This window comes from Sphaeramia orbicularis, chromosome 18 (genome assembly GCF_902148855.1).
Source record: "Sphaeramia orbicularis chromosome 18, fSphaOr1.1, whole genome shotgun sequence".
NCBI lineage: Eukaryota > Metazoa > Chordata > Actinopteri > Kurtiformes > Apogonidae > Sphaeramia > Sphaeramia orbicularis.
The window spans coordinates 32,748,970-32,821,058 of NC_043974.1; the positions used below are offsets into that span (position 1 = coordinate 32,748,970).

A 72,089-nucleotide genomic window follows, 5' to 3' on the forward strand; every position below is an offset into this window, starting at 1 on the left:
TGGGCTCCACGGGGGCGAGGGGAGGTCACAGGTTGCTTTGACAGCCAACCCCCTCTTAATGGAAGCCTATCGACTGAACGGGGAAGAGGTTTCTGTGACCAGCGTCCAACGGGGAGGCACCGAGTCTGAGCACATTCACAATGGGTGTTCATACTGTACATGTGTGAATACAGACATATCGGTTTCTTTGCATCTCAAGGGATCCTCATCCTGATCAATAGTTACTAAAACCTCTGTCTCCTCAGGACCATGATGATATTCACTTTGAAATATTAAATGGAACTCTTAATACATGTAGAAATTAAAGATGCAAGTATTTTAACCCACATCGGAGGAGGTCGAACTTTCTTAACATGTCCTGTCAGATATTGATTTAAATACCAACGATGTAGCGCTACAGACAACAGTTAATCATATGTCATATTGCTGTACATCCCATCCATCCATCCATCCATCCATCCATCCAACTCAGTTCTACATAAACATATTGAGAAATAAAGTGAAATGGCACCAGTTACTGTCATATATTTTTTATACATGCGCATGTTGTTCATGTACACATTTAAGATTCAGCTCATTAAAGACCCAAACAGCCACTGACAACCAAAACCATCTACTGATCTAAAATGTTTAATACCAGTTGATCCACTAATTCTATCAATACAGGTAAATAACTGGTGTAAAATACAGTTTGTCATCTTTTCATGATCATCAGATATGACCCCTTTGGATGTTCAGAGGCTCCATAGTTACCATGGAAACACTGTCATGTTCTACAACATTAATTCACCAGTAAAACCCATAAAGTTTGATCAGTGATAGTGGATGGAGACACTGGGTTTATGTTCAGTTAATGATAGATTTGACTGAAAAAGTCATCTTTTCTTTAGTATTCTCTATTTTTGATATAACAACCCTCAACTTTACTCTGAGCTTTAATGAACATCTACATTATCAGTAAATTAAATATAGGAAAATACTGGATTTTCACTGAAATAAAAGCAAAATAAAGGAGATAATAATACAATAAATGGTGATAAAGCATTTAAGAAAAGCTAAATATAGAGAAAAACTGATTTGGGAACTACCACAAAACTAGCTCTGGGTCTTTATGGGTTAAACTACTATATAAAGATTTAATACTTAAATCAACAGCATCGTATTCTGTTAGATCATTATGTATGGCATCACTGTCCTGTGAGAATCATATTTCTCTAACAGGTCATGATCTCAGAAAACTGGCCTGTTTTCAGTTTTGAGACAATGTATTTAACAGTGAAGAGGTTTAACTAATGGAAGAGGAGGGTTTTACACTCCACCCGTTTAGGGAATTCATCAACATACTTAGAGTTAGAAAATTAAAATGTAAAAAAAAGCTGTCAGAAGCAGATATTGTAGTTTAAACTCTAATACATTGGTCTGAGATGTAGTGGAGCAGATATATAAAGTAGCATCAAACAGAAACAAGCTTCAGGTTGCATAAAACACCTTTTTTCCAGTCTGCACGTCCATGAAGAGCTGAGTCACTGTGGGATTATGTTGTGAAAGTGACAGTTAATTGACAGCTGGTGGATTTCCTGCTGATTTACCCTCCTCTTCCAGGCAATTGGCGAAAGGACGGTAACCGAACTCACATCTCCTACCACAAAAATGTAATAATCTGCTCTGCAACCATTTTGCTTCCTTCTGAATTGGCGGCATGTGCTCGGAGCTCGCCGCTCCCCGAGGGCTGAGCAGCTGCTCATCGTTCAGCTCATGCAGTGCGACAGCCCGAAATCACAAGTGCAACAGCCCAGTCATGGGAATTTATCATCGGTAAACACACATATCAGTGAGCAATCAGCGTCTGAGTGGAATACAAGTCGAACTGTGGTTGACGCAGTGAAAAGGACAACTACTCCCCGATCGCTGAATTGTGGGCTAATAGCCTGAGTGGCAGGACGCCAGGTTGAAGCACCTGCGGCTCTGAAACAGGCTGTGTCATCACAACTGTTTAAGCATTATGTAGTGAACCAAGAGGACCGTCAACTCACAGCTGCTGAGAAACGTCAGCTCCCACAAGCACAAAGATATCACACAATAAATCTACCTCTTAACCCACCGCTTAATTCACCTCTAAGTGGTTAAGGTTTCTGCCAAAACAACTGGAGACTGTCTTTAAGTCACATGTGTGACTTAGGTTAAAGTCAGGTTTAGAGATGAGAGAACATGATGATATGTTCAAGTGTAGATGAAAGAAATAATCGTCCAACAGTGTTGACTTCATCCATCCATCCATCCGTCTTCTGAACAGCTTAGTTTTGGTAAGGGTCTCGGCATGCCAGGTCAATCCCAGCTATTGTTAAGTTTAAATAGCTAATATATCATCTGTAAAAATTAAAAGGTTAACTTGGTTTATTATCCCTGTAGGGAAATTGAGTCTGCATTTCAGCATTAGCAGTTAGCATTAGTGTATAGCTTTAGGAACAGTGAGCTTCCATTGAAGGCACTCAGTTATCAATTCAAGATCTTCATCAGCACTGTGGTAAGGAAAACCACGGGAGAATTAACCTGTATGTACAGGTTTTTAATGGCAGGTGAACCAGATGAAGCTGCTCTGGTCTGACTTAGACTCAACCCTGGAACCTTGTAGCCTGTTTTCCTAAGCTGCTTTCTCTTACTTCCTTTATTCTGTCTGCAAAAATACTACTATTGTAACAGTGTGATAATCAGCATAGCAAAGTTTCATCTTGAAATGTACAGCTTTACGTCCATCATTTTGTAAAAGCAGAACTTGTTAAGAAATATCAGCTTACATTGGTTGAATTATCAAGGAGCTTAAAAAATGTGTTTGCGTTCCTCTTGTGGACATCTGAACAAGTGCAGGAAGAAAGAAAAATGCAATCTCTCAACCCTACAAGGAGACAGTAGAATGAATATAGTGGAGCAATTATGCAGATGTTTACTTTTTGTAAAAATCTGTCAAGTGATGTACTTACTCCAGCCCTTCTCGTGGCCATTTTCTAACCCTCAACAATCTAAAAGCAACCGTAATATTATATTTTTTTAAAACAGTGCCATCAGGCGGATATACGTATATATGATCGTATATGTACATTTAGGTTCCATCATACCTGTAACATGTATGTCTAAATGTGGACAATGTAGGAGTAACTGTGATACGAATGTACATTTATACATTTATCTTTACACCATAATCCCGAGGAATGTACATTTATACGCATGGAAGACGTATACATGAAAAGCTACATTTTGTTTTTTTTCTTTTATTATTGTATGATGAAACCTCATACATACATTTATGTAAGATGAAAGCTACTCTCAAGGTAATCGTGTTATGTACTATTAATTGCCTGTCTTTCTTTGATAACAGCAATGAAGTAAAAAAAAAAAAACAACTGAAAAAAGACAGCGCCATCAATCATACGCCTTGTCTGCAGATTTTGTGCATACATCATTGTGTGAGTAACTGGCAGTTAACCACTGTAATTTAGGTTTGAGGACATGTTGGAAAATGTTCTGAAGATGTCATGCACCAAGAAGTTTTAACCAAAAACACTCTGCTCAATAAGAAGAGAACAAGTCAGTGCAGTGTCCAAAAACAACATAATATATACATAATCCCCACTAGTTTGATACTAAAATGTCCCCAAAATGCACTGATCAGTCACTTTCCTGCCAGTTTCTCCTGGTCCACATTGAATGTGAAATGACTTATATCTGAAAAGAGGTTTTCATATTGACAGCCCTTAGTTTTCTGTGGTTTCTGGAAGGCTTAGGCTGTGGTGTGATGGATATTTGTTGATTTTATTTAACTGAGGTCCAAGTACTTTTACAACATCTAGAAGGAAACCGAAATAAATGTGCTGATTGATGGAGACTGGTTCACATTACTGAGCATGCATCTACGATAACTACAGTGATGTTACATACAATATGTTTTCTGGACTTCAGGCTGATTTGTCACAACAGTTTTAAAATCAACCAGTGTTTTAATGCTCCAACATTGTGTTTTACACCATTACTTTGAGTTTAGAAACTGGACAAGCAGCTCAGAGAGTTATAATATTTCTTCACTATCTGAAGTTGTCATTTCATCAGGCATTATTTCTTAAGAAGAAGCAATAAATAAAGAAACATCTTACACAAACTATGCATGTTAATGTGCACTAACTGAACATTACAAATGTGGACAGATGTGAAAGAATCACTACAAATCAACCACTATTTCCTCAGAGTCAGGTCCTTATTTCCAATTTCCTCTGTTCATTAAAAATAGTTGTACACATCTGCAATGTGGTTTTCTACAACAACACTTTCTTTACCATTTCCAAATAAAAGCCCTCTAACATTTAATAGATAGAAACCATTCAGTGTTTCCCAGAGCTTTACATTTACAGCAAAGGGAGGAGCCCCAACCAAGTACTGAGTGCTATACATGTTCATACTTTCCAGTAGTCCAACATTTCTGTGTTGTTTTGTTATTGGTCTTAAGTAATATTCTAACTTATTAAGATACTGAATTTTGGGTTTTCATCAGCTGTAAGTTATAATCATCAAAATGAAAATAAACACTTGAAATATGTCAGTCTGTGTGTGATGAATCTATACATTAAGATGTGTTTCACTTTTTGAATTGAATTATTGAAAAAAAAAAAAATCTACTTTTTGTGATACACCGGTATATAAATATTATCGTCCTGCTAAGCTTGTGAGTTTCTACAAAGCATATTGAGTCTCCTATTGCAATGAAAACTAACACCAATGCTGAGTTAAGGGTGAGAACCACTAAGAAACAACTTTCAGAGTCAAAGAAGAGAAGTGATAAAAATAGAGGTATTGTTTTAACTCGAAATTAAAACCTTTAAATTAAAAGAATGGAGTTTGATGTTGAAATGGCAGCGTTTCTTCTACACGGGTGAGTTTGATTAATGAATGTATAATGTTATTATGGGATGTTATTATCTTTGCTTAGTTGTTGTTTGTTTATCTGCATTTCAGACTAAACTGTGACATTTTGACTGTGTTTGGACGATTCTAAACAGATCTTTAGTTCAGCTACTGACAACACAAACCGTACTGAAAACAGAGGTGATTTGTGGTTTTACTGTGGCTGCTTTCAGTATAAGAACAGAGCTAAGCTAACAGAGCTATAATGTCAACTATCAGCTGATGCAGCACGTGAACATTGTAAGACAGTGTTATTTTGACTATCATGTGGTGTTAATTTGTTGGAGCTTTGTTGGTGGTATAGTTTGGAACACACAGTATAACCCCTTTTCAGTAAATACCACTAATTTAATCGGTACTGGGTGACGTAAAATGAATATTAAGAGAGTAGGACAATGACAATCCCACCATCAGTATGAACCCTTTGAAAAGCAGTTCCGGACACATTAAGATCCTCTGCAATCCAATATTGTGAGACCATCAAGCCTCAAATTCAACATCATCATAGTAAAATGTAAAGAAAGCAGCACAGACTCATTAATCATGTGATGTGGATGCTGTTCTGCTCTTCATTAAAGGTGGACTCTGGTGGTACATTGGTCACATCAGAGCTCAAAAGTGATGCTGGATCTTCTCCAGAGCTGTGACCCATTCACCAGCTCTTTGGCCCTCGCTGAAAACCCAAGTGAAACAATTTGTAACAGTCCAGCTACTTCTGTGAGAACCACTCATCTGAAACAAATCCAGTGGCTCTGACTGATATGCAGATACAGATGGTGCAACAGAACTAACTGTGCTAAAGTATATTTATATTCCCACTACCATATGTATGTTAACACTGAGGTCAAGTACATATTTATTTAGTGGTTTCATGCCGTGTTCTCTGACTGCTGCATATATTTTTAGTCTTAACGCCAGATGATATTCTTAAAACACAGACGAGGAATACTACTGTATCTCCTGAACATGATGAAAATACTCCTCACGGTACATTTCACCCAACAAGCAGATCCAGTATGACAGCTGCCTGAGGTCACAGGTCACAGACATCATGATCTGACACTAAACAGACACTCATATAGTCTGTCATCAGCTATTAACAGAGATGTCAACACGACTCATCAGCTGAGGGAAATGATGTGCTGCTATAGGTCGCAGTTCACAGGCTTTCGGCCAGAAAATGTCCACATCTATTCAGTTATGTTAAAAATGCAGTGTTTAATATACAGTTTTCAAAACTATTCAGTCTCAGTTGTACAGAACAGGCTCATCACAACCACTATTTTACTACAGTTGGAGCTAACCACAATTATTTAGCATAAAGAAGCATTTTCACGAATGGAGCTCACACAAATGTCATGGTTCCACATCATTTTCCGTATCTTAGCTTTTTAATAGCTTCATCTTGTTTATCTCAAGGTGTTCAAAGCAGGGTTCCAACTAGGGCAGCATGATTCTGGCAAAAATATGAATCACAATTTTTTTGCTTAGAATTGAGATCACAATTCTCTGACACGATTTTTTTTTCACAAAATGTTTATTGCACCGCTGTCAAGAATTTTTTTTTTTTTTTTTTACCTCTCATTCGCGTCTTTCATATCACTCCGCAAGTAGTCCGGTCTCTTATGGTCCCGGTTGCTAAGCAACGTCAGCTGATCTGTGAAAGTTCGCAGCGCAAAGAAACTTCCCAGCCTAACAATGGAATTTTTTTAATATAAAATTTTTGGAGAGGGTGAGACTTTTGATTCTTGGTTAGGGCTGCACGATTTTAGCAAAAAAAAAAATCCCGATTTTTTCCTCTAAAAACTCGATTTTCGATTTCGATTTTTGGGTATAACTAGAAAAGGCAACAGCAGTCAGCATGTCGTTTTTGTGAGCAGCCCACAATGCAAGCCACTGCTCTGACCTCAAAGCTGTGATGGTATCACGTGATGAACCCACAGTTTTGTTTTGTTTTTTCTCTTCATTAAATCTTTGAAATGAAGTAGAGTATACAAACAATGTATACAACAAGAAAATAACATAAGTTTGTCAGGGGGAATACACTATAAGAAAATGTCCAAATCAGAGCAAATACTGATAGTTGTTACAGCCTTTTTGTTTCCACATTTATCTAACAGCTTTAAATAAATTTCAACATCTTACAAAACATAAATAATATTTGGTTTTGTGTTACAGAATTTACATTTGTGAATGAAAAATTTAGCAAGTAAGAGGACTAAATTAATTATTTTTTTTTTAAAAAGTTTATTTTTTCTTTCTTTTCTGGGTATCTGGCCCACAGCAGTGATACCAGTGTCAGTCAGTGACAGGCATCAGTCGTGTGTGCGTGGACCAGGTTAATATGAGTGATCCACATGCGGTTCTATTTAAACTGGAGGATCTGTGCGTGGAACAGACCGACCCAGGACACACTGGAGGGATTCTGTCTGTGGAGCTGGTGGATGTGTGTGGGCACAGGGCTGTGTGGGCTCCTCTGCTGAGGCTGATGACCCCGAGACCCGGACCCGGTTCGCAAGAAGACAGTACGGTACGGATCCGGGACAACGGAAGATGAGTGATCCGCTTGCAGTTATATTTCAGTTGCGGGATCCGTGCGTGAAGCCACGGCTTATATTGGTATAAGTACTGCGGGTTCATGAACAGATTTAACATCCGGTCATTACACAGACTTCTGTGACAGACCGCTGTCACAGGAAGAGCCTACGGTAGCCCGCGGAGGCGCGCACAAGAGAGATGAAATCGATTTTACGATTTCCCTTTTTTAAAAATTGTCCTAATTAAAAAATCCGATTTCGATTTAAAATCGATTAATCGTGCAGCCCTATTCTTGGTTAAAGGCCGAGTTATCCTCACCAGCAAAGACAAGAAAAGAAGAACAACAGTGCAGAAGTCAGAGAAGTGAAAGTGAAAAGATACCTTGATCTGGACGACAGAAATGAAGATTGACTTGAGATTAACACCACAGAATGCAAACCTTTAGTAGGCGTGAGTTCAGGTGGGTGACTCTTGCCACTACCACTGGGGTTTTCATCCATTTCATTTTTTTTACCGCAGACATTCCTCCGCTGTAATTCACTCTTTCCTCACTCAACTACAGTCGACAGCAGCAAGCTCACGTGTTGTAAAGACACTTTACCATTGGTTGAGGGATGAGATGGCAGCGGTTCTGTGTTTGTCAGCATTTGTTTGTAATGCAGCCCATGAAATAAAATGCTTAAGAATCGTCCATGTTTAGAAATGACATCGCGTACATGTATGAATCGAGATCTTTTAACGATTAATGGTGCAGCCCTAGTTCCAACAGGTTTCAACAAGTTAAACTTTTTAAGACTACTTAGAACAGAATTTAATGCCCATTTCACAGTCATACTGGCAAAAGTTCTTGACTTCTTCCAATTTAGCAAGATGTATTGATTCACTCCAATGCCTTGATACCCACCGTTCTGAGTCATTTCTAACCAGGGGCTGCAAAGTTTGCGATAACTGGTTCTTAATTTCAGTATAAATTGTCAGGTTTGAACAGGTGGAACTGAATCGACTAACGTTATTTTCACTGCAGCTTGGACATTTAACAGACACATTTAAACACAACACAGCCAACAAGTTTATGGCAACAAAAGTAAACACCTACCAAATCAAATTTAATACCTTTTAAAGACTTTTAAGGTATTAAATGCAGATTTGTAAATTCAAGACTTTTAAGACTTTTTAAGACCTTGCGGGAACCCTGTTAAAGGTTCAAGACAGGATTTTTATAGTGACATTTAGTGGTCAAACAGTAGATTGTAACAGTAAGATACCCCTCACCTCACCCTGCCCAATAGTGGCCACTAAAATATGAAACAAAAATGTATTTTACACCACAAAAGGTAATATAATAACAGACTGAGCAGCAGATGTAGATTTCCATTATTCTAAAAGTTGGAGATGATCCAATATGCCATAACTCACTCTGTAAACCACAAAGCTCCTCTAAAACATCAGCCAGTCACTAAAAGTCTTACGTCCACTTTCTATTATTAGCTAAAGCTCAGGTGAGTGGTGAGGTTACCTGATAGCATTCGTTTGTTCAGAAATCAAACAACACTTTATAAATATGCCTGTACTTACCTTCAGATTCCCTGGTGTCCGAGAGAAGCTGCAGCTCTGAGAGACGGCGCTTTCAGCCATGTATTATTCACCACTTTAATTCCACAACCCTACAAAAGAGAAAACAGAGTCTATGAGTTTATTTTATTTATCTTAAATCCACAAATAGATAACTGCAAAATGGTCCCGGTTAAAAATTCATGAACCAGCAAATACTGAACCTTTGGTCCTGTTTCCTTTAAACCATGATGACCGGTATCTTTTTCTTTTACCTGCAGTTCAGAAATGCTTTGGGTTTTTTTTTTGGTTTTTTGTTGGTTTCTTTTTACTTATTTCTAAAATTCACTAACATGGCCTCCCAAACATTTCATTTTAACATCCAAAACTTACAAAAACTACATAATGAATTATCACAATATCACATCTGTTTTTGTCAAACATTTTAGTTTATTAGTAGTTTTCACAAACACTATTTCTGACATATTTTGTTAACATTGTTTTGTCACTGTAGCTGACTGCTTCAGTTCACTTATGTCCAGGTTTTGCTGAAGAAGGGAAGGATCCAGATTTTAATGCAATAACTACAATAACAACAGCTATAACGAATTTATTTACAACAAGCGTAACTCACATGTGAAACTGAACAGTCTAAAAACATGCAACCATCAATTCAAAAGAACATGAAGAAATTTGAGGCAAAAAAGTAGCAAATGACAGAACATGAAGGAAAACAGATGAGTATGGTTTGAAACATGTCCAGAAGGAGAGAAACTGCAGGTGAAGACTGTCTCTCCATTTGGCTGTTCAATTAGTTTACAACAATCAGTCATAACATCATTGACAGGAGAAGTGGCAATAATCCTTATTGTTATTGTTACCTGTGACCAGCTGCTCAGGGCCTCTACAGTGTGGTGCAGGGGGTGGGAGGGGGTCGTCCATGACGGATGTCAGCTTTGCTAACATCTGTCTGTCCTCCACCTTCTCCTAGGAGTCCAGCAGGCAGCCTAAGACAGAGCCGGCTCTCCTTGTCAGTTTATTGAGTCTCTTCCTGTCTCTGTCCATACTACCCACTCCTCAGCACACCATGGCAAAGTGGACTGCAGAGGCCACCACAGTGTCAAAAACAGTCTGGAGCAGAGCTCTGCTCACTCCAAAGGACCTCAGTCTCCTCAGCAGGTGGAAGTGACTCTGGCCCTTCTTGAACAGGGCGTCTGTGTTGTTTGTCCAGTCTAGTTTATTACTGAGGTGAACACCCAGGTACTTGATAGAGTCCACTATCTCAGTGTCCAAGCCCTGGATGTTCACCTGTGTGTGTGTGTGAGGGTGACCTGCGGAAGTCAATCACAATCTCTTTCATTTTCCCAGTGTTCAGGAGCAGGTGGCTCTGCTCTTCCAAGTATATGAAGTGTGTAGTGACCCCCCTGTATTCCTGTTTGTTCCCTTCAGACACACAGCCAACAATGGCGGTGTCGTTGGAGAACTTCTGCAGGTGACAGTGAGTGGTGTTGTGTGTAAAGTCAGATGTGTATAGTATGAACAGAAACGGTGAGAGTACTGTCCCCTGGGGGGCCCCCGTGCTGCAGACTACCACATCTGACACACAGTTGTGTAGTCTCACATACTGTGGTCTGTCAGTGAGGTAGTCGGTGATCCACGCAGCCAGATGTTGGTCCACACCTGCCTCCTCAATCTTCCCCCACAGCGGCGACGGCTGGATGGTGTTGAAAGCACTGGAAAAGTCAAAGAACATGACTCTCACCGTGCTCCCAGGGGACTCCAGGTGAGAAAAGGCCCAGTGCAGCAGGCAGATGACAGTGTCATCCACCCCGATGCCTGGACAGTAGGCAAACTGCGGGGGGTCCAGTGCAGAGCTCACCTGGGAGCAGAGGTGGCAGAGGATGATCCTTTCTATGGTCTTCATGAGGTGGGAGATCAACGCAATGGGTCTGTAGTAGTTTGGTTCACTGGGGTGAAAGTAAATGTGAAGTAAAGCAAGCACTCCTGTCTGGAAGCACTTTACATCATAGCAGAATTAGATCTTATTCATTATAAAAAATGTCAATCCTTCAGGATTTAGCTAATCTTTTTTTTTTTTTTTTTTTGCAGAAGAGTCAAAGATCACCTATGGAGGTGCTATGGACAGAAGTCTCACTCCATTGTCAAGTCCTCTCTTTAATGCATCTGAGGTAGGATGACTCACAAAAATAATCTCTTTTGTTTGCTTTACAGTTGATTTTTTAAACTTTTTTTTTTTTACCTATTTCTAACCATTTTATATATATTTTTTTGGATGAATTGTTTATCTACATAATTTTTACATGATGACACATAAAGTAATATACTCCATATTTTGATGATATCATCATCATTATTATCATTATTATCATTATTATTATTATTATTATTATTATTATTATTATCATTACTATCATTATTATTATTATTATAATAGTGTATTAAAGGCTCTACTAGTGCATTGACCCATGGGGAGTCATGGGCTCTAGATCCTGGACTTGATCATTGTCAATACCAAAGGTGGGATGTGAAAAAGGGGGGTGTTTTTAAAATCCACATCCCGAACCTGAGGGGCAACACCCCGGTCCCCCAGCATGGCTCATACATGCTGTACCACATTTGTCCAGCAGTCAGCCTTCACGTGATTCTGTGCATAGCAAAATGATTGTAAGGCTATTGTATTACAAAATTACCAATATCTCCCCAAATACTGGTCCTATCAACATGCCATTTTTGCTAGTTTCTTCCTTGACCAAAAGTTTATAAGTATGCCACACTGCAGCAGTCAGCTCTTTCTGGATTTTGTGTGATGCCCGAGACACACACACACACACACAAAATCCACTTCCACTTATAGATGTCCCATAACACTGGGTCCACAAATCCTACATTTACAGGGTGGGGAAGCAAAATTTACAATATTTTGAGGCAGGGATTGAAAGACAGTGTATGACCAATTAGTTTATTGAAAGTCATGAGAATTTATTTGCCACAAGAAAATGTACATAATAGAAAATGTTTTTATTCTATGTGTCCTCCTTCTTTCTCAATAACTGCCTTCACACGCTTCCTGAAACTTGCGCAAGTGTTCCTCAAATATTCGGGTGACAACTTCTCCCATTCTTCTTTAATAGTATCTTAATAGTTAATAGTATCTTCCAGACTTTCTCGTAATAGTTTTGCTCATAGTCATTCTCTTCTTTCCATTATAAACAGTCTTTATGGACACTCCAACTATTTTTGAAATCTCCTTTGGTGTGACGAGTGCATTCAGCAAATCACACACTCTTTGACGTTTGCTTTCCCGATTACTCATATGGGCAAAAGTTTCTGAAAAGGTATGGATAATAGTGTTAGGTATGATTATGACATCAATATATGTTTGGTTTCAAAACAATTGACATAGTGCCTGCTGAGAAAAAACAACTAAATGTTCATTGTAAATTTTGCTTCCCCACCCTGTAGATGACAAGATGTAGAAGATATTTGGTGATGTGGCCTAAATCTGGCATAAAGCATAACCCAGTTACCCCTATTGAAATTACATATATATTAACATATATTAGGTGAGTCATGTTTTAACTGATACAAATATAGTTTCATTGAGTACAAGTTTTTATCTTTCTAATGAGGAATCATACTTGCATCTTAGCCTTACAGTTCCTCTGTTATAATCTTATGTATTTGGATTCAACAACTAGACAAAGTGTAAAAAGGTAGATGTCAATAGGTGAATTGTACTGATAAAAATGTATAGTTTTCTTCTTGAATGAATCTTGACTGGTGTAAACTGCATTAGTAGGTCCTATAAAGGAAACTGAAAAAAGATCAGTTGAAGAGTGGCTTCATTTATCGTCTTATTCTTGAAAGACAGTCAATAAATACTCCACTGTTCCTTAACATATTATATCATATAATCTATTGTCAGTCTTCCTGTCATGTGGCTTATTTTTCTCACTTGGAGAACAACTGAATTAATAAATAAAATCTGTCACAGACGAGCAGATCCGGATTTCAACCTCAGTTGTGTTTGAGCTCAGTCATTCTGAGAGATTTCCGACACCCACCCCCCCATCCTGTAGACTGAAGCACTCTCCCAAAATGCTTAGAGATTTGAAGGAAAGTGGCTGAACAGATTGTTATGTCACCATTAGGGAGCTGTAATAAAGTCATATTTCTTTTGCATTTTGCATGACTGGAGGGCTTTCCACTCTCGCCTGTCTGCTCCTTTCACATCAGCCTCCCTTAAGTGGAGCAGTTCTGGGCTGCAGGTTCTGCCTTCGCTGCCGCCAGAGAGAGTCTGTGCCAGATAGCATTGCATGATTACACTCAGCACTGCACAATTTTGTCGACAGCGTTATAGCGGGAGAATAGAAAGTCTTCGGCCTCATTAAACGCCCACACATTTGGAAATTATAAACCAGTTATTCATCGTTGAGAAGGGAGTGGAGATATCAAAAATGAACTCTTATTGCATATTATCGTTGAGCTGTTGAAAATCATTAACCTCATTGTGATTGATCAGAATCAGAAATACCAGGACGCTGAGCCCATTTACACCCACACTAATACTCAGATCATTATCCGATTTCTTATCAGATCATTCATGTGATCATGTAATAGCATAATTTAACCTGTTCCTTCCGACTAAATTTGTCCTAATTTCCACCTATTTACCAATTTACCAAAATCCAAAGCAGTTAGTTCTTAACACCTACTGGATCACCAATGTAATATAATTTTATAGAAGTGGTGCCAATATATCCATCCTAAACATCATTAGTAAGCTAAGATTTTCCATTAATTCACTATTTTGGATAATTTTATGGAAATACTCCACAATACAGAACAGTTAGTTCAAATTTACCAGCTTTGTGGGCACAACAAAACAAAAATTGTGATTTGTAGCTTTAGAAGCATCATGAAGTCTGAAGTGTCTATTCAAGGATTATTTATGTTCCTTTAATGCATACTACTTTACTATGTATCTACATATAAAAACTGTAAAAAGAAAAACAATACATCTAAAAAAATACATAAAATGGTTAGAAATTGGTAATTTAAAAGCTTATAACTGAAGAACCACATGGCCAAAATTTTTCCTTTAACGCATACTATTTTACTATGTATCACCATTTTTTTTTACTGTATGTGTGGTTGTTTTACTGTTATGTTTTTTTTTTTATATAGAACTCTGAGTCTGAAATAAAGACTGATTGATTGATTGACTGATATAAAACTGTATAAAGATAAACAATGCATCCAAAAATATATATAAAATGGTTAGAAATCGGTAGCCACATGGCCAAAATGTATAAATGACATCATTTTAAAGGTAATAACCTATAGTTTAGTTTAATATGTGGCTAAAATACAACCTGAATGATATACACTAGTGCTATTAGCTTTGATTACTACCCAGGAGATTATTTCAAATTCTAATTATGTTTTGTTGCTCATGATTACTGCAAAATAAATTTAGAGACTCAACTGCAGAGTCTAAGCTTTATGTATAACATGCCTATATTGACCAAAGTTTTATAGTAGACACATGAAAACTGCAAAAACCACCTGTCTTTAATACATTTACTTCACACTAAAATATCAAAATATGTATCAGTGAGCCCGTTTACATTCACACTAATAATCCGATCATTATTTGATATCTCGAGTTATTAGATTATTAGTGATCATGTAAACAGTATAATCTGATCTGTTTTACCACAAAATCACAGTAATGTGATTATGAGAAATCAGATTAACACACCTGGATTTCTCCCCAATACTTGGATGACATCATGTATGTATACCTGTTAATCTGATTTATTTCATTCTTTAATATCTTCACATGTATCATAGTCTGAAAGAAATGCAATAATGGACTGAAATGTCTAAACCGGGATTTTTCAATTATTGCATTTCTGAAGTGCATGTAAATCATCAGATCTGCTTATTACGATTATCTGATTAGTAACAGTTACTAGGTTTTTATGGTCATGTAAATGGGCCCAACGATTGTACTTGATTTGACAGTTCACAGTAGTAAAAACATCCTAAGAGCCTAAAAAGACTAATACTAATAATTAATACTTTCTAAATAAAATATTCAAAAGCATCCTATACTTATGTATTGGTGCTGCCAAAGCTTTTGGTTTGGTGGAGTTAGTTTTTGCTAGCATTAAAGTAATGATTTAAAATTTCCTGGGGTCAAATTTAATCAGACAATGCAGACAATAAATTTCACTGTTCCAGACTGTTTCTCTAATATCATGCCTGTTCTGTTGTCATGTTTTGATACTGTGTCATATGATTCATTGTTTTGAGGCCAATCTTGATACTATGACGGTATACAAAAACAAGGTTTCTGGTTTATGCAGAGTTCATGGGCATAGTATCTATGCATCATAGCTGTTAAAATACCACTAAACATGATCCTAAGTGGCATAAACAGTGACAATCAAGTGTATAAAATCCTTTCCTCTGAGCTTTAAAATGTTAAAACTGTTCTGACAACTCTTGGCCAGAAGACAATGCCGCCAGAGCACAAATGTGGATCTGCATGTAGAATATCTGGCCATGATGCTGCATCAAATGAATATTTTACCAGTTGCTAAATAAAGTGCAAGTCTTCAATGTCAGTGTGTATATTTTAATGCAGTAACAGTGGTCATATGAATAATATCCTGTCTAAATATTCAGACATTATATGTAGTAAACTGCGTGCATCACTGCTGATACAGGAAATGACCTTGGCCTTCTTGAACACTTGACAACAATTATAGCTGACCAAAATATTTACTAACTTCGCTCACTGTTTTATTTAAATTCATAAAAATGATGAAATGATGACAATGTTGTGCTGCAGTGGTTAGCACTTCCACCTAAACAGAGCTGAGCTAAAAGAGGTGGAAGAGCTAATGTAGAGTTAACCTATGTATGTTAATTCTGTTGGTGTTCCTGACCATGGTGCTGGTGAAGATCTGGAGTTGGTCCCTGAACACCTTCACTGGCAGCTCACTGCTCCTGATGTGCCATGTGATCATGCTAATGCTAACACTAATGCTAGGTGGTGTGTGCATCAGTATGGGTAAAATGCACAGACTGATTTTCCAAATTATTATTAAAAAAAGTGAATGTCTAAAATATATATGAAGATACAGAACATGACCTTTACAACATCCTTGTTCTTGAAGGCTTGACTATAATTATGGTATCCAAAAAACTTGGTTATTCGTCCCTCACAGAGCTGATGAATATCTACTGTATAGTTGATCGCTGATCTCCACTACTCCTAATGCACTACTGCTAAGTGCTAATGCTAGGTGCTGTGTGCAGACATGGGGTCCAAAGTTTCAAATCACTGCTCTCGTAGTTTAGTTGTAACAGAACATCTGCTGCTGGTCCTCCTACGGCCATTTTTCACCACATGGAACTGCTGCTGTTGCAGTTTGGGAACCTAATGTTGAAATTTTTGGAGCATTTTCACCACTAATAAATCAGGTTGGAACCTGAAACCTTGGTTCTCAGCCAGAAAACAAAATAAAATTATAGGTTTTCCCTTGAGCCAAAGTGTGAACCATTGTGGGTTTGTCATGTTCTGTGCAGTGGAGACAAAAACAGAACAGAATCCTTAGAAAGCAATAGGAAAACAAGGTGTCCAATAACTGCCGATAAAACTCAGAGTTTGGTGGTGATTAAATCATCTCCTCGGTTTTAGTAAAAGGTAAGGACATAAATAACTGCTTGGTAACAGTAAGTAACAGTTACCAAGCAGAGGTGGCTCATCTACATTACTACAAGCATTGCGTAGCGTTATCATGGCAACACATACGGAACATCATCTGCATTAATTACTTGACTACAATGCTATATCTTTTTTTCTTGATTACTTTTCTAAACTAATGTCCCATCGTTATTCTTTCATATAACATTAAGAATCAGTCTGTGAAACTTAGTCCCTCTAGTGGTGAATTTGTAGATTACAATCAACTAAACACCTAAGAATTTGTACATTGCTCCAAGCATTGCATAGTATTACAGTCTTAGATCCAGTTCAAGCACGACCGCTAATTCAGAGGACAAGATCTAATGTTGCACTGCACTTTCACACACTTATTCTCTCACAATACAATGTAAACACCGAACATCAGGAAGTAAAACATACAAAGTGTCTCAAAATATCAAAATACTTAGATATTCCATGAGAACAGTAGAATACTTCTGGAACAAAAAAAAAAAAAAAAACAGTACTTTGGGGAATTTCCACATTGATGAATTGTAAAACTCTAGTTGCTGCTTCAGGAGCCTCTTAGTGACTATATGACCAGAATAATGAAAACACTGAAATCACTTACAGGTTTAACAGATCTAAAAAGACCAAACTATTTGCACAACAAATAAAGAAGAACAGATTGACCACTAAGACTCTGCGGTTTGCCACCACAAGTATCAACAACTTTCATTGGCTTTGATATAAATCTTTTAATGACTTTAGTTACTGGTGGAAAGTGAAGCGCATCAGCCACGCCGTCATCCCAAATGACCTCGGTGAAGGATTCCATTAGCGGGCTCTCTCAACAGGGCATAGCTGCTGCTTCTCTGAGCCACTCTGGCTTTGATTTGAGCCACAGAGCCTGCAGGACACAACTTCAACAGCATTAGCATTCTCAACAGTCACCCAGTAAAATTTCAGATCACGCTAGTTTAAAGTGACAGCTTGCTTAAAGTACAGTACATGGGGGTAAGAAACAACAGTCTCCTGCTAACTACAAACATATTATGTAAGGAACAGTGATGGGCTTATGCCCTTTCATCTGGATTTTTACACTATTTCCCACCATATAGTGTTACTTCTCCCGGGTATGAACATGCTAATGCCATTTAAATGGTGTGACTGATGTGGCTACGTGCAACTGTTGTAATGTCATGGGTCTAACAGTTGATCTTTAACTTCATGTGTTCTCATCCTTCCAGGCAAAACACAAACAAGAAGCCCACTAGTGAGTGATTCGCTCAATCTGGCTCCTTATGTGGTTTACATGTATGGGCTGTTTGAGACGAAACAGCCATCGAGTCCATCATAACACATGCACATTCAACCTTCAGCCTCCAGAATCAACAAGTGATGCTGCATATGACACCTTGGCTCTGTCAGAGGTGTTTTACATCAACAAATGGGCAGGTTTTCACAAGTTCAGTGTCTCAAACTCTTCAGAGATAAAAGTATTTATTGTCTGTCTTGAAAGTTGGTACAGGTTGCTAAATGACATCATCACCTAATTTGCATAATTGTAAATGTGCATGTAACTGTAATGAATGATGTAAGAGAGGAATAACATTGTGGGAGACCAAAAGTGAGCATAAAAACACCCTAAATTAATTTAGAACTAGAAATGAACTATATTCTGTCTATGCTTGTTTTTTTTTAATATCCCAATTCCAACCCTCCTCCTCTATCAGGGCTAAAGTGACCCAAAAGAGACACTCTGGAGGAGTTATGTAGGTTACTTATTTATTGTTTGTTTAGTTATTAGCTTCATTTTCTTCAGTTTGGTTTGGTTTTTAACCTTACGATCCACTTAGGAGCCTACAAGTCACAGAAAAAAAAGTAACGTTTTTAACCTGAACATTTTTAATTTTCAGTCTACATTATTGATCTATATGGATCAAAAAGTAACAAAATTGCCAATGTCAATGAGAGTGATTTATATTCAGTGCAGTGATTTGTTTTAGACAAAGAGCAATACGTGTTTTCACATCAGTCTCCAAAAATCTCCAATAACACCGGAAAAAGTTGATAGATTTGTCAGTTCAATTCGATCTCAAGTGAGTCAGACCAATAAAATACTATCATAATAACCTATAAATAGTGACAACTCCATATTTTTCTCTTTGTTTTAGCATAAACCAAGGCTAAAAATTATATAAAATGTAAATGTTTCCATCTATAAACTATCCTTTCACAAAAAATGTGAATAACCTGAACAAATATGAACAACATGCAATGTCTTAAGAAAAATAAGTACAATTTTAACAGTATTCTGCCTGTTATTAAATGTTTAGCGTATTTATAGATCCACTGTGATCTGTAAGTTGTAATGCACATGTGTAAGTGATAAACTGCTGTTAACCCTTTATCAGGCAAGTGAGTATTTTTGGTTATTTCCACAAACATCAAACTATGGGGCCAATCCCGTGCCTTAGTGAGGTCAAGAAGCATGTTGATTTTTATAACATTATATAGTGATTCAGAGGGATTTTATAGATATTTTGAAGCTGTAAACTGTGAATATAAGTGTTTTTTGTTTGTTTTTGACCTTATAACAATTGTTTTATTGCGTGTATTTACTTTTAGGCAAGTGCTGCTCGGATATTTTATTTCAAGAAGAGGGCGATGACGATGTCCAATAACATACAAAGGGTGAAATTTTTAATTTCAGAGTATTTCAATTAGTGCCCTATAATGGGTTAAAATTGCACTTATTTTCTTGATGTCATATTCATATTTGTTCATGTTATTCACATTTTTGAAAGGACAGTATAGTGTAGATGTTTTTCATAATGCAGTTTTACTTTTTTCACGCTGAAACTTAGAGAAACGTTCAGAGTTGACATTATTTATAGGCTATTATGTTATTATTTTACTGGTCAGACCCATTTGAGATCATATTAGGCTGAATGTGGCCAATGAACTCCCCTGATGGAGACAAACAGCTGTTTTCTGTTTGAGTGTTATACGATCTATTTTTTAAAGTTGCCCTTACTGAACCAGGCTTTGTTAAAAATCAGCAGGACGTCTATGTCTGAAAGTAAACTCTCTTGTTTCAATGGACCAACACATAATACTTTGCATCATCTGGCATCTGATGAATACATACAAGGAATATGTACAAATATGCCTTCTTGTGTACAGCCCACAAGCCACATCTTTTGCCAACATGTCCGCCTGGTGTCTTCTTTTTCTCGCTGCTCGCAACCGCTTTCCACAAACTTTCATCTCAATCCATTCATAAGTATTTGAAACATCCTGTTTACGGGCAGAGTGGGTCCGAAACGCCGAGGCAGGACTGACCGAGTAATTTAGTGTAATTGCAGCGTGGGTGAAACCTTTGAAGACCCCGTTTGTGTTGTGACTCAAACAATGATGATTAGAGCTTGTTCGCTTGTCAGTAGCATTTAGGACGACAACCACGTTAAAAAAAAAAAAAAAACAAAAAAACCCAGATATTCAATCAAACATATGTTAAAGTATGATGTTTGGACATATGGTATTTAATTAACAGACAGTCCTGTTTCAATTATGCGCACTGTTTCCAATATCCATAATTATGCAAATGAATGACCAAAAGGGTGATCAAATATTCAACGCTCCAGAAGAATATATTTACATTTTCGCTGCAGGGAAGAAGTGTTTCAGAGACAAACACTATCCCGCATGAGCCGAGCGCAGAGGCCACTGCCTACACCACATGATATAGATTACCACAAGAAATCTGGGCGCCCATTAAGGCCACTGTTTGATCTCAGTGGCACAAATTGATCCAAGGTGAAGAAATTGTTACATAATTATGATTGATGATGACAGGAAGGGGAAATGATTCATGCCTTTAAATTCTCAGTGAGAAAGTTGTTCCTGGTTTGCAGGGCATTGAGGAGGATGTAATGAAATGTGAAGAATCAGCTGCTGAATACAGTAGCTCAAAATATCAGAGTTTAAGCGGCGTGCTGCAGTGGTACATGTCTTCAGTTGTTTAGGTTCTATTTTTATGAAGAGGAACAAGATCTAAAGGCAAAAATGGTCTTTTAAAGGTTTATTTATTTATCCATTTAATTGTTTGTAAGGGACAATGCAGTGAAACAAAGTGGACATATAAAGAGTATAGAGTGTTGAGCTAGTTTGCAATTCCTTACACAATACATTCACAGTATAAACAACAATAACAGAGCAGTATAAACACTTCTATAAACACACACTCTAAAAGCCTATTCACATCTACCACACACACTCACAGTTTCAACAGTAAAACAGTCCAGCCTCACCAAAGATTATACATTTTAGAAATGGGTAGATGCTTGTTTTCAGTTCAGAATGTAACGTGCACTGTGCACTGATGTGAAAGTTGCGTTGCACATTATTGAGCATAAGGATTTATGTGGAAAATAAGGTATCTTCTACATAAACATGAGCAGAAAAAATGTTTTCATGCATGTAGGAAGCCTAGGCCGTTATCTTAGAAATAGAGCTATCAGACATCGATAAAGCACAGCCTCCGAGACAAACCCCAAACCTTATGAATCAAATGCTTAGCAAAACATTAGCATGCTACACATTTTCTGGGGCTTTCAGTTATATTTAGAATCCTTAAACTTAATGCAATGGTGTCATCTTCTACACTAGACTGTACTCAATTATCAATAACACATTTAAATAATTTTCTCTTTTATTAGATACTGTTCTATTTCTTTATATAATAATATTTATATTCATATAATGTGGTGCATGCTCTGCTGCAACAACACAGGTCCTGTATGCATCTCAGCCGAGTGTAATGGCTGTCTGAGTCTTATGCCTATGCAAAGGGAGATATGGAGATGTATAAGGATCTGCAAAGACAAACTTCCCAAAGGGGACAATAAACTAACAAACTAACATAAATGGAAAAATTACTAAAAACCGCAGAACAACAGCAGAAGTTCTAGACCTCTGACCAAGGTTATATTAGTTTTGGATATTTCATTATAGTTTAGTTTTATTTAGTTTTTACTTTTTTTCCCTCTAATTCGGTTAGTTTTAATTCGTTTTTAGAGCAGGTTTGCTAGTTTTTATGAGTTTTCATTATTTTCTACATGCTTAGTTTAAGTTTAGTTTTAGTTTCTTTATATCTTTTCTCTTCTTCACCATCGAATTCAAATAAATCCCAGACAGGACTCTGCTGCTTTCTCCCAACTTTAGTCTACATGTTTCCAGGTAGAGTGGGGACGAGAAGATGACTAAACGACAAGTGACAAGAAGTGACGGACCATTAAATATCATACAGTGCCACCAGCTAAAATTGCTTGAGGGAAATAAATTGATTTTATATCAACCCGACATTGACAAAGATGAAAACGAAGGGAATTTTATCCAGAATTTTTATACGTTTTAGTTAGTTTTGTAATCACAATAAAGTTTCAGTTAGTTATTGTTTTTTTTCTTTTTATTATAGTTTTTATTTATTTCAGTTAATGAAAATGTTTTTACAATTCCAGTTTTCGTCATTTCGTTAGTTTTCTTTAACGATAATAACCTTGCCTCTGACAACAGCATACAAACACATTCCAAAAGAAAAAAACCTGTACTAAGAGAAACTAACATTTAGACATTTTTTCTTGTATCTTTGGTTCATCACAGTTTTCTTTGGTTCATATAATTATCTACTTCTGTTACAAAATGTAATGTGTTCATCCTTGACCCATGTCCAACCCTTAAACTAAGTTTCAAGAAATGAGATTAGATTAATTTTTCTGAAATAAACAGGCACACAAACTAACATGAATGATCACATGACCTCCATGGCAGAGGTCAGCGACTCCTGCAGAAACACTGTTTGTGGAGGAAACTAACAATATGGAACACATTACAACCAACACATCCTGAACACATTAATACAAGTACATTTACGTTTATGGCCAAAGCCCAAGGGCCACACATCAGTGGTAAGAAGAACACATTTTTATCCACTAATGTGAAGATGTCCATCAGTCTTAAACACACCGCTGGTAGCTGTTACATTTACTCTGTCAAATGCGTCTGTTTAAGGAGGGATCTTGTGTCAAAAGCAAAAAAAAAGGAAAAATAAACACTTTAGAGACAAATAAAATCCATAAATCCTCTATGTTTCTCTACAGAGACCACACTGACAACATTTTTCTCCAACAGCCTCAATTGAGCAGGAAGGATTTTACAGCAGCCGGGCATCTGTGACTCACCATCTAGAATAACTCGCTAAATAAAGAATAAAAGCAATCTGCTCTCGTTTCACTCAATGTACCTTTCCCTTTCCTGTTGCCAGGGGGATGACCAAATGCATTTCATATGCAAGCTTTGCGCCTCGCTGCCTCCTGAGCGCAGAACTGAATCATGTTCCACTTTAAAAACGTTAATTTTACATTTTTAATGTCCGGCTGATGGCTTAAGTAAGTGAGTACAGCTTACATGTGGAAGACGTGATGTTCTGAAAATACTCAGAGTCCAGACCCTGGATTGAATGATCTGCCAATGAGCGAAGAAACTGCATTTAGAGTCAGTAGCTCTGCAAAAAAATAGATAATATAATAAACACTTCATTCAAGTATGATTTTTAACCTTTAAATTGGCATTTCACATTATTTCACTATTTACCTTTAGCTCATTTAAAGGAGTGATATTTAACTTTTTTAAATGGAATTATGCATTTTAAAACATTTTCCTGTGGTCTGCATAAACTGTAAATGCTCTGCTTGGGTCTGAATTCTTCATTAATTCAACTCCACGGGTTCATCTTCAACCCTATTTCTGAGTAATGACACCAGAAGGGTCGTTTTGAGCGCTGGCCCTTTAAATCCAAATGAGCCAATTCAGGCCCCACCCCCTCCAGGTTGTTCACAGTGCTTTCTGTCTCGTTCAGCCACTTGTGTTCATTAATACAACCAACAACTGAACATTTTAGGGAATCAGCTCAAAGTTTGGACATGTTTTCAGTTTTTACTACAACCGCTGCTGCTGATAAACAATTATGATGTACTCGGAGAAATGTTCGTCGGAAGTCTTAACCTTATATATACAAATGTTGTGACGTAACTAATTATAAAATGTAACAAATTAAGCAGAAATTGAAACGGGTTGTAGAAATTCACTGGATTTTTGCTGGAATGAACATAAAGATAGCTTTGCAGCACCTGGAGGGTTCAAATTCAAACTTTTTGAACTGTTAGGGTCTCCAAATACACAAATAAAGGTACCAAAGACTAATAAAAGTGGGTTTAGCAAAACATGACCCCTTTAACCTGGTATATATATTTTTCTACTAGAAGCCAATTAATCTTTGACATCTACCAATTCCATTTGTCAGTTGTCTACATCCTAATGACAGCTTGTACTGCGTTCTATGTAGAGGAAGGGTTTTTTTTTTTTCTTTCTATTAAATTCTTATGCACAAAGAAGCTTCATAACAGCAACAATGTGCAGCATTAGCTACCATTAGCATAGTCAGCTAATGTCAATACAAAAGAGCCAGACCCCAACACAAAGTACACATGACCTCGCAAATATTACACATTGAACCTGTAATAATGCTAATAGTTAATAATTGAAATAAGTATAACAGGCAGATTTAGCATATTTACACGCTGAACCTTTTACTTGCTGCTGTGGAATCCAGTTAGTCAAGGAGATTCCTCAATTTCATGGCCGATTAGCCCCACGTCAGGATTATCTTTTGTTATTTTATGGTTGATAATACAAGATTATGACTTAATGGAATTTGTGAAATCGGATGGAAGACACCAGAGGCCTTTCTCACAGACATATCACCCAGATGCACTGAATACTAGTCAAATTATGAACTGTTGAGATACTTGACCAAAAGCCCATTTCTAAAGGTGGTATTTGACTCATAAATCATCTCGGCACCTCAGTTCAAAGATTTTTATCCACAGTGAGTGAACACGACATAGTTTTTGAGCTTGTGGTCATGCACAATTTTGCAAACACCTTGTTCTAAATTCTGCACTTCCCAGAGGCCTGTGGACTGCTGGTGCTCTGAAGAGGAATTTCACTGTGTCAGATCTGAACCAAGCGGATTACAGCACAAACTCAACGTTTTTTTTAGGTAATTAGCTTGTGCTCAATGCTGTCATGTCCATAAGTGCAGCTGCTTCTGAAAAAACAGCGTAAGAAAACAAGAGACCCGGGTTCCACAGGGTCAGTGCCCACCATAGCCTGGATTATTGCACCAAAGGAATCCTGGGAAGCGTGTATTGATTTGGCCTGACACTTGCTGCCACATTTAGCTTAGCCACCACTGACTCGCAAAGGCTTCAAGCAGTTATCTGCCATATTCTCTACTATCTTTAAAGAGCACTGAGAAATTACCTCATGCCATAGAAGATTTATCATCACGTAATTAGCTCGATGCACCCAATGTCATGTCTCTTTTGACTATTAATACAAGCTTAAAGTTCATGTGCTCATGACTATGCTTAATTAACTTGTTAGCTTGTGCATGCTGTGACGAAACACTGGCCTTTATAAACCACATTTGTTTTACAAATTGTCTGGGTACTGTGATATGTGCTGTGAGGTAATGCCAACATCAACTGATACATCGGAACTAAGAAGCAAAGGCTGTTTAGGGTTAACGTATTTACAGTTGCACATTTTAGGAGTTAGGAACTTTTCCATTTGTACGAGTCAGTCATTTTGCTTATTTTCTGAATATACATGTCTACATATTTACAATTCTAATTCCAGCTAGTCAGTATCATCACACCAACAACTTGAAAACCTGGGGATGCTGATAAAAATGAAGACATTTTTCTTCTATGCCCCACATGGGGTTTCTCAGTCAAATCAGTAACTAAAGTCAGAACTGAATAATTGATGAGGAAATGTTGAAACAAGGCAGGTATTGTTTTACCATCATTGTCAATGAAATTATGTGTCAAGGAACTGTCATTATCTACAGGTTATTATGATAGTATTTTACTGGTCCAACCCACTTGAGATCATATTGGTCTGTATGTGGAACCTGAAGTAAAATGATTTTAACATCCGTTTTGTTAATATCATCAGTGAAGATGTTAAAGGTAATCTGTTATGTTTAGGTTTAGGGATATTGATAGGAACTGAAACCCAGAGTACACCACAAAAACCGTGGTGGGGTTTTCTGCCCTGTGAAGACCCTCAAAGACCCAGTGTACTTCCAGTTATGGCAGCTTGCTGAAGTGTAAGTCTGTTCTGCTACTCAAACCATCAAATCATTTCTTAAAAGCTTCTTTCAAATGTGACATTCAACCCAACGAAAACATCAGATTGGGAGCAACAACCTGCCTGACTTGAATCTGAGTGGTGTTCTGTTGTTGGACTTCAATGCAAGTCACATTTTGTCCATAACTGACACAATATTCAAACATACTTCAAGTATGTCCACAAGTGCACATGGCACCAGGACACCCTAGGCCACAGATCGATGAATGACTGTGGTTATTTTAATCAGACCTGTGGCCAAAATTTCTGGACACTTGGGTGAAGAGAGAAGTAGTGCTATCAATTGATCACCACCTGGTGGTGAGTTGGATGCGATTGCTGGGGAAGATGCTGGATAGTCTCAGCTAAGCCTGGGTGTCAACCCTGGAACCCAGTGGTGGACACCAACGGTGGTGTCAACCCTGGAACCCGGTGGTGGACACCAACAGAAAAGAGTGGCATCAACCCTGGAACAAACATTTTGGGGATTTTTCCCCCCTTTTGTTCAATTTCTCAGTTATTTTTTAAATAGACATTCTTATTTTGTTCATTGGTTTGCTCATTTTTATTCATTTTTCTGTTTATTTTGTTCACTTTTATGATTGGTTCATTTTCTGACTAGCAATCATAAAAATGAATTCAATGACTTGTCATTATGTTGTTATTTTACTGGTTCAAGCCATCTGAGATCGTATCGGGCTGAATGAGGCCCCTGAACAAACATGTGTTTGACACCCCTGATCTGAAGTCCTAGTTGATCAATTATGACACTGTTAAAATGCCTGGTTTAAAATTGCACATCCCACACACAGCCCGGTGCACCAGTACTTGTGTTCAGGGAGATTTTGTTCAGTGTCATGAGCAAATTTGACTTCTATGCCCACTGTTCACATTTTTATTCAGCCGTAAACATCTCATCACCCTCTGTTGTTGCTCTGATGATTCTGGGCAACTGCTATGTGCAAAGAGCAACTCTTGGCAAATATCAGAATGGAATCATCCAACACTTTACCCTTTGGAGCGCCCACTGGCTTTAAGTGGCCAAATGCCATCTTATTTTATTTATGTTACAGCTCCTCTGTGCCCTTTAGTCTGGCACTTACTTCAAGCAAATGTATAAGTCTCACCCCTGTTTCTTCTACAACTGTCAGCCAGATCTGATATGTGGTTTTTCCCTTTAATTTCATTCTCTGGGCAACAGTTGTAACATCATAAGGCATCTTCATCTGCATTTCTGTCGGCTACAAATGCAGTTGTGGGACTGTGCTGAAACGAAATGGGCAAAGACAGCTTCACAATCGCCAGGGGTGTTATTCTAAGATCAGGCTGGAATCAGAAGTTTTGTCGGTTTCAGTTAACCGGGGCGCTGCTAAATGGCTTAAGCCAAGCATCAGTGCACCGAGCGCAGGATCTGAGATACTTCTGCATGACAGTTAAAGTAGCCTGGTGCATCATGGACATGTACCCAGCCTAAAGAGCCTGCAGGCTTTCCCTTCCTCTTCACTGAGTTTTAAGTGTTTTATCCCTGGGACACGGCGATAATGTGCATTAAGATCAAGAACACTTATTTCAATTGTGCTTTATGTTTTATTCTGGCCTTAAAATCGGCAGCGTCTAGACTTTGCATAGCTAAGAATAGCCCACAAGGGAGGCTCCCTGCTGTGAAATTACTCTTACATTTTATCCTGTGAAACCCAAATGTAACAAACAAATACAACATTGGTTCCACATATAATATAAACAGATGGCCAATCAAAGGTTCAGTAGGTAAAGAATTGAGTTTTTGTGTCTGTTTTATGGTGAAATTAACAAACCAAAGATTTCATCCTCTGTCCTCATGAATTTTTACAAACCAATACTTCCTAATTTTGTTTTATAAAAGCAAAAATTCTGTAAACGACATAAAATTGCCTCCACACAAACCATAGTTGTTGTTGTCCAATCTGTGGACATTGTGAATAACTGACGACGTATCAGACTCAGAGGTTTTAATCTGTCATGAAGGTGTCATTCAGTTATAAACTTGTGTTACCTTAACTGTTGTCTGTGGTTGTAAAATGTTGCCTGAGGTGAGTTTGTTTCCCTCTATTCCTATTTATCCTAAAAAGACTTCCCTATTCTCCCCGTCTCCCACATCTGTTCACTCCTGCTGTTTGTTTAGATTATTTTTTTTGTTCTGTGCAGAGGTGTGTTCTACTGTTTCAGTTTGTGTCACAGTACATCTCTATTACATGAAATCGGTCTGTTATTATTCAGTCTCAGAGATTCGGTTTGACAGTGCAGTGAATTCAGACCATGTAATAAATCATAGTGTGGCTTCAGATCAACCACAACTAATAAATCATCTTGTCTAGTGTGAATATGAAACCTGAAGATCTGTTTGGTTCTGCAGTGAATGCCAAACACACAACGCAACTGGTTTGGAGTCGGTAAACACACAAATGAACAACTACTAGAAAAGAGGCTTAGCTTAAAGATCTAATGTCACTGAATCATTAAATTTAGTTCCTGTTGATGACAGAAGCTTCAGTCACTCAACACTGGAATGAGGTGAGTTTTTACACCCTACACTGTCATATTTATTCCATGAATATGTATTAAATTATTCACAATAGTCTATCCTCTTTATTTAGTACCGTATCTCTTAGTCACACTGCCTCCAGTTGTGTATGTGTATGTTAGTGTTTATCCAATCATATTTCACAATCATGTGTTACCGGGTAAAATAAATCTGCCTTGAGGCTCAGAATCAACTGTGCAGCCTCTGGAGCTTCAAATAAATGGAATAAACCTGTTGATTTAATGAATCAGATTTCATGTTGGTGATCTAGCAGGTGTACAATAATGTCTGCATTTTCACATCATTTGACTGGACAGTCAAAAAAGAAATAGATTTAGTTTAGCCAGACTAAAAATAACCAGTAGTTTTGGTGATTGTAATGTATTTTCTGAATATTTGTGCAATTTTTGTCATTTTATTCAGTATATATTTTATTTAACCAGGAAAAAAAGACTTGCTTAAAAATCTCTTTTGCCAGAGTGTCCTGGCCAAAACAGCAGTAGCAGAAGTATATTGTTGATTGTGTGTTAGATGATGTACATGGTGCAGCTGTGACTGTAGTTAAAGGAGACCTGCTGAGTTGTGTTCATTGGTTTCTTGCTTTAGTGATGATGTTCATTCTCTACGTCCAGTACCTGTCTGTGATGAAACACCCTGGTATGTTGTGCTTTTTAGAGTGTTTGATATTAAAAGGTGGACTGAGTCAGGTAGAACACTGAAGGCCTAGATGTGAAATACATGGACTGCAACTGCAAAAACACAGCTTTGTATTGTAAAGCATCAAAACATAGATATTCACTCTACAGAAAAAGTAACAAGTGTTAATAGCTTTTCCTTCTCCATCTATTTGCATTGAACCTAAAGCACGGGTATGACCTCTATGTTTTTGCCTCTTGAATGCCTCTGAATGTTTTTGCATATGCCACAAGAACACAGAAATTTGGCCTTTATCTCGAGCTGGCAACAACTAGAAAAAAGTTTGTTCTGGTCAGGACATTACAGACTTCACAAGACAGTCAAGTGCTAAACTCCTGGGAAATCATCCACTTTTTTGCTTTTCTCAATTGGATTGAAGCCTTTCTGTGTTCAGTTTATCTCATCTCTCAGGTTTCCCCTGCCATTTAACCCCCCCAAAACAAAAACAGATAAGTATAGGTACATTTTTATGACCACAGTGCTGATGAGTCCCTTCAATGCCAGCTCAATGCTCTTATGTGCTAATGCTAATGCTAACTGCTAGTGCTGAGTACTAGGTGTATGTATTATGTGCAACATGCAGAGACCAAATTTCCCTACAGTGATAATAAAGCGAGGTAACTTAACTTCTGACCAATCGCACAACAGTTCTCAGACACCACATGAGAAAAAACTTCTGCCAGGATGATTTGTCTCAAACAAGTGGTGTGCAGCCCTAGTTAAGAGAACAAATTTCTGTGTTCAAGTGGACTATGTAATAACCTTTACTCAGAGACACTTTACAAGTCTCAAACCAGATCACAAAAAAACAAAAGACAAAGCATACACAGCAAATCAAGCAGGGTTAATTTTCTAGATTTAAACAGATGAGTGTTGATTTGGGTGTTGCTTTTACACTCCTGCGGTATTAAAGCGGTCTGGGGGTGGAGCTAATACCGCAGTATCACTGTTTGAAGTAATGGCAACAGTCTCAAAGGGGAGAGTCATGGAGGATGTCAGGTTGTAGCAGTGATATGTTTGATCGGTGACATAACACCATTTATATGTGAAGTGATGCTCAATAGTATGTCATCACAACCCTCAGTAACTCTGCCTTCAAGTAGAGTTAATAAGCTCTAGACTGCATGAGCAGCATCACCTTTCATGATGTAAGAAAGTGTTACAGTAGGTAAGAAAACCCATACTGTCCTGTTAGTCATTTTAGGGCCTCAGTGGTGAACAGGAAGAGCAGTAAAACCTTACATTTTAACTATCATAGTGTTGATTTTGACCCTTCAGTAGTGGTTCCCATATAAACACCAGGTGAGTGTTGATTTTAACACAGACGGTGTTAAAATTGTTATTTCCAACTTGCAGTGTAGGAAGTCCAAACAAACAGAGGTACTTCTGTGAGTGGAAAGCGGCCTCGGTGAATCGTCCACTTTGATCGGTCATTGTAGAAATGCATCAATGCGTCGCAGAAACACATCAAAACAAACCAACACAAACACACTCGGACAGGCAGTGTCAACAAACACCACAGCCAGATCTGATTCTTCATCTGTGTGGCCCGGCTGTACAGCGACCTCCGACCGTCACGCTCACAGACAAACCCCAAATAAAGCAACAGAAAAACCCAACAAAGAAACTCTCCAACGCCCAACGTACCATGGTCAGTCAACCCAACAGTGACTTTCACCGACGAGCAGCTGTATTTTTCATTGTCGTCTCCCGTTGTGGTTCCAGATCACCTTAACCCAGCTGGACCGGGGTTTGTCATAGCTGAGAGGTTTTCTACAAGTCCGATCGGTGAGGTTTTGTATACACTCACGCTCCAACGCTCACATTATCTTCACGTGTTCCCCCTGCGAGTTAGTTCAGGGTCCGTAACAAAGAAAGTGGCTTATTATCACCCACTGGAGGAGTTGTCTGCACATGTACGATCCAGTAATTGCTGCTGCTTAACAGGCAGACTCAATTGGACTTGACATTGAGCCATTATTAGGAAACGAAATGCTGTTTTTACAAGTATGAGAGTTTGGCAAAGCCTCGTGAATCCACTGTGAGATTCATAAAGAGAAGACGGATCGAAAATGAAACATTACTGAGATGCCAGAGAGAGGATTTGTACAACGTGGAATAAAGTCATTAACCATCAAAGACCAAAAAAAGCTGCCAACTGCAACTAAAACCATCAACTGATCTAAAATGTTTAATACCTGTTGATCTACTAATCCTATCAATACATGAAAATAATTGGTGTAAAATGCAGTTTGTCATCTTTTCATGGTCATCAGATATGACCCATTTGGACATTCAGAGACTCTGTAGTGAAAGTGGAAACACCATCATCTTCTACAACATTGATTCACCAGTAAAACCCATGGAGTTGGATCAATGACAGTGGATGGAAACACTTGTTTTATGTTCAGTTAATGATAAATTTTGCTGAAAAAGTCATTTTTCCTCAGTTTTCTCTGTTCTAATATGACTTTTGGATTGACTTTACCTGCTGAGTTGTGTTCATTGGTTTCTTGCTTTAGTAATGACACTCATTCTCGACATCAGATACCTGTGTGTGATGAAACACCTTGATATATTGTGTTTTTTGTTTAATATTGAAGGTATAGTATTGATATTTAAAGGTGGAATAAGTCGGGCAGAACAACACTGAAGGACCAGATGTGAAACACACAGCCCACCAATGCAAAAACATAGCTTTGTATCATAAAGCATCAGAACAGAAGCCTCATGTATGTTTTTGAAGTTCAACTGGACTGGTTAAAAAATGACCACTAGGAACGACAACGTGAACAAATGAGAACCTACATAGAATTACATGTGATAATATCTTTTCCTTTTCCATCAGTTATATGCGTTGATTTTTACATTTTTGCCTCTTACATTTTAACACCGGCTGCGTTCAGGGCTAACAGTTCTTTTGTTGTAGTGAATGTCTTGAAAGTGGTGTTTAAATGGTTAAATCCTGAAATTGATTGAACATTTAGTAGTTTTCAACAGTTTTATGCAGAAAAAATATTGTTATATGATGATTTTACAGCATTAGGAGCATGGTAAGAGGTAAGAGGTAGATCTATCTATCTATCTATCTATCTATCTATCTATCTATCTATCTATCTATCTATCTATCTATCTATCTTATTTTATGATTCAAAGACACATAGTTTGTCAAATATAAAAATACAATCAAAATATTAATTGAATGGTTCTTATGCAATATGATAAACTCAGAGCTTAAAGAAAGACATATTAGCTTAACTTTCTATTTTTTCTGGGCTATTTTGTTCATTTTCTTAATTATTTTGGTATTTGGTCATTATTTATAGGTTATTATGATATTATTTTACTGGTCTGATCCACTTATGATCATACTGCTCTGTATGTGGAACCTGAACTAAAATGATTTTAACATTTTGCATTTGACAAATTCATCCCAGGGGTCAGACTAGACCCTTTAGCGGGGCGGTTTTGGCCCACAGGCCGTTTGTTTGATGCCCCTGCTTTCCGTCATTTGTTGTGATTTTCTGTTGACACTGGTACTTTTCCTACCTTAGGGGATTTGATCACTTCACGAACCCAGCCCTGGTGCTCGGTGGTGCTTTTTTCCTCCGGCAGCCAGAGTGTTCATAAATAGTCATAGTTACAAACTGATCTGGAGGAGGGACATAAGTGTATTAAAGCTCCTTTGAGAGCACAGAGCAGGTTCACTGGACTGAAATGAGGCGTTACCTACCTACTTGCCAACAGTATGATGCTAATACATCGTGGCAGCTCAGGGCAGCTCCACGCTACTTTCTCAGCCCTGGTGGGTAATTGGTGACCCAGCGCCCCACCTGACGGGGGCAGCTCCAGGACCCAGTCCCAGGAGAGCAAGCAGGGTCAATCCGACATGGGACCGTCGTATGTTCACTAGAAAAAAAAAAAACATGTGACCAATTCAGTCAGAGCAGTCAAAGAGGCCAGAGTTTAATACACGCAGCATCATCGTTGCACCAGAGTTCTACTGAAATACACTTAAAATATCCAAAGTATCACGAAATACATTTGAAACCTTCAGATGTTTTGCTATGTTATGCTAAATATACACACATGGATCATTACTGTTAAGGACTAAGACTGAAATCCATGTACATGTACTGAAGAAAACCTATGATAATGCAAAATAAAACAGGTGATTTTACCAATATTTTGTCTGTTACTAAATGTTTTGTGTATTTGTAGATCCACTGTCATCTGTAAGTTCCAATGCACATGTGTAAATAATAAACTGAGGCATAATATTGTTAAAATTGCACTTACTTTCCTTTAAAAATTTCAGGCAGTTAATAGTTGTTTGCATTTTTTAAAAGATAGTTTAGGGATGTTAATATTTTCATCATGTAATTTTACTTTTTTGCTCTAAATCGTCTATCATCTAGTACCGTCTCATTTCTTAAACAACCACCCGTTTTAACTGTGTTTCAACGAATAAAGGTCATGTGGTCTGATAAGTCCAGACTGAAGAGAGACAGATGAAGTGATTACCCATCATGCCTAGCGCCTACAGTGTTATGATCAGGGGTTGGTTCAGCAGCGTTATATGTTCATAAAATGACATGAGTTTAGGAATATCTGCAAAAGTTTTTTTTTTTTTTTTTTTTAGCAAATCTGTGTTTCCTCCCCATGGAACCGGCATTTTGAGACCTGAATGCACTAACACCAAAACCACACCCTTGCATTTCCATGTTTACAACCCATACACTTGTTTTCTGAAGCGATGACATCATATTCCCACCTCTTTTTCTTCTTTTTGTGTTTGTTTCTATTTTTCTACACACATTCTTCATGCCTCTTGTCTGTTTTTGGTGTATTTCTGTGGCAGCGTTACAGCTCCACATACAGGTGTGGAATATACACATACCAAAGCATCATCAGTGGTTTTTTTGCAGACACGCATTTCTTGACACAATGCCATGTTTACAATAAACCTTCTGAAAACTGAAGTATATAAGACAAAAAATACATCGCTTTCATCTCTGTGTGGACAATGCCTTGGAAAACTCATAGTAATTCACAAAAAAAACAGAGTTGTTTAATGTCAAGATTGGGTCTGCTCTGACTCCAACACAAACTCCAAAAAATCCACACAAACTTACACAGTATATTTATAACCTTGAAATAGTTTTACAGTAATTTCCACATGACTTTTTTTCTCTACATTTAAGTTTTTATAAGTGATTTGTCACCATTTCTTTTAATATTTTGCACTTTTTCAATGAAAATCATGTATTTTCCTATATTTAATATGCTGATGTAGATGTTCATAAAACCCTAAGCGTAAATTTAAAGGTTATTATATTTAAACACAGAAAACAGAAGAACAAGTCACTTTTCAGCAAAACATATCATTAGCTGAACATAAAACTATCATCGTCATTTGTCATACTACGTGAGTTTATTATTTTTTTCGTCAATTTTGTTCAGTTTGGGGCTTATTTTGTTCTTGTTGCTTACGGTTTTTGTCAATTTTTTATTCATTTTGTTCATTTTCTTGTTTATTTCCTCCATGTTATTTATTATTTTGTGAATTTTCATACTCGCTTTTGTTCATTTTTATTTACTGTGCTTGTTTTTTTTGGGGGGGGGTTTTGTTCATTTTGTTGCCTATTTTACTATTTTTTTCCACGTTTCCATGTTCATTACGGAGCCTCTGAACGTCCAAATGGGTCATATCTGATGAGCATGAAAAGATGACAAACTGCATTTTACACTAATTATTTACATGTATTGATAGGATTAGTGGATCAGCAGGTGTTATTATTATCTATATCATAAAAGCCAAGTGGCCTCCGTGTGTGTGTGTGTGTGTGTGCGTGTGTCTCGGGATCCACACAAAAACCGTAAAGAGCTGACTGCTGCAGTTTGGCATACTTAAGTATTTTTGGTCAAGGAAAAGATGAACGAAAACGGGAAGTTGATAGGACCAATATTTTGGGAGATATTAGTAATTTTGGAATTCAATAGTCTTACAATCATGTTGCTACACCCAGAACGCTTCGGCGGTGACTGCTGGACAAATGTGGTACAGAATGCACAAATACACAACAGCATGAAAACTACCACATCTAGAACCCATAGATCCCCACGGGTCAACGCACTAGTACATTTCACATCAGTAGATGCTTGTGGCCACTGGCTGCTGTTAAGGCATTTGAGGCTTAATGTAAGTGATAAATATGTGATAGTATGTGTGTGTGTGTGTGTGTGTGTGTGTTCAAATGTGATAAATATTGAAACTTTCAGCACTGAACTCAAGTAAAAATACTCTTTTCCATTCCACCACAGTTGCACACAGTACACCTGTACCACATCTCAATAGCTATCACTGCAAACTGATTATTTTTTTTTATACTTTACTTTCTTTGACTTATTTTCAGATACAGATCAGTTACTTACCGCTATGGTCCTTGGTTCAGATGGTTGATATGAGGTTTCAACTGGAATTACTAACTCTGAAAGAAAATAATAGTAAAAAAATAAATTATCTAGAATCACTTGGATCTTTGTGGGTGAGTCTGAGGTTTGCTTGGACATTTATTTTATGTATTTATTTATTTCAACAGTGTTGTTTTGTTTAAGGCAGCAGTGATGTTAGTCAATTAGTTATCAGCTTTTTGACGACTATTTTTAATGAAAATGGATCTACATGTCATTTTGCTGTCTCTTTAAATATTAAAGACCAGATGTATGAGAATGCACGCTGAGCTTACTTTAGAGTTTTGATTTATTGACAATGCTATGAAATGAAACAATAAGCATTAAATGCAGAAAAGGAACAAAACTGAGCTAGATAATTGAGTAAATGAGCAAAATAATGAAAAACATGAACAAAAATTAGCAAAATGATCATGAAAATGAAAAAATAAAAACCAGAAAAAAAATAAACAAGCAAAAACCATAAAAATGAAGCTACTACTCCTTCTGTGATGGCGAACGTCTCATTTTAACTCTGTAATGTGAACTGTCCCAGTATTACAGTGTTACTGGGACAGTTTACAGTATTTTTGTGACCGAGTTCAGTGCCAAATCATGTGTTTGTGTTTTGTGAATCCCCTGAGTGGGTATTTTCGGTGTTTTTTTTCAGGGACTCGTCATGGGTCATATAGTTCATTAAGCAGACTTTTCACTACCATTCTTTCGCTTTCTCTAATAGTTTTCCTCGACCTTTATCTGGGGTAATTTGCTTTTCCCATGCTTCTTTCATGACCTTACATAAAAATTCTTAAGAGCTGTTTTGTTTATAAGATTTGGACCTCACTGGGCCCCGGGGCCGTCCTGCACTACTTTCAATTGTACTACTTTTACATCAGTTCTCTGCTTGGACATGTTTTTCTTTCAGGCTGCAGTTGGTGTTGTTTATAAAATATTATCTCACAATTTATTCACAGCTTTATCTCCTAATACTTTTCCGGTTTTGTCTGTGTGTATTCTTAAGTTGTCATCTGGTTGGATTTTTTGATCCTGTGTTCCTTCAGATATCTCTGTCTGGACACTTCTTCTTTTCTGTCATTATTGCCATGATTTTACACATTTGCGTTAATGGATGTCAAATCAAATGAGCTGTATTTGTCACACACACAATCATACATTGCACAACGTGCAGTGAAATGTGTCTCTCCTCTGGATACCTACACTACAAAACAACAAAGGACACTGTAAAATAAAAACCAAATAAGCAAGAACACAATGAACTAAGAGTACATGAATATAATATGTATATAAATATAAAGTGGATTATATGTGCATAAAGTGGATGAAGAAAATTACTACTATCCGTCGTAGGTTTTTAATGAACATTTAATTTATTTTGGGTCTGAACTTCCTCCCCCAGTAAAATTTGAGGGTCAAATACTTGATTTGCTGCATTCTAGTGAATCTATATGCAGTAATTTATGATTTATGACATTAAATATTAATATAATGTAAAAGAATGGACTAGTCTGTCAAACATTCTGTACTGTATATCAAATATTTATTGCCCTGTAAATTAACTTTTCTTATTCATGTCTAAGTATGTCCTCATTTATGTGTGTAAATTATAAACCCCTCGTATGTGTCAGTAGGATTTCTGTTCATTATCAAAACTTTCTATACACTGAAAACATATCACATTTAAGTGCTTTGGGATGAATTCACTTTTACAATGATAATATATAATAATAATACAGAAAACAGACATCACAGTTTGGCCATAATCAATTAATATATTGCTGACATCTATTGAAATTTAGATGTTGATTTTTTTTTTTTTTTTTTTTTTTTTAAGGACAAATGCCAACTTTTGCCTCAACATTCAATTAAACACTACTGATAAATTTTAATTAATTCTAATGGAGAGAAATTAGCTTCCACACACAAACCAAACTACTCCCAAGTACATGTTGTATTTAAAAAAAAAAAAAAAAAAGTTTTAGCTACTTGACAAATTAAAAGATATACATTTTGGTCTAATAACAGCTAAGTTCATTCCAGTATATATAACCTAAACACATTAATAAGCAGACTAGCTGACAAACAGTTTAATGCTAATACCGAATTGATGCTACATTTGCTAATGTAGATAGGTTATGCTTGCAGTCTGGGTATTTAACTTTAATAAATATTTGTGCGCCAAACTCCATTGCGGTTTTGTTATTGTCCTTATCCACCACAACTACAGGACTGTCACACAAAAAAATATACATATAAAAATTGGAGCACAAAAATAGTTAGCATGAAGCTAACTAGCTTGATGCTAATGTTTACACTGAATAAAAACACTTACCAAACTACTCACCAGTTGAACACCACTACGGTATTTCAGCCACTTGTTAAATCTTAGGCTTCTTTTGTGTCTTACAACAATAAAGTCCACTTTATGGGAATAGAGTGGTGGCCAAATTATTAAAACACTTGGCATATTTAACAGTTTTCATCTGTGACCTTGATGTATCGCACTGTTATTGTCTGATAATCCTGCTGGTTCACATTTGAATCCATGTTCCCTGTGTAATCACTGACAGGTGTGATGGTTCAAATGATGCTGATGAGTCTAAGGACACAGCTGTGATTCTGTTTAATGCACAAGGTCTTTCCTGCTCATTAACCCTTTCATGCACGAATTATGAGAACCTTAATCAAGATTTTTTTCCTAAGTGTTTTTATTCCTCTTAAGGCATGAAAAAAACAATGTGATTGAAATTTTTTTTATGAAGCTATTTTTCATGGAGTTACAAAAATGTCCACTAAGCTGGACACCATGCGTTTAATTTTTGAAGCAAAGAAACGTGCATTTACTGTCATACTGTGTGAAAACTATGAAATAAATGTTTTTTTAATGTTGGTAATCTGATGTTTTCTCACATTTTAACATACTATAATAGTAGTTATTATGCATTCAAATGATATGCAAAAAAACAACAAAACACAACTTCTTGTTAAAAAACAAACAAACAAACAAACTGTTAATTACAGTCTAATGACAATTAGCAATTGATTTACACTCAAATATCTTGCTGCAGATCAGGTTTATCAAGAACTGCAAAGTTAAAGTAATGGTATAAATTGCAGTGTATTATGGGATGGTGCATAAGTATCCACTGTGTTGGTTGATATGCAACTAAAACAACAAAATCCATGAATGAACAGCTGGAGAATATTTGTCCTCTGCAGTGACCACTATGCATGAAAGGGTTAAGGAAATATTAAAGGGAAAATAGTCTAACTTACTTCATCATAACAATCATCAGCATGTTTCGTCCATGTTTATGAAATTAAAACATATTTTGGAGGCAAAAAAGGTCAAAATATTCAGATCCATGAGGTGTTCTAATAAGTTTGACCACTACTGTAGATATAAATACTCCTCAAAATACACTTTAACTCTGATCACTGGTCAGTTTGAGATTTATTACAGTGTGCTGACACTAAGAAACTGCAGGGTTTTAGGATGTTTGATATTAATCCATGTGTTATGTATTTGTACATAATTTTTTCGTTGAATATATGCTTCATGAATGTTAATATCAACTCAAAATGTTTGCTGGTTTCATGTTTTCTAACATTGAGATCACAAGGAAAAAATATTCAATAATTTCAGCTTGAAAAATCATTAAATTTTTAGAGTTTGCTCAAAAATGTCATAATAGATATTTAATTTTTTACACATAAAACAAATTACAGTTAATCTTGTGAACTCCTAAGTCAGCACAAATTGGGGATTCCTTACTTTACTCCACAGAGAAATGGAGTTGTAAATTAAAACAGAAGTTGCCGCAGCCTGCCATCTAGTGGACAGAAGGCTTCATCACATAATAAATAAACCATGACTTTAAATAAAAACATCAGCCAGGATAAAACACAACAGATGAATAGCAGATCAAACTCAAAAACGTGATGATACACAAATATTTGATATAAAAGCTGTTTATTTGTGCTGTAATGATAAATATAAAACACTTTTTTTCCCTTATTATAAAATGAAGCTGCTGCATTGTTAAGACAGAAGGTTAAAGCTGCTTACATCATAGTTTGATGATAAACTTGGCCACTAGTTTTGATGATGACGATGATGATCTAGTAGTGTTTGAGGAGCCAGGTGGGGGCGGGTCCTCCTGACATGGTGAAGTAGCTCCACCACCAGGGCTTCTCCACCCTCTCCTGGCGGTCCTGGCTCCCGTCGTTCATCAGGGTGTAGCGTTCGTACTGGTTGAACGGGTCGAAGCGCTCGTAAATGCCCATGGACGGGATGGAGTCGTCCTCCTCCTGCCCCCACCGGGTGCTGGGCTCCGACGCCGCCCTCTGCAGCACGAAGTCCACCCTGCCGGCCATGCGGGGGGGCAGGCGGATCCTCTTCAGGGCTCTGGTGAAGCCCGGAGCCGAGGCCGACACAATGTGGATGCCAGGGGTCAGGAGGCGCCAGTAGTCTCCGTTTTCAGCTGAGGAGGAACCCCAGACAGATTTAGAATCAACTAAAGAAGTAGTAACCCTTAGTGACCCCCCAAAACCATGAAATAAATTTGACAAAACTTTGAATTTACTCTGAGCTGTAAAGCAAATTAGTAATTCAGTAAATTAAATATAAGAAAATACATGATTTTCACTGACAATTGCAAAATACAGAGGAAAATATAACATTAAATGGGGAGGAATCACTTAAGAAAGATTAACCCATAAAGACCCAAAAAACCACTGGCGACCAAAATCATCTATCAATATAAAATGTTTAATAACTTCTGATCCATTAATCCTATCACTACATGTAAATAACTGGTGCAAAATGCAGTTTGTCATCGTTTCATGGTCATCAGATATGACCCATTTGGACGCTCAGAGGATCTGTAGTGAACATGGAAACACCATCATCTTCTACAACACCGATTCACCAGTAAAACTCATGGAGTTGGATCAGTGACAGCGGATGGAAACACTTGGTTTATGTTCAGTTAGTGATACATTTTGTTGGAAAAGTCAGATTTCTATGTTTTTCTCTGTTTCTGATATTATGACAATTCACATTAATCTGAGTTTTTATGAACATCTACAAGATCAGTGAATTGAAAATGGGAAAATACCTGATTTTTATTGTAGAAACGCAAAACAGAGAGGATAATATTATAATAAATGGTGATAAACTGCTTAAGAAAATTTAAATAGAGACAAAAATTCATTTGGGAACTGCTGGGAAAGTAACACTGGGTCTGTTTGGGTTAAATGTAGAGAAAAAAATCATGTGGAAAAGCTCATCTTTGAATTTACTTTAATGATTTCATTGCATTACTCGTTTTTATGTGAGATTAAAAAATGTGGTTCCAGTGTAAGTCAAAATGAGTACTTTTTCATGAACAAAAACTACTAATGCAATGAAATCAGCGTTAGTGTTAATCTCTGACATGTCCAAGACTGATATAAAACACTGACACATCCCTCCAACATGTATTATATCAAAAATATCTCATACTTTATGTTATGTTCTAATTGTTTTTTATAATAAAACAAGTGGCATCATGTATTCAAACTGGCATTTAAAGGGTTCAAATCATGAAAATTGCTGACCATCTGAAGTGGTTTAAGAGATTTAAGCAGAAAAAAACATGGAAAATACTGATATTATGTTGATTTTATAGCACTTTTTTATGCATGTACGTTTTTGTCTGGAGGGTCTGCAGAGGGTAGTAAATTAGAAGGACACACCAGTGTTAATAAACAGATTTAACATCATAATAAGAACAATTAAAGACAATTATGAGAATTAAAAGTATGAGTTATTCTACTGAACTGCTGCCCCATAAAATCTATGACGTTTACTCAGATCCTTCATCTATTGAACTCCAAAATAATCTTTGTGTAAGTAGAGCTGACCAGTGTTACAGATAGAAGGTAACATTTCTGCAAAAATAACCACAGTCTGGTCATGAGATCTAAAAGGACTAATGGAGGCAGAAATTCACAGGGACTGTATAAACTCTGATACTTCAACCGTTTCATCACAAACTGATGCTTTATTCACTTCTAAAATGGTGAAACCTACAAACATCATATATGTAAATAAAGGTAATAATTCAAATGGCTCTAATACAGTTTTTATCCAAAATAACATCCATGGTAGACAACAGGAAGGGGCGGGGCTTCACCTGTCCATTACCCTCCATAAAACTAACCAAACACTACTTCTAATTCCACTGTCTCCTGTTTTTCTTACCTGTTGTTATGTCGTGTCTTATTCCTCGGACTGAAATCCGAGCGCCTTTGATTCCATTTCCCTCCTCATCTTTAACGACACCTTTTATTCCACGATGAGCCTGGGAAACAAAAGTTGGTTCGTACGTCAGAGTTGGACCTGGAAATGTGTTTACAGCTGTAATTAAACGGATGATACAAAGTGGATCCTTAAGTCAGACCCATGGAGAACCAGTGCATTAAAGTATGTATTTTCTGGGTGAAAATGGCTGAACCGGCCACTTCCTCTTTTGGAATCATCTCACCTTGATGATGAAGCAAAGTCAAACTTTCAATAACTGCTTGTAAAATCAATATCACCTCTAATCAGAGATGCTCAGTCCACCTGAGTCTGACAAATCTGCATTTTCCCATGTGTTCTGATGCACTGGACTCACACATGGGAAGTGATTATGCCTCAAAAAACACTGCCAGTTCATTTCTCCATCAGCTAAAAAAATGTTCAAATCTAATCAAACCTGTGAACACCTGTGATGTCTGATCAGCATTTCATTTCCATCCCAATAGTTAGTCTTCTTGGCAGTTTTATACTGTACTGATTGCATTAATGTATTGTATGATGTACACTTAATGTGTTGTATATACTGTATTGTCTTGTTGTCTTTAAATGTTAAGCACTACGGATGAAAATATATTCCAGCTAAATCCGGTATATTTACACAGTCATCTATTTTGTACTGAGTGTTTATTCTTATGCATTGTCCTCATCAAATGAACAAATAAAAGAAAAAGAAAACTGGAAACTGAAGCAACATCTGAAAACAGCTCAGTGACACTAAACAGGCTGCAACGAATGGATCAGTGGAACCAGATCAGAAACAATAATGACAATAATAATGACAGTGAATGACTGAGCCTGTTGTTGATGCTCCTGTTATCCCCAAACATGACACTCACCTGTTCCATTTAACCCTTTCACCTGCAGAAGGTTCCAAACAGGTGTGTGTTTTGAGCATTTCCCAGCATTTTATTACCTTTGATCCAACTCTTTGCAGGGATTAAATTCAGAATATTTGCAAAAAGCAATAAAGTTCATCAATTTGATCATTAAATATCTTGTAATTTTAGTGTTTTCATCTGAATATAGGTGAAAAAGGACTTGAAAATCACTGAGTTCTGATTGTGTTTCCCCAGCGTCCCAGCTTCACTGGACTCATGTTTGTTTAATCTGAGTGATGTGGACGCTCCGATGGCTGTTTCTAAATTCATGAAGCTGTTTATGAACCCTCAGGATGCGTCTGTTTCTTATCCACAGCAGCCTGGTGTTACATCTGTTCTGGGTCTCGAACTGAGACGTCAATAAAAACAAGAAGACCTGAACAGAATCACAAGTGGTTCTTACTGCCTCCATGAATGCGATCAAAGCCTCGTGGTTTTCATGCCAGCTGTTGAATAACTCGTCTTCAGGCGGGAATTTTTCACAGCCCAGTTCCACGGTCACCTCAAAGCAGTTGGTGTGAAGGTAGTTGAAGTCCTGCATGCCTGAACAAGAACAAAAACAACAGATCCATAACTGGCTCTGGTCCTCCAGGTCCTGTCTCAGTGAAAACCAGGCCTACAGTGCCCTCTAGTGGCTGAATCAGGGCTGAAGGATACTGACCTCCTGCAAAGTTGGACCAACGAGCCCCGTTAACGATTCCTTTTTCAATGTGACGACTGGTGGCACACCGAGCATTTTCATTGGCCATTCTCTCATGGGCATTTGCATATGTTCTAGAGAGAAGCTTGAAAACCTGCAGAATCACATTTAGTTTCAGTGTTGAAGATGAGCACAAAAATGTTAAAGTTGTACGTTCCTGCTGATAATAGATTATCCATGAAAATACATTATAGAAGTAAAGTTGGTCAAAATCTGCTGATACTTTTACAATCTACGTTCTTAATCCATGCCTTTTTACATGAGTAAGAAGAAAGAGAAACCTGAAGACCAGAAACATAGAAGGGACATTAGAGTATGAATGATATGGCATTATATGAGCAAAAGAAATCTACAAAAATGAATAAAATTAACAAAAAAAAGTAACAGAAAGGAACACAAATGAATAGAAATGAACACAACAGAGAACAAAACTTTAAAAAATGAACAAACTTGCAACAAAAATTAACCAAAAAAGCAAAAAAAACAAACTTACAAGTAACAAGAGGTAACAAAATAAAGAAAATATGCTACAAAATGAACAAAAACAAAATATGTAACAAAATCAACAAAAATGAACAAAATAAGAGACAAAAATGATGAAACTACGTAACACAATTAATGAAAATGAAGAAAATATGCAACCAGGTTAATAAAAATATACAAAAAATTTACAAAAATTAGGAAAGTGTGCAACAAAATGACCAAAAATGAGGAAACTATATGAAGAAAATGAAGAAAATATCCAACAAAATGGACAAAACAAGCTAAAAAAAAAACAAAACATATATATATATATATATATATATATATATATATAAACAAAATATGCAACGAAATTTACAAAATTAACTTAAATGAAGATACATGATAAAATCAACAAAAATGAAGAAAGTATGCAACACAATTAACACAAACGACGAGAGTATGTAACAAAATCAACAAAAAACCAACATAAAAAAATTGACATAAATTAATAAAATAAGTAACAAAATCAACAAAAATTAAGACACACAATAAAATTAACAAAGATTAAGAAAATATGTAATAAACGTGAAGAACAAGAAAATATACAACATATTTAATAACAATGAAGAAAATATACAACAAAGAAAATAAACAAAAATGAACAAATGACAACCTAAACAACTAAAAATTGGAATAGATAGTATAATAGTACACATGCAACAAAATGAACAGAAATGAACTTAATAAGGAATAAAATTAGCAAAAATGAAGCAAATATACAATAAAATGGGAAAAATAAGGAAAATATGCAATAAACGTGAACAAAAAAGAAGAAAATAACCAACACATTTAATAAACATGAAGAAAATACACAATGAAATCAACAAAAATGAGCCTCATCAGTGACAGTGAGTGTGTTTGACCTGATCGTCCGGCGTCGGGGAGAACATGTCGTGTTCCAGCGGGTGTTTGGACAGATCGTACGGATACGACACCACCAGGTCTCCACCGTGGAAACTGGCAGACAGGACGAAGGGGATGGACCGGATCCACTTCATGACAGCGTATGTCTCCGGAGCCACCTGGATTCACAAGGAAAACAACTGGATGAAGATGAGACGCAGAAAACAGGTTCATCACAGTTGATGTGAGGAAATGTATCCAGTCAGGGACAAAGAGGAACACGATGGGATTAAAAAAACAGGACTCTTATCCCTCACACCTGTTCAATATGAGTTTTTACGACTCGTTAACAGAAATGAACAACTTCAGTAGATACAACTGGATTTGACAACATTAAATTATAATGATATGCATGCAATGACAGAAATAAATGAGCAAAACAATCGATAAATGCATAAAAATTAAGGAAATAATTAACAAAATTAATGAAAACTGAACAAATTGATCAATATTAAAAATTACCAATAAAATTACAAAAATACATCAGCAAAATAATAAAAATGAAATAATAAATTAATTAATAAAATAATGAATGGCATAAGCTATAAATTAATAAAATAATCAATAGAACAAAATAATCAACAAAATAAACCAAAAAGTAATAAAATAACAAAAGTGAAGAAAAAGAACCAGTAACAGAAGTAACATTAATTGATTTAGAAAACGAATGAAATGACCAATAAATGGAAAAAAAATCACCAAAAAAATGGACAAAAGTAAAGAAAATAAGGAATAAATGAACCAAAAAAATCAACAAAATGAATAAAAAAGCAAAAATAATAAATTAATGAGCAAAACAACCAGCAGGATAAATAATAAATTAATGAAATAATCAATAAACTAAAAAACAAATTATTAAAATAATTAAAAAGAAGTACAAAAATAATCAAAAAATGGACAAAGGTAAAGAAAATAAGCAATAAATGAACAAAATAATTAATAGAATAAATCATACAATAATGAAATAATATCAAAAGTGAACAAAATGGAACAAAAAAATGAGCCAAAGTAACATTTAGAAAATGAATTAAATAACCAATAAAATGAACAAAAAATTGTCAAAATTAGCAATAAATGAACAAAATATTTATTTATTTATTTATTTTTACAAAAGTAAAGAAAAAAAGCACCAAATTAACCAAAAATAATCAACAGAATAATCCATAAATAACTGAAATAATCCATGAACTCAGCCAAACCACCCTTAAACCCCTCTGCTGATCTGATGTGTTTAGACGAGGGGCTCATATTAAATGTGCTGAGGTGTAAATGTTCCACAGCAGGACGTCCGTGTTCTCCGTGTATGGACCAGCGTTCTCACTGTACCTTACCAAACCAGTAATAGTCTGGGATGGGCACGTGGTCGGTGCGGTGGCCCTTGGTCCGACGGCGGCCGTACACGATGGTCGTCAGGTCGGGGAAGTTCCTGTTCAGGTCGATGTTCTGGGCGTTGTTTCGACCGGCGTCATCGTACCTCTGACCCTGAGACTGAAGAAAACACACACATGGAGTTCATATGAGGGCAGATGGATGCAAACAGATGAGTTAAGCCATTTGGACGCTGGACTCACTTCGCTGACAGGTAGATTTAACTAGTATCACCAAGTCTGTGACTACTAGTAACCAAAGACTGGGAAATTCAAAAAGTCAACTTTAGTGTGTTATTGGAGGACATAACGAGACTTCATTACTTTTGTGAAATTTTTCTAAATTTTTTTTTTTGTTATATACAAAATCAAAATCAAGGTCAATGAAGTTACCATATTTGGTTCCTTAAAAAAAAAAAAACAGACCTCCTCGTCTCCATAACTGCTGTCCTGGAGTCCAGACAGGGCCATCTCGTACCCATCAGGGTTCATGGAGGGCAGGATGTGGATGCGGGTGGTGTTGATGAGGGTCTGGATGCGCTCGTTTCCCTGAAGATACTCCGAACACAGATACTGAGCCAAGTAGATGAGCAGCTGGCGACCTAGGACTTCATTTCCATGCATGTTCCCGATGTATTTCATCTCTGGCTCCACTACAGACGAATACATGGGATCGCTTTGTGAAAATGGAAAACAGACGGGATGTACACAAGGGTTGAGGAGGTGTACTTACGTAGTTCGTGTTGGCCGGGGTTGTCCGAGAACTCGATGACAAGCAGCTCCCTGCCCTCCAGACTGCGGCCGATACTGTAGGTCCTGGCAATGTCTGAGCACCGCTCCTCGGTCCTCTTTAAGACACTGGTCAGCTGAGCGTTGGAGTAGTATGAGTACTGCATCCGAATGGACGGGTCCTCAGCAGCAAACACCTCCATGTCGTCCACAGCTGCGACGTCTTGCTGCGCTGTAAATAATATGGCATATTAGTCCGGAAATGTGTCCACTTCAGTCAAAACAGAATGTAAACAAGTGGTCCCAGGCACAACAAACCCTGCCCCTCGCACCTATTGTAGCTTATTTTGGTATCATTCCAGCTGATGTCATCATGTCTATGCGCCTGCTGATGTCAGCATATCAGTTGCCTCTATATATGTGCCAAGTTTGAAGTAAATTGAAACAAAATTGATGTTTTCATAGACATTCGAAATTTCACCTATTATAAGTAAATGGGAGAAGAAAAAATAATTGAAAAATTCATAAAGAATTTCAATTTTGACATACTTTTCCCAAAATGTAACTAAATCTATTCTGGGTCACTGGCAATCTATAAATCCAATTTAGTATGAATTCAACCAATAGTTTTGCTGCTAAAGACATGCAGCAAACAAACAAAGAAACAAAGAAACTGAACCAAAAACAATAATCCTTGCCTTGCCTTCAGGGAGCGGGGTAATAAGCTGTTGATATGACCTGGTATGAAGAACGAGAACCAAAAACGGGTGAATCTGCTTATGTTCACGTTTTTTTTTTTTTTTTACACCAACACAACCTGGTAATAGTTCCCAAACCATGTGGAGCTTTATCAGTTACACATAGTCAGAGATTACATATATAACTGAACCATTCCCACAAAACAGGATGTATTCATGGAACCAAACTTATTTACATATTTATATTTCCTCCAGTAAAAAATCAATTACAAGCTGGATCTCTCATATAATCAATCAGTAATATAATCAACAACCTCCGATACATGGATAAACGCCTGCTGCCTATGACTTAAGCTCATTGTCAGCTTCTATAGGTTTAATTCAATACATTCAACAATATAATCCAGAATGTTGTTCTAGATCCTCAGGTCACTGCGGGTGTGTGTGATGATACTAGGCAGGCCCCAACTCTGGCAATGTTTAAGTTCAAGCTGAAAACTTTTTTTTTTAGCTTTGCATATGCCAACTGAAATGGTTTTATCTGCACTTTTTCTTTTAACTATTTTTTAATATTCTTTTTAAAATTCTATATTTTACTTGTTTTTATCTTTATGCTTGTTTATGTATTTATAACTTAGTTTTTAATTTTGTAAAGCATTTTGAGCTAACATGTATGAATTGTGCTATTCAAATAAACAATATTAGCAATGGATTCCATCCAATGAGATGAAAATCAGCTTTTATTTAGTGACAGCAACAAATCGCATCCAGTCTTGGCCTCATAAAGAAAAAAATTACAGTGAAGAGGCAACAGACAAATAATTTTTGTCTTTCACCATCATTTACATGTGTGATCGTTAGTCAATGTTACAGAAGCCCTACTTACTTTTAGGACCTGTTCTGTTAATTAAACATAGGAAACTAGAAATAAAGGCCTGTTTCTAATATAAACCTCCCTCATATAAAGGCCCTGTTCAGAACAGCCCTGTTTTGACACATATTCAACTCAGAGTTGCAACAATTAACCAACTGATGGATTTCTTTACGCTTACTAATAATGTAATAATAATAATGTATTTGATCAACATCATCATGAAAAAACTCTTCAGTTTCAGCTTCAGAAATGTGAATATTTCCTGTTTTTTTTTACTTTATCTTGGGCTTTGGGAAACACTTTTTAAACATCTTCTAGTACTTTTGAGACCAACTCATAAATCAATAATATAATCAACAATGTAAATAGTCCCTTTCTTTCTTTCTTGTGTTGCCTTCATACACACTTCCTGCCTCTAGCTTCGAAGAACACAAAGCACAAATGACAAAACAAGCCAAAACAAATGTGATTTGTGATGATATAAACAGCCACCACATTCCAATGCTGTACTCCAAGTTATGGGAACGTTTCTAGTTTCTTTTTATACATATGTACAATAGGATCAGCGACGACAGAATGTTAGTCTAGTGCCACTGTGTTGAAAGATTGAGGTCACATGACATCAAAACAGGGAAATATCTGGAGTGCCTTGGAAATTAATATAAGTATGGGAATAATCTGTCAGCTCCGACACACTGCCAGACATCTGACACCAATTATTCATGTAAAAAAAAAGGGAAATTGTGACAATTTATAGTGAGATTCAGATTCAGGTTCAGACACTAACCTTATCTGACTCGCTGACTTTTAGACCTTTACGACAATGCACGCTTTTTATTGAACACAAATGCTAAAAGTGACACAACTACATGCTGAAATCAGTTCCCTGTGTGTGTGCAGACATTTTCACTCTCATATGGGTAACACATGACATGGATGTAACAGGCAGCAGAACATCTTTTTATTTTCCACTTTCACAGCGAGTACTATCACACACAGTTTGCCTTTCTGGGCTGTATAAATGAGACTGTTTATAAAGTTAGAATCCTAATAAAAACACATGAGAATGGCCACAGGACCAAGTGTACGGAGGGTTTATATGGGGAAGGAAGGCGTTCCAGTTGGATTTTATATTGAGGTGAGCCACATGAGCATGTGTGCAAACCAGATGCCTGGTGAAAACATGAGCTGATGAAACTCACAGTCAATACTTATGGTTTTTGTTTGACAGAAAATGAATGAAATGAGTCACATCGCAAACAATCACCCAAAAACAACCAAAATGCTTCTCCTATAACTCATGCAGGTCTGGGTAAAGCAGCCACATATGTGAACATGGTAAACATTTTCACTTCAGCCAAAATTGATAATTATGATAAATGTCATTCCAATTTAACAGCTGATTTTTGGACCTGGTTGAAACTTAAACAAGCAAGACTGTCGTTTGTGATTTCAGATTATTCATAAAAGATGTAGCAACATGAAAACGTGGCAAAAGATTCAGCAGAGCAAAACGGTAACAGAATGTGTACCAAGATGAAATGTACTATGACAAAAATGTAAAAGACGCAATACACAGCAAAAGGTGAAAAGTTCGAGATGTAACAACAAAAATATGGTAAAAGACATAACCACCAAAAACTGTGAAAGATGCAACAAGACACAACAAGGCAAAAGTTGTAGCAAGACGAAAAGCTGCTTCAAGACGTAAGACAAAAAAGTTGTAGACAAAATGCAACAGAACATGAAAAATGCAACAAGACAAAAAATATTGTAAAAGATGTAAATGTAAGAAGGAACACAACAATATAAAAGATGGAACAGATGAAAAATCTAAAAAAAAACAAAAACATGATGCAGTGATATACATAATTCACAAGATGAAACGTAAAATATAAAGCAAACACAAAACACAATGTAAGAACATAAAAGATGCAACAGGATGAAAACATTGTAAAAGACCTAACCACAAAAACAGTGAAAGATGCAAAAGGAGAAAAAGCTGCAAAAGATGTAAGAAGACGAAAACATAAAAGACACAACAGGACACGACAAGGCACAAGAGGCAACAAGACAAAAAGTTGTAAAATACTATATGTGTAGGAGTAAGAATGTAAGAAGTAAGTGAATAAACCAAAAGATGCAATGGGATGAAAGATTTTTAAAGATGTAACAAGGCAAAAATACTGTAAAAGACATAAGACAATGAAAACATAAGACAGAATAAGACGCAATAATGGACCTGAAGCAACAAGACAAAAAGTTCCACAACACATGAGACAAAAATGTTGCAAAAGTTGTTATGATGAAAATATATAAATTGTGAGACACAATAGGCAAAAGTTGTAGCAAGACAACAAAGTTGCAAAAGATTAAACACAAAAATGTTGCAAAATACTTAATGAGACAAAAGTAAGAAGCATCACAACCAGGGCTCAAAATTAACTTTTTGACCTAGGAGCACTGTGCTCCTAACCCTAAAAAGTTAGGAGCACAGGCTAAAATCTAGGCGCACCACTATTATATAAAAAATTTGGAGAATAAGCAAAACTCTTGGCCATACCAAGTAATATTCCTATATGTATTTAAGCAATGTTAACAACCTAGAATAAATTTTTGAATAGAGTATGAAAGAAAAAGCTTACATTGACACAGGTGCAAAACAATTGTCAATGTGTGGTATATACTTTAGTTGGTTCTTGGAGAAGAAAGACGAATCACACCATTATTTGCAACAACCAACTTTTGAGGAAGAAACTTTTGACGAATCATGTACACGTCTGGATACCGCTTGTTGTTTATTCATTAGCCCCTCGATTCGCTGGTTACGGTCAGCTGATCGTGTAGCAAGTTGATTCGCGCAACATGATCATCTGACTTGCAGGATACATTACGTCATGGGAAAATACTTGGAACAACGCCAGCGCTACTAACCGGGTTTGGCGGGAGATTGTTTCAAACGTCGGTGGAGTAATTTGATCCCTTTGTTTATGCCGCCTGCGCACGCGAGGGGGCGGGGACTAGGGCTGCACGATTTTGGCAAAAAAAAAAAATCCCGATTTTTTCCTCTAAAAACTCGATTTTCGATTTCGATTTCTGGGTATAACTAGAAAAGGCAACAGCAGTCAGCATGTCGTTTTTGTGAGCAGCCCACAATGCAAGCCACTGCTCTGACCTCAAAGCTGTGATGGTATCACGTGATGAACCCACAGTTTTGTTTTGTTTTTTCTCTTCATTAAATCTTTGAAATGAAGTAGAGTATACAAACAATGTATACAACAAGAAAATAACATAAGTTTGTCAGGGGGAATACACTATAAGAAAATGTCCAAATCAGAGCAAATACTGATAGTTGTTACAGCCTTTTTGTTTCCACATTTATCTAACAGCTTTAAATAAATTTCAACATCTTACAAAACATAAATAATATTTGGTTTTGTGTTACAGAATTTATATTTGTGAATGAAAAATTTAGCAAGTAAGAGGACTAAATTAATTATTTTTTTTTTTTAAAAGTTTATTTTTTCTTTCTTTTCGGGGTATCTGGCCCACAGCAGTGATACCAGTGTCAGTCAGTGACAGGCATCAGTCGTGCATGCGTGTGTGCGTGGACCAGGTTAATATGAGTGATCCACATGCGGTTCTATTTAAACTGGGGGATCCGTGCGTGGAACAGACCGACCCAGGACACACTGGAGGGATTCTATGTGTGGAGCTGGTGGATGTGTGTGGGCACAGGGCTGTGTGGGCTCCTCTGCTGAGGCTGATGACCCCGAGACCCGGACCCGGTTCGCAAGAAGACAGTACGGTACGGATCCGGGACAACGGAAGATTAGTGATCCGTTTGCAGTTCTATTTCAGTTGCGGGATCCGTGCGTGAAGCCACGGCTTATATTGGTATAAGTACTGCGGGTTCATGAACAGATTTAACATCCGGTCATTACACGGACTTCTGTGACAGACCGCTGTCACAGGAAGAGCCTACGGTAGCCCGCGGGCACGCGGAGGCGCGCGGCCCGGAGGCACGAGAGAGATGAAATCGATTTTACGATTTCCCTTTTTTAAAAATTGTCCTAATTAAAAAATCCGATTTCGATTTAAAATCGATTAATCGTGCAGCCCTAGCGGGGACTAGATTTTCCGCTTCAGTCAGCGGGGCGTGGAGCTTGTTTATTTTCAGCTGACGAGTTACTTCTGCAGCCATTATTCTAGGCGCACGTATTAATTTTCGCTCATTTTTTTATTGGCGCACCGTGCGATCGTAATCTCAAAAACAGTCGCACTACCGAAATTCTCAGGCGCATGCGACCGTAATTCAGTCGCAGTCACGAGCCCTGATCACAACACAACAATGTAGAAGATGCAGCGAGAAGGAAAGTTGTTACAAGACAAACATTGTAAAAAAATGTAAAAACAAAAACTTTGGAACACTGTGTTTCCACTTCTATCTTTTACAAGATAAAACAGACAAAATGTTAAAAGTTGTGAAAACCACAAGAGGTAAAAGTTGCAGTGCAATAAAAAAAAAAGTCTCTTAAATATATGAGATAAAAATGTTGTAAAAGACAAAATTCAACATGATGCAAAATATGTAACAGACAAAAAATTTGCAAAACACAAAAATGTTGCAAAATACACAAGATGACAAAAGTAAGAAGCAACAAAACAATGCAGAAAAATGGAAAATTGTTAAAGACACAAATGTAAAAACAAAAACTTTGGCACAGTGTGTTTCCGCTTAAAAGCTGAGCCTTTTACGTTAAAAAAAAAGGTGCAAAAGTTGCAAAAAGAACAGTTGCTTAAAGATTTAAGACAAACCTGTTGTAAAAGACATAAGACAAAAATGTATAAGATGCAAAAGAAAATACAGTGGGGAAAAGCTGTAAAGTACGTAGCGAAACAAAAATGTAGCAGGTCTAACAAACTGAAAACATAAAAGATGCCACAAGACGAAAAAGTTGTTAAAGACATTTCAAGACAACAATTCATGACACAATGAAACATAAAATCCTAGCAGTTGAAATGTAAAACAAACAAGTAACACAATGCAACAATGTAAAGGGAGCAACCAGACGAAAAAATGCACCTCATCTCTGACTGAATAAGTTACTTGATCTGTACAACTAGGGCTGAGTGATAAAACGATAATGATATATATCGCGATATAACTTTTCCTCAATAGAAATATGAGACATGCTTGATACAATTTTGATAGAATTCATTCGTCCATGTTTTGACAGACATGAGAACAGCCAATCATAATTAAGTAGTGCCGCACCAAACCAATCACGCTAGATGCCACGTTAAGTTAGGCTGACACACACAGCACAGCGTAAGAGCAGCCACAGCACACATGCTAATGTTTGAGCTGCAGTGGGAGGTAATGAGTGAAAATATGACCGAGAACTCAGGTGACGGGGTTACTGAAAAGTACAGTGGAAACTGTTTCTGTTCTGACGTACAACAGAGGCATAAAAGCTGGGAGTCGGACAGTCAAAGCATGTTGTTTACGCCAGTTATACGGCTGCATAACTGTGACTTAAGACACTTATAAGACGGGGGTCAATAAATCTTAAGATGGGGGGCTGGGGGGAGATGAATAATATATAACAGCGGGGGGTAATTTTTAGAGTGAAGGGAGGGACTTCTCCATAAATACCGCTCCGTATGTATTTCTTTCTCTCTCTCTTCTCTGGTGTCTTCACAACTAACTTATGAGTAACGGAAAATTTAAGCTTGACAAAAAACAGTTATTTGATTTATATCGTCATACATATTGATATCATCTGCTGTGAAAAACATTATCGTGATATGATTTTTTTTCATATCGCCCAGGTCTAAGTACAGCCCAGCGGTTGTACCTGTAAGTTCCTGTGTTTGGGTTCATACTCACCTGCGAGGCCCTCTAGTGGATCGTAACAGCCTTCCTGGTCACTCACAAAGAATCGATCGCAGTCTAGGAAGTACGGCCAGGCCATCTCTATTCCCTCGAAGGCGTGGCTGCATCGTTTGCGTACCGCCTCACACGTGGACCGACAGGGCTTGAGGATGTTGGCGTTCTCGCAGCGTGGTGCCAACACAGCACAGCCCAGCATCCGGATGTCAGGGTTACACTGTCCACCCAGCAGAGACTCCACCACGCTGATGAGGAGGTACTCGGCCCCAGACTCCGCTTCTTCACGGGTTTTATGTCCGACGATGTTCGGGAACATGGTATGAGCGTACGGCATGTCGTCGCAGTAAGACAGCGACACATCGGAACATTTGGCTGAGATGAAACATAACAGATTAGAATGTAAAAAGGATGGAAAGATGAAAAAAAGTGGAGGGAAATGTTAAATAATTGATATACAAAGGAAAAAATCAAGTTTGTATTTTTATGCGAATGTATCAAGTTTTTTATAAATGTGTATTTGTTCATAACAAGACAGTCTGTTTTTCCCTTGAGAGGATGTACATTTCTGTAATCGAATAAACTTCTCTCGTAAACCCACACTACAAAGTAATGTAGTCACACTGAACTTTATTTTTTAAGACTTATTTAGCAAAATTTGTGCACGCCCATGTGGTTACTTGCAGTTTTTGTAGGTGTCTTTTTTGTTCTCAGAGGTAGTTGCATGTTGACGTTAGCAGACTTACCTTCTAAGACAATAATAGTTTATCTTCGAAACCTAAGCTAGCCTCTACGCAGACACCAATTAACATTTTTTCAGTCACTACAATACTAACCAAAAACTTTCAATTAGTTTTTTGTTAACTTTTTTAACCTATAGAGCTTTTTCTTGACATTAGCGGACTCCATTTATAAGCTAACAGTAGTTCTGCTAAGAAAGCTACGCTAACATCTACACAGGAGTCAATGAAAATGACTTCATATTTTTAACATCACCGCAAAATTACTGAAACTATTCCATACGTACCTCACAATAGATATCCTTTCAACAAGGTTTTAAAGCTTTTTGTTGATGCTAGCAGGCTTCATTTATAAGCTAACACTAGTTTTGTTTGGAAAGTTAAATTAACATTCACACATAAAGACTAATAACATTATACCACTTATTACTTGATCTTTTACTACAGTTACTTCAATTTTCTTAACTTTAATCATTTAATAATTTAATTTCTTAGCTAAATCATATTTTTCAGTCACTGCAAGACTGATTGACTGATCATTTTTTCAGCTTTCAAAGTTTTTAAAACCATTTTGTTGATGTTCTATTTCTAAGCTAAACATAGTGCTGTGTTGCTGCTACGGAGGAGAACTCAGGAGTGTAAAAATTTTCATTTAAAAAAAGAAAACATAAGGAATCTCCATGGAAATCACATAGATGTGTGCAGGCTGTTATCAAAGATGTAAGAAACCACAGCAGTCATTAGCTTAAAAATGACGTTAGCTAAAGTCAACAAATGACCAGCTACCAACATGAAAGTTAACAAAAATATGCAAACATATTAAACATTTCAGGTACATTTAACATCACATAATGAAATAAAAATATTTATACATGTGTATTTGATCAAAGATGTCACATATTAAACTGAGTAGATAGTTAGCTTAGAAATTAGCAAATAGCAAAAAGACATGACCTGAACAAGCACATGAACACATTCAAAAACTACTTATTGAACCTTAAACTAAATTATGTGAATAGATGTAACTTTAAAATTACCCTAGATGAAAAAAAAATCTCACATGTAAAATGGAAGGTCAAACATTTAGTGTGTTTCAATTAAAACAAATACTTTTCTGACAAATGTATTTTTCTTTTTACTCACAAAACATTAATTGATGATTAATTTGTTCTGTAGGGCAACCAGACATTTTATCTGTGTGAGATTTATTCACACCAACAGCTGAAATTAAACTTAATTTGACTTTTTTTCCCTACTTTTTATGGATTCTAATGTGTATCTCCATTTGTTCCATGTTTAATCATGAGCCTCACTGTGCTGTCTTCAATCATCGACTCCCAAATATTTCTATTATCTCTGGAAATTAGAATTTGAATATTTTATGGAGCCATCGATCATCTAAAAATACACATGATGGTTTCATAGCCGTTGGGTCAGATTCCATTAAAACTACACCCAGTTGAAAGAATGACCTCATCCTTCTTGTTGTGAAAAACACAAACCCAGGGGATGAGGCTGACCACTTGACGTGGTGGTCAGGGGTGGGAGGGATGGGACGTCAGAGGCTCTTCGTCTTCTGATGTTACTAAATATTGAGTATTTCTGTACTGAATCAGACAGAGGTTCAGAGACAGTAAAGATGGAGTGTTGGTTTGGTCGATCAGCTGTTACAACATGGTGACAAACAGCTGAGACTCTCCCTCCAGCCCATGTGGACTTACGTTTTTCTTCCACTCTTGGCCTGCATAGTCCTGGAAGACACATCAGACTGGGGTTAGCTGACATGGTGGCAGACACTAGATGGCAGGGTGGTTTCATTAAATGTTCCACTGTGGCCTACATAATAATCTGCTGATCACTTTCTGGATGAGCCTCAGTGGCTCCTAAAGCCCGTCTGTCTTCACAGTCTCATTAAGAAATGTCACATATTTTCACTGGATTATAAGTCACAGTCATTAAGCTTTAAAAGCATGCCTTTATCTAGAAAATGAAGACCATTTGACAAGCTCCAGGCCTGGAACAGCAAATCAAACTCACGTCAGTTTCTTTTAACTCCTGAAATGTATTAAAGCTCTTTTCAATAACAACATCAGTCCACGTCTGTGCAGAAAAGCTGCAGAATATGATGACACACACACGTCCAGTTCCTGCAGCAGGTCCAGATGCACGGACTGGCTCAGAATGAAGGATAAAGTCACACAAAAGTGGCAGAGTTTACCTCGAACTCCTGGATCACAGCGCGGAGGAGCGCACGAAACCAGAACGGCCGCGTGGAGCAGCAGCAGCGGCGTGATGCGCATTTTCCGACCTTTATGTTCCGCTTCGATGTGGCACCTCACACACGCAGTCCCAGGGAGTGTGTTGGTGTGTCAGGACTCCGGACTCTGCACAGATTCCTCTTGAACTTTCCCTCAAAGCCACTTTATTACACGCATTACGGTGAACTATCAGATTACAGAGGAAACGGCTGTGAAGTGAAGGCTGTGACTGAAGGATGTGCGTAAAATGCGCATTAGACCCTCAGGCTTTTACACAAACAGCGGAAAATATTTGGCCTGTTTCACTTTCCTACCACTTCATGCTTCTTTTTAATTTTAACCCTTAAGTACTGCCAGACAGGCTGCACAAATTTGGACATCAAATCAATTTATAGTTTATCACCATTAGGCCCAAGTCAAGTCACATGACGCTGTTTGGCCAATAGGAGGCTCCAATCACAGGTGAATGATCAGCAAATAAATCACCTTTTCAGTATGTTTCTGTATAATTCATTCTACTACAGTATATTTTTATTAACCCATACAGACCCAAACAGCCACTGGTTACCAAAACCATCTACTGATCTAAACTGTTTAATACCTGTTGATCCACTAATTCTATTAATACATGTAAATAATTAGTGTAAAATACAGTTTGTCATCTTTTCATGGTCATCAGATATGACCCATTTGGACGTTCAGAGGCTTCATAGTTACCACAGAAACACTGCCATCTTCTACAACATCGATTCACCAGTAAAACCCATGGGGTTGGATCAGTGACAGTGGATGGAGACACTGGGTTTATGTTCAGTTAATGACAGATTTTACTGAAACAGTCAATTTATCTTCATTTTTGTCTGTTTTGATGTAATAACCCTCAACTATAATCTGACCTTTTATGAACGTCTACATCAGGGGTGTCAAACTCATTTTAGTTCAGGGGCGACATTCAGCTAAATTTGATCTGAAGTGGGCCGAACCAGTAAAATAATAACATATAATGTATAAATAATGTCAACTCCAAACTTTTCTCTATGTTTTAGAGCAAAAAAAGTAAATTTATATTATGAAAAGGTTTACATCTACAAACTATCCTTTCAAAAGATGTGAATAACATGAACAAACTGAAAAAATAAGTGTAATTTTAACAATATTATGCCTCAGTTTATCATTTACACATGTACATTATAACTTTCAGATCACAGTGGATCTACAAACACACAGAACATTTAATAACAGACAGAAAATTGTTAAAATTGTACTTACTTCTCATGAGACATTTCAGGTTGTTCATATTTGTTCAGGTTACTCACATTTTTTGCTAAATTATACTTTGTTTTAGTGTAAATACATGAAAATGTTTACATTTACAAAGAGAAAAATTTGGAGTTATTATTTACATGTTATTATGATAGTATTTTACTGGTCCCACCCACTTTAGATTGAATTGGTTCGAATGTAGAACCTGAACTAAAAGGAATGTTAATATCTTCAGTGTAATTTTTGCATTTCACAAATTCATCCCAAGGGCCGAACTGGACCCTTTGGCAGGCTGGATTTGGCCCCCGGGCCACATGTTTGACACCTGTGTACTACAGTATATGTTTATTAACCCATACAGACCCAAACAGCCACTGTTTACCAAAACCATCTACTGATCTAAACTGTTTAATACCTGTTGATCCACTAATCCTATCAATACATGTAAATAATTGGTGTAAAATACAGTTTGTCATCTTTTCATGGTCATCAGATATGACCCATTTGGAGGTTTAGAGGCTCCATAGTTACCATGGAAACACCGTTATCTTCTACATCATTGATTCACCAGTAAAACCCATGGAGTTGGATCAATGACAGTGGATGGACACACTGGGTTTATATTAAGTTAGTGATATATTTTACTGAAACAGTCACTTTTTCTTCTGTTTTTTCTGTTTTGATATAATAGCCCTCAACTATAATCTGAGCTTTTATGAACATCTACATGATCAGTCAGTTAAACACAGGAAAATTTGATGATTTTCACTGGAAAAAATGCAAAATTCAGAGGATAATATTATATTTTTAAAAATGGTGATAAATCACTTAGGAAAGGTTAGAGAGAAAATCCATTTGGGAACTGCCACAAAAGTCACACTGGGAGATTTTTTTTTTTTTTGCCACTTTTAGGGATTTTTCTTCATATGATCACTGATTTTTGTTATTGTGTGATTTTCAGTGTGCTGTGGTGAGTTACCAAACCATAACACAACAAAAATCATACAGAAAAAAAGAAGAATTTAAAGAAACGCTGAAGTTACAAGGTTCAACTCAGTCTTCTGTTAAACTCTTAGTTTTTTAGACATCCAAAAGAAAAGTTTCTTGTCTAATGCACTGGTCGTCTCATATTTCTGAATGATTTTGGAAACATTCTGTGCATAATGAGCCAGACACCTTTAAGCCTATGTGAGTCTTTTTCAGCTCAGAATGACTATAAACCAACATAAAGCCTCTCACAGATCTATGCTGCCTCCTTCTGGATGTGTAATCACACTCAAAGAGCTCCTTTCACAACTCTTTCACTATAAAAACCTGTTATCTGATGTGGTCTCATACAGCGGTTTAAGGGGTGCAGTCTGGATTACCCTCATTATACGTGTCTGTCATAGGCTTCACTCACAGTAATCTGAATAATAAATGACGCTGTTGAAGATCTCCTTCACATTCCTGATTTGGCTGAAGGATGTTGGAGTGTCTGTACTTTTGAACTGAACCACAGGCCGAGCTCCTTCTCCAGACAGTCGATCCGGTCGTAAACCCAGGGGTCCTTCGCCGCCCGCCTGCACGATGAATAATCACACAAGCCATTATGCAGATTTTAATTTGCACAGCTTGAGGAGGAGAAGACCCTATAATTAGTTGAATAAGTAAAACAAGCTCATTTATGAAAGTAGGTAGCCATGACAAATGAGTTTCCAGGAATTTATAATGTGTTCCCCATTGACTGCCGACGTTATTTCATATGAGTGTGTTCTGGTCAGAAGGTAAACACCTCAGCTGATGGAAACCTGAGGAGACAGTAACGATTCTGCCATCAGGACAGATCTGATCACAGTGATTCAACCAGAAACATGCACAGACCAGCCATTACAGCAGGGGTGTCAAACTCATTCCAGTTCAGGGGCCACATTCAGCTAAATTTGATCTGAAGTGGGCCAAACCAGTAAAATAATAACATAATAATATATAAATAATGTCAACTACAAACTTTCCTCAATGTCCTACAGTGAAAAAAGTAAAATTACATTACGAAAATGTTTACATCTACAAACAATCTTTTCAAACATTGTGAATAACATGAACAAACTGAAGAAATAATTGTAATTTTAACAATATCATGCTTCAGTTGATCATTTACACATGTATATTTTATATAACTTACAGATCACAGTAGGTCTACAAATACACAAAACATTTAGTAACAGGTGGAATATTGTTAAAATTGCACTTCTCTTAAGACATTTCAGGTTGTTCACATTTTTTGCTAAATTATACTTTATTTTAGTGTAAATACATACAAATATTTACATTTATAAAGAGAAAAATTTGGAGTTATGAGTATTTATAGGTTATTGGGTAGTATTTTACTGATCTGACCCATCTGAAATTGAACTGGTTCGAATGTGGAACCTGAACTAAAACGATTGTTAATATCTTCCATGTAATTTGGGGATTTCACAAATTCATCCCAAGGGCCAGACTGGACCCTTCGGTGGGCCGGATTTGGCCCCCGGGCCGCATGTTTGACACCTGTGCATTACAGGGTCTGATCAAGTAGTAACATGTGGACACATTTCATGTTCAACAGTCTCTGTCATGTAATCAGACTAACTTATATGCATGTATTATACGTATTTGAGTAGGTATTCATAAGCACTTTAACATTATGTTTGAGGAGATAAAATTTTTAGGTGAAAAATATCAAATTATCCTCCTGAGACCCAAGAAAGTACAAGTTTTGGCATTTTTACATTAAATAATTGTCTTTTTTTGGAAACAGCATGATGCAACCATTTTTTCAGATGCATTTTTTACATTTCTATGGAATGTTCTTTGCAGTGGACAGCGTTTTTTTTTTTTGTTTGTTTGTTTTTTTTAAATAAAGTTATGAAACTCTTGTCCCCTACAGAGGACAAAAATGCATTGCTGGGTCTCAGGAAGTTATAGCTCGGTAACACATGGACTTCAAATGGATATCAATTTTTTAAGCTTAAAGCAAACATTCAAAACATCTGGTTCTCAACAGAAATTGATATCAAGTAGGACAAAACTTTTTAGATGAAAATACATTTTGGAGTAAAATATTAAAGTCTCTGTTTTATTGACATGAGAATGCGGTAACACGTGGACAGGCTGCCATAGTAACACGTAGATGACTCTTTACCGTTGTATGCATCACCCAAAACGTTGACTTATTTTTTAAAACAAGCCAGATATAATCACAATGTTTCATTTAATGTATTTAATACTAGCACAGTGTTATTTACAACTTGTGGTGGTCCATACTGATATAGGTAAATTACAAATATAGAGTAACTTCTCAGTAACAGTTGACAGAATGTCTTTTTAAATGTGACCAGTGTATGAATTCACAAACTTCATCATTCAGAATTTTAATTTCTCTAAGTAACAGACAGTCTTTTGCATGTCTTTTTGTTAATTTAATGCAGCCTAGTAGAAGGTTTGGAACTTCTCCTGTACTAAGTGGTATTTTAAAAAGGACAACAGTTCCATAAAACAGAGATCTTTAGCTTAAAAACTGAGCCCACTTGATAAATGATGTGTGCAAATGTACTGTTTCATGTTGATGTTCACTCTCACTTGATCGGACCCAACATTATAACCACTGAAAGGTAAACTGGTATTAACCCTCAGAGATCCAAGGTAAGGCACGTCCAAATAACATAATACCAACGGTTTTATAACAAAATGTTCAGGACAATAATCTGCTTTATTTACACTGAGGCCCATTTTTGTCCTAGTTCATTGCAGAAAGAGGTAATTTAGCCAAAATGCTGATTGTTTGAAGTCAGATTTGTGAGAATGTTCAAATCTCTTGTGAAAACACCCATTCACTCATGGATGAAGTGTTTTGATGCTGAAAGAGGTTTAACAAAATCTTACCTTCACAAATGTAGTGGAACATATGGATAAAACAATATGTAAATGTCTAAAATGACATTTTGTAATACTGTCTTTTGAGCATAACTGTCGTCTGTGATTCTATTTTCACCAAATGTTCCAAATGTGAGATAAATGAGGCTGAATAATGACTTCATATTACAGATCAGGACTCATTAGAGGTGTATATATGACAAAGGATTATTATTACCTCCGCCAAGGAACGGTGGAGGTTATGCTTTCATCGAAGTTTGTCTGTTTGTTTGTCTGTTAACAAGATAACTCAAAAAGTTCTGGAAGGATTTTGATCAAATTTTCAGGAAATGTTGAGACTGGCACAAGGAACAAATTATTTAATTTTGGTGGCAATTGGGGGGGGAGGGGCATTTTCAGGAAATATTCATACTGGCTCATGGAACAAATGATTATTAAATTTTGGTGGTGATCGGGGGGTGGGGGGGTGGGGTGCCTGATCTGCCTTGGTGGAGGTCTGTGCTCTCCAAGTGCTCTTCTAGTATTATATGTATATTTACTCAGTACACAACATTTACATACTGTATATTCATTTCTTCTTGACAGGTTTACAGTACTTCTGTCCTCATACCTCTACACTGTCAGCTGGAATAGGGCTGGCCTTTGTGATTCCAGAGTAATTCCTATTGGTTGGTCAAACTTAGCAGACAACAGATTCAACCCATTATGTTGCACAAGTTGATGGACAGAGGACTGATCCTACTCCGCACAGTAAGAGGTGAAGACGTGTGTATTGATCTGTGATTGGCTCTAACTCCTGCTGTCAATCACATGGGACATCAATGGACTGTGTAACATAAAGATGAGATTTTCTGTTTACTTGCTAGGATGTATTGTAAAATTACAAAAAATATCTATAAAACAATGAATAAATGATGATATACATAATAAAATAATAATAATAATAATAAAACAAAAATAGTGAAACTGTCGTGAAAACATGCCAGTGCATGCATGTAGAAAAAATACATTTTGTAAAGTCTGAAGATGTGACCTATAAACACAACCTCAGTGTCCATATAATGAGCTGTGTGTTATTTCACAGTAATTTACCCAGGGTGCATCTGTGGCAGGGATCCATGACGCTTGAGTGACTAGGGTTAATGTTGATTATCTCATCCCATGAGTGGGTGGATATATTAGACACCAAGTGAACAAGCAGACCTCAAAATTGATGCGTTAGAAACAGCAACATGTTCAAGATGAGTAACCTGAGAAATTGTGATGATCGAATCCCTGGGTCAGAGCATCTCCAGATCCTGTTGTTTATTCTCAATGTAAAGTGGTTCATACCAGCCAAAAGTATTTAAAGAACCACAACTGCATCTCAACCAATCCAGCATCTATGGGAGCAGAACATGATCACCATCTGTCTAATATTGTGGAAGTTCCTTTTTTTCCCACAAAAACAGCTCTGACCCGAGGTCTACACTCCACCAGACCTTTGAAGGTGTGTGTGATGTCTGGACCAAGATGTTAACAGAAGATCCCTGAAGTCCTGGAAATAGAGACGTGGACCTCCATGGATCAGATTTATTTGTCCAACATCTCCCACAGATGAACAATGGTCAACAAAATGATCAAAAATGACCAAAAATTAACAAATACTGACCAAAATAACCAACAAAATGGTTAAAAATTAATGCAAAAACTATGACAGAAATGAAAAATGAACTCAAAAGTCAACACAATGAACAAAATGGACAAAAGTGAACAAAAATTCACCGATCTAACCGACAAATAAATATAGTAAATACACATAAATATAACAATTATAGCAAATAAGAAAGAATGTTTTGAGTCATATTTTCTTTTCAGTTCATGTAGCCAGAAAAAATCATAAATCATCCGTAATGTTAATAAAAAATTGACTCTTTTGTTATTTACATCTTGAGCAGCTGTGTAATAAATATATTACTGGGCCTATATTTTCCATTTGAGCAGTTTTAATTATCAGTGTCACCTTTATGAGTTTCTGACGACTGGGGTTAATTAAAAATGAACTAATACAGAAAACCCCTGGCTTTTCCTACAACCTGTTTTTATTGTGAACAGTTGAATTCCAGAGCTTCAGGTTAGTGAATTCACCTCAAAATTTAAAAAAAAATTGAAAACAAAAAAGAGATTCCACTACTTAATGCAGAAAATAATTAAAAGTGTATTCTTAATGAGTCAGAATAAATCAGAATGACTAATGGAGGAAAAAGATCTTTGACCCGTCTCTTTAATTAATGCTGCCACCACTGCAGATGTTACTTGTGTGACACCGTGGTCATGTTTTGTGTTGCATATCATCTGCAATTTAATAGGAATTAAGTCCACACTCCTCATAGAAATATAACACGGTGGGCTGGAGGCAGGGGTGAATCTGAAGGAACCAGCATTTATTCATCAGAGAATGAGGTGTTCTCTTTAATTAGTCTGCCCTTCGTTACAAATTAAACTCATGTGATTTCTACAGAAAAACTATGGTGAACTGTTTAACATTTAACCCAAACACACAAAGATCTGCTGGGTTTCCCTGGTTTCAAGAGCCTCTGAGACACAGGTTTGGATTTTAGCATTTTCCTTAGATTCATTTACAATTTAGGTCAGTGTTTTTCAACCTTGGGGTCGGAAATTCAACTGGGGTCGCCTGAAATTTCTAGTGATTGATAAAAAAATAAAAAATAAAAAAAACTTACTAATAAAAAATATATGGTGAGTTGAGAGAGACGATCCCAATCCATAAAAGACATGACAAACTGTGAAGCTGAAACTGAAGCACTGTGGTTCTGTTTATCTGTCAAATGTTCATTGTGGTCAGTTTTAGATGCTGCAGCTCTTTCATAATTCATAGTTTGAGTTCTTGTTTGTTCAGTATTAATTGTCAGCCTTGTAAATCCAAGCTGGACTGACTGTACATATCCTGACCAAGGAAAATCAAATTCTCACTTTGTGCAGTAATCTACACCTGGCGTTTCTGCCTCCATCCATAATATACATTATATAGACTAAATGTCGTCTAAAATTAACGTTTATTTGCAACATAGTATAGCAAACTATTACATGATCAAAAACAAATTAATTTTAGCAAAACAAATGTCTCCGTTTTGAATGTCTGAGGTCGCCAGAAATTTGTGATGTTAAAATGGGGTCACATAACCAAAAAAGGTTGGGAACAACTGATTTAGGTGAAAACATTATATTTTTCAAAACATCCCATTCTCCAACCATTATTGTTACCAAATGTGAGCAAGACAAAGTGAGAAAAACAAAAAATAAGAAGCCTAAAAAGAAACTGTGCAGATATTTAATTTTGATGCCCTCCATATTGACTTTTATGCACTGATGCACGTAAACCTTATAGTAATAATAACAGGACAAACCCTGACATCTGTAATTATACTTTAAATATCTATAAAACAGTGTTTTCTCAAGTTTGCATCCACAGAATTTGTATCACTCCTCTAAAAATGTCCTTAATACAATTTCCTGGTATTTTTTCTTTATGTTTTTATAAACATATTTATATATATTTTTCTACAATGTTTAAAGAACCCAGAGGTAACTGTAGCACTAAGTGAGAAATACTGAAACTGTAAGCACCCAGTTCATATGTTTGTTTTTTACTTTTGTATGTATAAAATATCAAACATGAAAAGGGTTCTAATAGATATCATCTGTAAGAATGGTAATGTTGGAGATATTTTGTCATGTTTTCCAATAAAAATAAAGTGAAATAAATAAATAAATAAATAAAATAAAGTGTTTTCTTGCGAGTTCACATGGTAATGTAAAATGTCTACTGTGACTGGGCAGATGTAGGAGAGGCCTTTTTAACATTTAATCACTACAGTGGTTACATATGGAAGAGAATTCTTACATTCTTCCCAGGATATTACAGATGAACGGGGTTTTTTTATATAAAGAATGAATTCTATGAACATCTGCACCACATCTCTTACTGGTCAGAGCTTTAATCAGATATCCAAAATGAAAACCATCCTCTGTATTCATAATATTATTCTGAAAATCCTAAATATTCAGAGTGAGTGGGAAAACACATTAAAACTACAAGTTCAGATGCAGATGGATCCAGGAATTTCAGCTTTGATAGTGGCCAATGGATGAAATTAGGTTTTTTCAACTGGAATTACTGACTAAAATAAAAATATAAAAATCACAACTAAAACTGCCTGGATTTTTGACACTTTGACGTTCAGATCCAGATTAAATCATTCACATGGGTATTTATTACTTTGTTTAGATGTTGTCTAGTTTCTAATGCATTTCCAATGATTTCCTAATTACTCTCAGGGACTGACGATTGACTGACTAATTGGTTTTCTAGTTTCATGTGCTCCAAATTATCTGAAGCACACTGACCTTAACAAATCTATTACATGCCAATATATCGACAAGTCTGACTATATATAATGTATTTGGACAGAATGTGTTCGATACTTGGAAATCTACAGTTATGGCTAAAACATAGATTAAGTTTTTGTATAAATAGGATTTGTTTACCGGTAAAACTCCTCAGTGTACATGTGGAGGAAATCTAATAAATAAATAAATAAATAAATGGAAAGTAAATACAAACAAAGTGACGCCATCAATTCCCAGAAGAATGTCATAAAGTGCATTTCTCGCTAACTGTTTTTATTCACATTAATATTTCATTTGCATTCTGTCAAGTGGAAAAAAAGGAAATGGAAAAAAATTCAAAAGCTTTGAAATGTTTGAAAAACGGTTTCATGTTCACAAAAGGTGGAAAACATCCATAAACTGTGAAATTATTTTAACATGTCAGGTCTATCAGCTCCTCATTTCACATTTATTGTATGAAATACTAATTTTGGCCAATAGTGGATGTTGATACTATATTCTATGTTTATTTAGTTTTTGTGAATATATACTAACCCTTTACAAAGAAATATTTATAATTAATATTAAAACAGTTCCTACTTTAGAGTCTTTCAGTCCTTCATCGCATTATTTTTGAATGAACAACAAACCTTTAATTTAACACAGCAGATAAATATCTACACTGCCATCTGTGAAAAGGCTTCTGATGTGAAAATATTAGTAAATATATCTATTTCTATATCTGCATATATCGATGCATCCTGATAAAATATTGCATCCAACTGCCAATGCTTTAAACCTCACTGATGATGAAGAACATGAGTGCACTTTTTTGTGGAAAATTTGGTTAAAATGTGTGATAATTTAGGATATGAACCTGCCTGTTGTGGATATCAGTGAGTCCCTGTCTGCAGGATTTATCCAGTCCAGACTTTTCCCTTGGTCTTAGATATGGGAGCATCAAGATCCTACAAGACAACATGGTGTTTGTCAATAAATAATGGACATTTTTTGACCATTATTGCCATCAACAATATGTATACAAATGTTAATTCTACTGTTGTTGACCAGGATGCAGATGAACATATGGGGTTTGTCTCCAAATACCTTCAGTGGAAGCTCACTGCTCCTAATGACTGCTATGTGCTCATGCTAATGAATGATGTCATTATGTCTGCCACTACCATTAGTGAAAACACATCTGATGTACATATCGTTGCATCCTGATAAAATACTGCATCAAAAGTTTTAACTTCAATGATGATGATGAAGAATATGACACGAGTGGACAGAAATGGGGAAATACATTTTCTTTTGGTGAAAATGTGGTTAAAATTAGATATAATTTCGGATATGAACCTGCCTATTGTGGATGTGAAATGTCCCTATCTGCAGGATCTATCCAGTCCAGATGTCTCTCTTGGTCTTGGATATGGGATGGATATGCATATGGGAGCATCAGGGTCCTACAACAAAAGAACATTGTGTTTCCATAAATTAGGTACATTTTCACATAATCTTTTGACCATTATTGCCATCAAAAATCTGTATACAATAGTTAATTCTACTGTCCTCAACCACGGTGAAGATCTGGGGTTGGTCCCTGAGTGCCTTTGCTGGCAGCTCACTGCTCCTAATGTGGGCTAATGCTACTGCTAATGCTGTGTATAATAGGATGGGTAAACAGGAACACAGAGACTGAATTTCCTTATGGGGCTAATAAAGTGACTTAACTTTTAACCATATTCATATACAAATGTTTGGAAAAGCTTGAAGAGATTACCACAGTTTTCCATAAGAAATCAAAACCCCATTTGTGTCCAAGCTTTTTGCTTCTGGAGTCAAATGAAAAACTCTGAAATAAAACCCACAAAATAAAGACAAAGTATTCAAATAACTTTATCTGAATTCTGTGACATTATTGTGTGTTTTTCTAATAACTTTATAGCTGACTTTTATTGCACATATTTCACTAAAATCACACCGCCAAGTGGCTTACAGGAGGAAAAATACATGTGCAGAAAGTCTATGCAAAGAAACTAACTGTTCATAACAAAGCAGCTATTCTGATGAAATTCTAGAACAGCTGAGAATCACACGTTCAGATCTGGCACGAACACAAAACAGTGTGTTTAAAGCACTTCGAAGCTGACCTATGCTACATCACGTTGCTCCCCCTTTTTCAGGAAAGTTACCTGGACAAAAAAGTTGTTCCTGTACAGTGCAAAATATAGAACATCATGTAAATACCCATAGAAACATCTTCTCCAGTCAACTGGCAAAACAAACACAGTTGTACAAAAGTGAGCTATCTAGTACATTCATTACAAAAGCACACTTTAATATTGTGGCAACACAATCGGCAGAAAATATGTTCTTATTGTTTCTGCAAACCAAGGATACAGAAAAATGTCAACGTTTCTGAACGCAAAATACATTTAATTTCTCCAGTTTACACTTTAACCTTCAGAAATTATATTATTTGACTATTTCACCAATTTTTACGGTTGGGTTTCAGTACTGACTACACTGGGTCCAGATTTTAAAGGTAAAAGGTACCACCTTAACTCAAACATTAGAGTAGTTTTACTCATATTTTTGGAATACTGAAAACTTTCTATGCTCTGAGATAAAAACACATCTTCAAATATATTCAATTGTAGATAAAATTTAACTCCACTTACTCCCTGCATCCTCTTAAACGTTCTCATATTATAGGAAAATGTCTAGTATTAAGAAGAAACTCTACCAGGACCTAGACTTACTCAACCTAAACCAGTCTTTTCCTAAACCCAACTAAAGAAATCTTACTGCATAAAAATATCTATCCAAACGCTAGTCTTTAGCAGAAAATTCACATAATAATAATGATGATAATAAAATAATAATAATAATAAAATAATAATAATAATAATAATAATAATAATAATAATAATCTTAAAAGACCTATAACTATTTTTGTGGTGACTTTCAAATATATATGTATTTTTTTTTTACATTTAAGTGAGTTATTCATGATTTATCATCATTTATTATAGTATTATCCTCTGCAACTTTAAATTTTCAGTGAAAATCTGATATTTTCTCATATCTAATGTACTTATCATGTATATTGTTTTTAAAATCTAAGAGTAAATTCAAAGGTTATTTTATCAAAACAGAGAAATGTGACTCTTAACTGAACATAAAAACAAGTGTCTCCCTCCAACTCCATGGATTTTACTAGTGAATCAATGTTGTAGAAGATGACAGTGTTTCCACGTTCACTACGGAGCCTCTGAATGTCCAAATGGATCATATCTGATGACCATGAAAAGATGACAAACTGCATTTTACACCAATTATTTACATATAATAATAGGATTAGTGGATCAACAGGTTTTAAATATTTTAGATCAGTAGGTGTTTTTAGTCGCTGGCAGCTGTTTGGGTCTTTGAGGGTTAACATTACCAATATTTTTGTCATTCACCTGTAAAAAGCATCAGCGACACCATTATTAACCCTTTCAGGTGTGACATGTACCTATGTAACTACCACTACTTGTATCACTGTTAGAGAATGGATTCTCCATAGACATAACCCAAGTCATATCATGGTTACTGGGAATATACAGTTGTTATATGAGTTCATTTACTTGGTTGTCATCCAAATTTTCGGATTACCAAAAATTCTTTATGTATTTTTTTCAATTGAGACATAGAAACTTCAATGAGTGCAGTTTTAAAAACACAAAAGGGCAACTTTCATTTTGTATGTTTTCTATCAGAGCCATATTTTGAGTCTATACAATATATTTTTGCCGCTTTAAAGTTTTTGCAATTTCTTTAACTAATGATGACGCTTCCTAGGTTGTTTTCTGTCTGTTTTGGGAAAGTGTTTTATGTCATGTTTATTAATTCATTTGAGAGTCAGATAGATGGATGGAGTGGCAATCACCCATGTTGGAAAGAAACAAACAAAGACCCGTAAAGAAGGCAAGATTAAAAGACCAAAGTAAGAACAAAAAGACGCAAAGACAATGGATCCTAATGATGACCAAAACAAATCTACACTGACCTGGGTTCCTCATCTGTGACTGAATGAATGATAAAGGATGAAGGGGTGAGTAACCTGTGAGTAAATAGAAAGAAGATGTCATCTTATGTCAATGAAACCAAAATATCACCAGACACATGATGGACTGTTAAATTGGAACTTTCTGTTAAATTGTTTTTTTAAATGGAATTATGCATTTTAAAACATTTTCCTGTGGTCTACATAAACTGTAAACTCTATTAGGTCTGAATTCTTCATTATTTCAACTCCACAAGTCCATCTTCAACCCTATTTCTGAGTAATGACACCAGAAAGGTGGTTTTGAGTGCTGGCCCTTTAAATGCAAATGAGCCACTTCACGCCCCACCCCCTCCAGGTTGTTGACTGTGCTGCTCTGTCCCATTCAACCAACAACTGAACATTTTAGGGAACTGGCTTGAAGTTTGGACATATTTTCAGTTTTTACTAAAACCGCTGCTGCTGACAAACAATTATGTCGTACTCAGAGAAATGTTCGTCAGAAGTCTTGACCTTATATGTGCAAATGTCATGATGTAACTAGTTATAAAACATAACAAATTAAGAAGGAATTAAAACGGGTTGTAGAAATCCACTCAATTTTTGCCGGACTGAATATAAAGATAGCTTTGCAGCACCTGGAGGGTTCAAATTCAAACTTTTTGAACTGTTAGGGTCCAAATACACAAATAGATGTACCAAAGAGTTTAGCAAAATATGACCCCTTTAAATAATTATGAAATTCAATTAATTGTGTATCTCTAATTTAAAGTGAGTAAGTAGTACTACACATTCACATAACTCAAA

At 36.5% G+C, this 72,089-nt stretch overlaps 2 protein-coding genes across 4 annotated transcripts in view; both read right to left on the bottom strand.

Annotated features, from left to right (window-relative positions):
* Window positions 1–39,703: 39,703 nt before the first annotated feature.
* Window positions 39,704–57,934, bottom strand: LOC115439089 (carboxypeptidase Z). 2 transcript variants are annotated; one of them, XM_030162986.1, is made up of 11 exons: window positions 57,640–57,934; window positions 57,143–57,172; window positions 54,682–55,056; window positions 47,221–47,448; window positions 46,914–47,140; window positions 46,447–46,602; window positions 45,081–45,239; window positions 43,654–43,786; window positions 43,396–43,535; window positions 42,016–42,115; window positions 39,704–40,252 (listed from the first exon to the last, which is right to left on the bottom strand). In XM_030162986.1, exons 1-11 carry the CDS (start codon window positions 57,719–57,721, stop codon window positions 39,891–39,893), a joined length of 1,992 nt encoding a protein of 663 aa, XP_030018846.1. In that variant the 5' UTR covers window positions 57,722–57,934; the 3' UTR covers window positions 39,704–39,890. The 2 variants fall into 2 exon arrangements, with proteins under 2 accessions (XP_030018846.1, XP_030018845.1); XM_030162985.1 differs by having other exon boundaries at window positions 39,706–40,252; window positions 46,447–46,608; window positions 57,640–57,932.
* Window positions 57,935–71,929: 13,995 nt separating this feature from the next.
* Window positions 71,930–72,089, bottom strand: part of LOC115439085 (G-protein coupled receptor 26-like) — a 5,260-nt gene continuing 5,100 nt past the window's right edge. For both annotated transcript variants that reach the window (XM_030162981.1, XM_030162980.1), the window contains one exon: window positions 71,930–72,089. This exon is cut by the window's right edge and continues 1,189 nt beyond it. The gene's annotated coding sequence lies outside the window, so the exon portion shown is untranslated.

Excerpts from the sequence above, each read along its gene's own strand:
- LOC115439089 (XM_030162985.1), bottom strand. The coding sequence starts at position 57,721 with ATGCGCATCACGCCGCTGCTGCTGCTCCACGCGGCCGTTCTGGTTTCG. Across the intron at positions 43,536-43,653 it reads TTGGTCCAACTTTGCAGGAG|GCATGCAGGACTTCAACTAC; the intron begins GTCAGTATCCTT and ends GTTCTTGTTCAG. Across the intron at positions 40,253-42,015 it reads AAGACACGACATAACAACAG|CTGAAAACGGAGACTACTGG; the intron begins GTAAGAAAAACA and ends GTTCCTCCTCAG.